Source organism: Lathamus discolor, chromosome 20 (assembly GCF_037157495.1).
Source record: "Lathamus discolor isolate bLatDis1 chromosome 20, bLatDis1.hap1, whole genome shotgun sequence".
Lineage (NCBI taxonomy): Eukaryota > Metazoa > Chordata > Aves > Psittaciformes > Psittacidae > Lathamus > Lathamus discolor.
The window spans coordinates 1,624,174-1,695,047 of record NC_088903.1 but is presented as its reverse complement, the minus strand read 5'-3'; the positions used below and the strand labels follow the sequence as shown (position 1 = coordinate 1,695,047).

The following is a 70,874-nucleotide window of genomic DNA, read 5'->3' as shown; positions in this document are numbered from 1 at the left end:
TTGCACATCCAGCACAACCAACAGCTTCACATGGGATGGGGAGTGAGGAATGGGGTGAAGAGGAGGCAGGAGCTACTTAATTAGGCACTGCCATCATGGAAGATAACCATGGCATCATGGCCAAGTGGGTTACTAAAGACAGCCTGGGGGACTTGCAGGATATATAACTGCACAGTTAAATGGGAGACCCTCTGCCAAACTGTCCCAATGGACTCCTATATTGGGCTCTTCTGCATCTCCAGTTGCATTTCAGCCATTCAGAAGGTGGTAGCTGAGCACAGCAGGACACCGACAACTGTCAGGTCTGGCTGAAGCCCCCAGCAAGACTGGTTTGGTGGTCTGGAGTCCAGCTGCATTTGGTGATGGTGTTGTTGGTACCTTACAACCCACCCAGGGGATGCTTCCTTCTCCCTGGCAGAGCGGCCACAGAAGGCTCTGCTCTTCAGCCTGCTGCAGCAGACCCATCCATGTGGAACAAAACTGCTATAGTTACAGCTTGAGTTGTACCTTTACTTATGGGTAAACTCCCTGTTAGCCCAGTCTTGCAAAATCTCTCCCAAAATCCTCTCCTATTCATTTTTGTGACCCATTTAGTAGGTCTTGACCCAGTAGCAGACAGACAGAGGCTTTCGATTCAGAGCATATCCACAGCTAGAGACAGGTTAACTGCATAGAAAAGAGCAAGATGCTTCCTATCACTTAGCTTTTTGGCCCGTCAATGATGTTCGTCAGAGCACACATTTCCTGGGTCAGGCAAGCCTGTGCCAATGGCAAGGACTGATGCTTCCAAATGAGTTTAATAATGTGAAGTGATTGAACAAAGCATTTCACATGAGGACTATCGCTTTGCCTGTCTCACATTCACGCTGGAATTGATAATCATGGTACATCAAATGCAATTTAATTTCAATTACAATCTCTCTGATAAAGCTTATGGCTTCTCTCCTCATTCCCCTTTGAGCATCCTCATGCACTCCTGCTCTCACACACAGCACAGAGCACTTTCACAAAAGACAGGATCCAATATATTCCTGTGGCATTAACAAAGGCTTTGTGCTTGGCATTATCTTCCCTGCATGCATAGATGGCATATTGAGAAAGTAGGTACATTATTAACTGAACATTGCTCATAACATTAGGAGTTAATAGATTCCTGTGGGAAGGAGACACAGTTCTAACTTCAGTCTGGCACTTTGGAGGAATCAGAAGGAAGAACATGCCTTTATTTGCCTGCCACTCAGCTTGGAAAGGTGTAGAAAGTTGCACTGATTTCACTGAGGCTGTAGCATCATTCCAAAAGCTCTGGCTAGAACATATTATGGGTGTTTATCTATTCTGCAAATGACATCTGCAAACCTTCATATGCTCAACAGGAGCTGGGAGTCAGAGAAAGAGGCTTAGGCTTCTGCTCAGCTCCATGGCAGTGGGGAGGTGGAAGAGCAGGGAGCTGTAAGCAGGAGGGAAGTTAGCAAGGGCAGGTGAAGAGTGGAGATCTGAGCAGGACAACCCAGCATGGGAGATACCCTCAAAACTGGGGACATTGGAGATAGCCTGGGAAAGACCAAAGTCCATGGCCAATGGCAACAGGATGCATGGCTCAAAGCCTATCTTTTAGTGGTCGAACTTCCAGATCCAGATGATGGATCTCACTCTGCGTTCCCCTTCTGATCTCTCTTAAGCCTGACACGTGTACACACATAGGTGTGAAATTTAGAGTGAATTCCGATGTTTAGCCCAGTATGGCTTTGACTCCAGCACTTGCAGATTGGTTGTTTTGGGGTATTTCTTCCCCTTCTATTTTGCAGATGCTCTAAAAACCAAGTTTGCTTTGGAAAAGAAATGTGGAGCAGTCAAAAGCAGCAAGAAGCCACTCAGCCCTGCACGTGGTCATTAGACCATGGGAGATCAGAGCCTCCCTCCAAAGAGCAAATTATGGCTGATGGCTTCCAAGGAGCAAAGAGGCTCAGGCAGCTCCCAGGGAATGGCAAGACCAGGGTTATCAGAATTTCCATTTCTTTTCAATTTATTGCAATAGACTCTGATTTGGAAGATGCTGTTTCAAAGAATAACAAATAGGAAGCAATAAGTTTGCAGTCAGGGCAAGGGAAACGGTAAAATCTGAATCTCCAGGGCTGGAGGCAAGCTCAGATCACTCAGGGCTGCGTGCTTTGGGCTACCTGAAGCCAAGAGATTGCACAGGCAGACCACCACTAAGAATAGCCTTCCCCACTGCACCCTTAATTGTTCACTTTCTCTCTATTCCCCTGCCCAACACACCTTTTCCCTTCTTCCCCCCTCCCAACACACATGCTTCTAGTTTTTAGGATGTGGCCGTAAGTGGCTGCTGCCCTTTGGCACTTCTCCCTGTAATGAACCTTCTTGATTTCATACGCAAACACTCTTCAAAGTGCAGCAGAGTCAGGCATCTGCCTCCAGTTTCAGGAACTGGTCTTAAGCTGAAATGCGCTGGGTACCTGCAAGTGACAATGATGTTGTCAGGAGACAATGAGATTAAATCTTTGCCATGTGTGAATAGCAAATGACCTGGCTGCTATGAGAAAGAGATGGCTGAAGAGAGTGAAGATGGGCTATAATGAAGAAAGGAGAGGAAAGAAGAGGAGAGTTCCAACCCCGCTGCAATAGGCAGGGACACCTCACATTAAACCATGCCAAGGCCCTGAAGCTTCTTTTCGAGAAGCTGAAGGAGAGCATTGGGAAGACAGGATGTGGGAACTGACTGCTCATGCATATATGACCATCACAAATTACTTGGCTGCTCACAGCAAGGTCTGGGGCAGCCTCAGCGGCCAGGGCAAGAGCGATAGTACTTGCTTAGCCTGTTCCTGGCACTGCCTCATGTCCTCTGGCGTGGCATGCTCTTGTCAAGTCAATTAGGTGCAGAAGCACTCCGCTTTCTGATCCAGCAAAGGTGCCCTCAGGCAGTTCCCCGTGGAGCAGAGCAGTTATCGCAGCTGGTCTCAGAGAGCCAGGGCTCTGCTCTGCAAGAGCTGCCGCTGGACCTGGGCGCTCTGCCTGCATCTGGCACCGCTCAGCGTTTTCCGTCTGATCCTTTGGATGCGCCCCTTGCCTCCGGCAATTCCCTCTGCAGCCGCTGCTGTGCTCTCAGCCTGACTCAGACAAACGCGTCTCCACTCTGGAGCTGCCTGGGAGAAGTCCCTCCATCCCAGTCCCTCCTGGGGGACAGCCCTGGGCGGTGAAGCTGGTCCCATCACCATCGGGGGAAGGTTTGGCATCCAGTGGCATGCGCTAGTTCAGTCAGAGCACGCAATGCCCACTGCATGCAAGGGAAAAGTGGGGTCCAGATGTGCCAGCTGTGGCTTTAGATGCAGCATTGGGCACTTATCCCATCCTGTCCTGCTCCACCAGAAACATTGCTGAGAGTGTAGAAGGGGACAAACTCAGCTTTGCCCATCTCTGCTTTCAAGAGTTGGGCTGGACTCTGCCTTGTCATGAGTGAAGCAGCATTTGGCCATTCCTTGGGCCCTCTGGGGGGTCACTCCTCATGTCTTCATTTCATGTGATTCAGTCAGTCCAGGAGGATGAAAGATGTCCCCTCCTTGTTCTGTTGGCTCCAATGACCTCCTGCTTGCAAAGCATCTTCCTTGTGAACGCACAGTGGTCCTTCAAACCCTCCCAAACACAAACAGCGGAGCGCAGTGGAATGAAAGCCTGCTTTTTTCCAGTTCACATCTCATGCTGTGCAGTGTGAGAGCCTTTTTTCTCCTGCTGGTACCAACTCTTACATCCCCAGGGAAAAGCTGTTACTGAAATAGTGGAGCTGGGAAAATAAGTTCATACATACTGAGGTACATACAGGCAGAAAGACATCTAATTACTTTTTAAGGACCAGCTCTTTTGCTGGTAGGATCTAAGATTTATTGGCTTCTAGGTTATACTGAGGAGCCCAGCTATGTGCTGGAGCTCACCAGCATCCCCCAGACCAGGGGCTTGATCCTGCCTGGCTGGTTTCCTTCACCCTTAGTATTAATAAGCATCAAAGCTAGAAAGCCACCCTCCCTACCCACAACCTCCCAATTTCAGAACAAATGGTGATTCGAAGTATTCACCGAGACAGACAGGCTACATCCTGCCCTGGGTCACTGTCACTGCCTCTGGCTGTCTTCATTCCCTCTCTCTGATGTATCTGGGTGTCACGGCTGAACATAGGGAACCTCTATTTAGCTCTGGCTTGTTCACACGCTCTCTATGCTGCTGCATTTAAGTGGAGCCCTAATGCATTGCAGCAGGGAGCTTGTCACAACATATTAGCAGGGTATCTCTGGATAATTCCCTTCAATCAGCTCAACAAGATCTCATTTTCCAGGAAGATGTCAGGAAATCTTTGTATGTGTTACACAAGGCTCAGCAAATAGCTCTGACTTGCTTTGCAGAGCTTATACACAGTCTTCACTCAATGCTTTTCATAGTATCCCAGACTGGTTTGGGTTGGAAGGGACCTTAAAGCTCATTCAGTTCCAACTCCCTGCCATGGGCAGGGACACCTTCCACTAGAGCAGCTTGCTCCAAACCCCGTTTCGGGGCATTCCTCAAGCTGTTTTTTCCCCTTATATCCAATGACTTTCTTCCTTCTTCTAGCTTTGTCCTGCTGAGGGCTTGATTCATCTGCCCTAAAGCAGATATGTAGGAAGAAGGGAGCTTAGGGTGACCAGCCCCAGTACGGAGACACTGGGGTGACAGATAACAACCTTCCCCCACCAAGCAATACAGAAGTGAAACCAAACTGAACTGAAAGAAGGTGAAAGATGGGATCTTGCTTCACAAAATACTTCAGTGCCTTAAAAAAAATCTCTCCTAAGCTCAATACCAAGATGCCCTTAGGCCCTTTCCCTCTCAAATCCAGTGGGATCGCCAATTCCCACTGACCGGCATTTCCCAGCCTCTGAACCACTGTGTGTTAAATAATCCCAGCCACCACCACAGGGCCGGTTAAATGGCAGGCAAACATCCACAGATCACTCTGTCTCATCCTTACAGCACGGTGATTACATGGAAGATATATCGGCTGGGTAATATCCACAGAGCAGCCATTAAACTGACTGGGGCTGATCCAGGTCCTCTGCCTGGAATAACGAGGTTAATCACACCAACTCGTTTCGTGACTATTACTTTCGCAGCTCAAACTCCCAGTGCACCTTCATCACAGCAGTATAAGCACAATAGAAAAGCCACTGGGCTCTATAGCATGGAGGAGATCCAGGCTCTTGGTTCATCCTGCTACTAGGACTCATCCTGCCATTAGGAAACATAGGATGATTTCAGCTTCCAGACACTGGGTTTAGGGATGGGAATATGGTCCAGCTGCTGCCATAGTCCCAGCATCCCCTGGTCTGCATCAGCCACCATTCTGACCCCTAATGGGAGCTGCAGCCCTGTAAAGCTCATGTTAAAATACAACCTAAGGCATAGCCAAGCTTTTAGAGCTCCACATGAAATAAAAGCATCTTAAAGGGACCAGAGCATCCCCAGGATCTGGTGGGATCACAGAGAAGGGCTGATCTCAACCAAGACGCATGATAAATGGTGATAACAGAGTGGGAATAGGGAAAAGAACATGCTGAAGACTGGAATAAACCCACATCTTATCAAGATAGCTCTGTTCCAGGTAGAGTCTGACAACAGTCACATTTCTTCTGGACACCCAGGGGCCTGGCAGAGGTCCTGGATGCCTCAGGTTAGACAGGATCATACCAACAATGCCATCTCATTGCAGCATGAACAGGCCATGCTCTTCAGTTCCTTCTTACTGCTCTTCTTCCCTTGCTAAAACATGATGTGTGCAGAGATCAGAGCCATGAAGAGCAGAGGAAAGCTACTTACTTATCTGTCCCTCTGTGCTCCTTCACCCTCTGAATGTGGCAGGACGTCCCCACCACGGCAGCCTGTGCCATTCCTTCCAGGAAATGAAGCCCGGATAAAACCTGCCTAGAGGCAGGTACAGCCTGGAACACAGAAAACCCATCAGGAGACTCATGGACCAGCTCGTGCTCTTGGTGGTGGTTGATTCTGAACCCTTGAATTCGGTCCTTCTGGGATTTATTTTGAAAGGAGAAGGTGCTGGAGTCTTGCGTGTGTCCCCTAGGTGGCATCTACAGCCTGTGCAGTGACCATCCCCACGCTGCCCAGCACCAGCATCCTGCCCCGAAACCCATCGGCTGGGCACAAACAGCACTTCCCTGCGGATACCCATTTTCCTAACCTCAGCACAGCTCTTGTGGCTTGAAGCTGTGTGCTGGTTTTGGCTGGGACTGATCCAAGGGATATTACAGACCACAGGGGAAGAAGGAAGGGGGGGACATTTGGAGTGATGGTGTTTGTCTTCCCACGTCACCGCTATGCGTGATGGAGCCCTGCTATCCTGGGGATGCGAAGTGGTGAAGGAATTCTTGTTTGCTTTGCTTGCATACGGGGCCTTTGCTTTACCTATTAAACTGTCTTTAACTCAACCCACAAGCTTTTTCACTTCTACCCTTCAGACTCATCCTGTTATAATCAGTGATCCACTCTGCTTTCCCTCTATAACGTCCTTTACAAGCTGGGCTTTAAGTTTAGCTTACAATATGGGAAATGGTAGCACAGAGGAGCTTGGGTTTGCCAAAGCAGATTGCTCGCGGAGCTGAAAAACACCAGAACAGGGTCTGATTTCCCAAACTGCTGCTGCTCTCCAGCAGATGCATGCATAGGAAGCGGCAGTGAGTGATGCTTTCGTGATGAAGGGCTTGACCTTTGGGGTTCCAGTTTGGTTTAGCTCCATTTTCAGCAGGTTCCCATCTACCTGCGGTTTGCTCCTCCAGCCTTGTCAGTCTGCTGCTGTCACTGCTTCCCTCCTTCCCAGCCCTTCTCCTTCTCCTCCATCTCCCCACATTCCTCAGGTGCCTCCTCAGAGCCAGCACATCCCAGGATCCTTGCACACTCCCAGCCAGGATGCAGGCAGCTGTCCCTGTTTGCTCTTGCCTAAACTGGGAATGGGAAAGGGGAGCTGCTGGGAAATCCCACCTCTTGAAGGCAAATGCTGAGGAAATGCCAAGGAAGTGTAGACCCCTAATAGCAAATGTGATGGGTTAAACAGAGTGAAGAAACCTGGAAGCAATGCTGGAATTGGTCTTCTCCCCCACTGGAGAAGGTGAAAGGGATGGAGGTGCCTCCGAGAAGCACCTCTCTGACCTACATCGCTTCACTCCAGAGCAGGATGTTGTCTCCAATGTGCTGCCTACAGAGCACACGTGTGGATTTGCCTGGGAGGCAGTTCAGTGTCCTGGGAAGGGACAGGGTGTAGCAGGCTCCAGCACTGGCTCAGCACATCGGAATGTGACCTAAATCACCGCTGCTTGTCCCTGCCCGTGCTGCTGAGAGAGCAGGGCACACGATCCCTGCAGGTGCACCACACAGGATAATGAATGTCCGGTCTCTGCTTGGAGGCAGTGACAGATTGGAGACTTGTTTTGTTCTGACCTCGTGGCACATAGGAACTGGGGATTCAGCCACAGTGGAAGCTACTTGGCCAAGGACAAGGACACATCCCTCCTCTTCCAAATGCCTTGCTAAGGCATTTCTTGGATCCTTATTACTAAGCATCCAAGGACACCAAGACGCAGAGCATCCCTCTGAGGCTGGACCAGCCTCCCATCCTCTTGCAGAGCCTCAGCTGTAAATGCTCAGTGTGCTTCCCAAGCAGCCCAGAGAGGCTTTTATGCTGGTCCCTACGTTATGGCTCGGTGCATAGGAGCAAATGGATCTGTGTGGAGGAAAAGAGACCTCTTGGCAAACCCACCACATACCATTACTGAACCTGCACAAGCTAACCTTGAGGAGTCAGGGCAGATGATGCTAAGAGAGCTGGGATAAAGCTGTCAGAAAGATTAACCAGCACTAGAAAGACAAGGGACGGAGGAGAACCACAAATTATGTTACTGGAGACCCAGGTGAACAGCCAGAGCAGCCCCCACTGCTCCACAGCTAATTTTAGGTTAAAGGCCTTTTATTGGTTGCCAAGACTCCAATACACTCCAGCCACTCTGTAAGAACCAAGTCTCTTCCCTATGGCTTTCCAAAGGGAAATATTCATGAAGTTTTGAGGTCAGCAGAAGAGACAACTTCCATTGGAGCAGCCGTAGCTCCTGCAATCTGCCCTTGGAAGTGCTCAGGAAAATATGTCCTGGACCAGAACTCCTTGAAAGGCATTTTTGTGCCTCACTTGACCTGTTCTGGCACCTTCCACTTCAAGGGAGCTGATGCTGAGAACCACCTCCACTGACTGGAAGGCCCCAGCTACTAAAAAGCCTGAATTGCACTTTGGGGTTCTCACCCTCCTTTTTGAGTCACATTTTCCAGCCTGATTTCGTCATTTTCCTGTTGAGATGGAAGTTGGCCATTCCTGCAGGTTCAAGGAGCTGGAGCCTGCACACAGACCAGGATTTTGGGACTCACAGTAAACCTGAGCAGTACAAACGCCTCCCTGCCTAGAAAACAGAGCCAGTTCCTTCCCATGGGGGCGAAATGCATGGATACGATGGTGACTTTCTTAGAAGCAGCAAGGCTTTCAAAGGGGAGGTTTAGATGGAGCTGAGGAACAATTCCTTCCCCAAAGGTGGCTCAGGCATTGGAACAGGCTGGCCAGGGCAGGGCTGCAGTCAAACCACATGGTGCTCACAAACCATGTAGATAATGCCCTCAGTGCCATGGGTTAGTGGTAGCCTTGGCAGTGTTGGGGAATGGTTGGATTTGATGATCTTAAAGGTCTTTTCCAGGTTGATTCTATGATTCTAAGTGCAGAGGCAGGAGCTCACTCAGCTTAAACCAGGCATTGTGCATTTTGCTGAGCACACCTTAGAAACTGGAAGCAGCTTGGAGCAGCTCAAGTTAATGGGTATGTGGAGGCTTTAGCCGTGTTGAGTCATCCTGTGTAGCAACAAACCCCAAGTAGTAAAAGACCCATGAGACCACATCCATGCACTAGAGAGGATGTCACTGCCTTTCTGGAAGGCTCAGGATCTGGGATGATGGACGGTGCCTTGCAGAGCTCAGTGTGACTTTCACCTGCTCACAAGTAAGAGTGCTGCCAACGCACCTTGGGCTGCCACATAAAGAGGCAGCTCCAGCTCTGCCCATTTCCTCCCTGTGCTGAAGATGTGAACCTGCAGCTGTCCGTGCGGCTGGTTTCTGGATAACTGGCCACACACAAGTAGCAAGATTGATATACAATTGAATTAGATGCTGAGGCTGTTGCTGCACATCCCAGCCCTGCTGCAGGATCCCAGCACCATGGAGATTGTCATCTGGGCAGCAGGCAGGAAAAAGCAGGGGAGACGGATGGGGAGATAGGAATAAGCTATAGCAGGCACCCATCCGTGCATCCGTGAGGACTCTGCTGCCGGACTGCAGTGCTGAGAGGTTCACACACCCAGTGTCAAGTGGCTGCGATATGGCAAGGGAGGACTGCAGCTCCCTAGCACAGACCTCATCCAGGACACAGACTGGTGACCTCCCACAGTCTGGGGCTGAGCACGATGAACTGGGAGATGAGGCTTTCCTGTAGCCCAGCATCAGCACTGGTGGAGCCTGACCGAGGCTGCCTTTGCACTAGTGAGCACCATTCCTGGCAGTGGGCATTCCCTGAGGTCAAAAATGCATGCAGAAACCTGGATGCGAAAGAGGACTCTTCATACGTGGCTCCATCCCATATAGCCAAGGACATGCATGAGTGAAGTGGATTTCCCTTCCCTTCCCTTTTCTTCCCTTCAGTCCAGCTTTGTGTTTTCCTCTTCATCCCTGTAAGAAATTCCAGTCCTTTGGTTGACCCTTACTCAGCAGTTAATTACTCCTCATGAAGGAAAAGTCCTGGCTGGAGTAAGACACACATGAGAAATACAGTCAGCAAACTGCCAAGGACCTTAAACTCTATGGAATGAAGCCTTGTTTTTACTCATGTGGCCAAATTATTCTATCACCGCAACTGGTAGGCCAGCCGCCTTCGGCATCCCTCCCCACAAGAACCACCTCATCTCTACACAGCCCACAGCTGGAGGAACAGAGAAGGTGGGAAGTGTTTGGATTCACCAGATACCAGATTGTCTGTGAGATTCCTGTAAAGATGTGCCAGCGTCCCCAGACACAGCAAGAAAATGGGCTGAGAAGATACAAAACTGAACAACCCTTTGTCAGACTTCGACTCCTGCAAACCATTTTGGACCAGCACCATACACAGTAGCCATGAATGTGTTCCAAGAGCCATGTTTACAATATGATTTATGGTTGGACTTGATGATCTTGAAGGTCTTTTCCAACACAAGTGTTTCTATGTTCTTGGGGGTAGAAAGACAGAGGAGCAGGGCTTTGGAGGCTGTAGTCATCTAAAACACCCCAAACAACAGCCAAGTCTATTTTCAGGTTGCATTACCTTGAAATCAGCTGGAGACAGGGCCTTGCTTCAGCCTTGAGCTTTGAAGGGAGACGTTCCCCTATCAAAGTTCTTTCCCCACAAGACTGCCAGTCACCATCATGCCAAACAGCTACGAGTAACAGACGGCACCACCTCCAACACATCCACCGTCTGGCTTCCTCCCATCTCCAGCACAATGGCCCAAGCTGGCTGGCGTCTTGGCATAAACCCACCCTCTAATTAAAGCAGAAGAGAAGGAAGGGGAAACCTTCAAAGAAATCCCACCAACAGCCCTTACAGGAAAGCTTAAGATCTGCCCAAGCAATTGCCTGATCTGAGTCCTCTTCCCAGCATGGTCTTACTCAGCCTCCTGAGCCCATCTGCTCTGAGGGCACCAGGTCGCTTTGTCTCTGCCATTCTTGCCACCACAGAGATGCCTCTTATAGAATTTTACATTATATTTGGATTTGTACTTTTATTTTGCTGCTTTTTGTTCCCTTCTCCGAGGCCCTGTGCGTCATCCCTTCTGCGCTTTATTTGATTGCCTTTTGCAGATGAGGAGATTAATATTTCATCAAATGTACAGGGAATAAATAACCAGATTTTGAAGACATCCAGAATCTCTCCTGCTTTGACTGGCATTTGCAGACCTGGTGAGTGGGAGGGGTATTTTTGCCACAAGCTGTTTCTTAGGAAGCCACAGTCTTTGTCTACAGGACATTTCTATCACCCTTGATGTTGTGTGGTCATGACCAAAGGAAGGGTGCATCAGCTGCAATATGTGCAACCCTGTGGATGTGGCCATACCGCTAGCAGATTGTCAGGCACAGGCATGTCCCTGTGTCAGCAAAGCTGCACTGGCCACCATCCAGGCAACAGCATCGTGTACATCCATGCAACACTTGTATGTCCATGCGACATCATCATGTACACCCATGCAACTCCTGTACATCCATGCAACAGTGTCATGTACACCCATGTAACTCTTGTACGTCCATGCAAGTGTCATGTACACCCATGTAACTCTTATACGTCCATGCAACAGCATCATATACACCCATGCAACTCTTGTACATCCATGCAACAGCATCATGTAAAATGCAACAGCACCTTGCAAGTCAGGATGAGTCCCCATGTTGCTAACGCAGACAGCCACCAACAGGATGGCTTGATGCTGACTAGGTCATGCATGCATGTCTCTGTTATACGGTCCATGAAAGCAAATCACTTTTGGCTGGTGGATTGATGGGATCAGTCTGCAGAGTAAAACCATGGAGTTCTGTTTGATGCAAATGCCAATCAGCTGATGGGCAAATGGTGGTTGACTTTGCTAAAGCACTTTGATTGAGAAAAACAGTAATTATGACTATTATTGTGATTAGTTTAGCGTTCTGCCTTGAAGTTCCATTAGCTGTAAAACAAAAGCTTTTGTGTTTCTGTTCTATTCAAAACTGACACTTCCTCTCAAAAGAAATCTGAAAAATAAGACAAGTTATTTTAAGCCCCTCAGAAATCAAATGAGACGTTCACTTAGATCCCAGATTTTTATGGGTTCCTTCAGTTTGCTTGGTTTATTTGGCAGTTTGGGTGGGTTTGTGAACATGGTATCTCCTGTTGATTCACACAGCCTGGGGGAAGGGAGAAGAAAAGGCAGGAGGGAGTTATCCATGTACTGAAGGAATCAGTCGTTTGCTGCACTGAGCAGTGAGTCAGAGCAAAACCCAGCCTAACGCATGTCCACTGGTGTCTCTCCTTGCGTGACCACATGGGCAACTTCTGCATCTCCATTCATCATCCATTCTGGTGGAAGGTGTCCCTGCCCATGGCAGTGGGAACTAGATAGTAACCTCCTTTCCAACCCAAACCAGTCTGGGATGCTATGAGCTGCAGCAGAGGTTGATGGGGTGAAGAGGAGTCTGAAGTGTCCAGAAGCCACCTAAGAAATGCTTTTGCCAGCACAGCTCAAAGGTAATAACCGTTAAAGGACGTTGTTGATTGGGTAACAAGCCTTTGGCTTCCTTCCCTTCAATGTATTTAACGGGTCTGTGGTTTAAGCTTTCCTGCTGTCCCTTTCAGAGCAGCCATAAGGCTTGCAGGGATGAGGCAGACTATATGGAATGGTCAAATACAACAGGGATGCGTCAGGCAGGGTCTGAGAGCATGTTCTTCCCCTCTCTGCGGGTCTAGAAGGAGGGAAAAGGGTCAGACACAAAAGCCCAAGCCTGGATTTTAGAAGCAGGGGGAAAAGCAAGTCTCATGGGAGAAACCTGCTGTGTTGGGGTGGGTTCCTTCTCAGCCTGCACTTACTAATGCAGCTTCATGGGCTGAGTCCTTCCTTCACCAAACACCACACTGAAAAGCATCCTCAGCTTCACTCACTTTAAGCAGGAAAGAAACAGTCCCAAGACACTGGTAGGGAAACTGAGGCACGGTGCTGATCTCAGCTGTGTTTTCAAACTCCACTCTTCCATCAACCTGATCTATATGTCCATGACACCAAGAAGTATCTTATTCCTACAGATGTTCCGTTTGGAAGCAAAACGTGGCCCACAGCGCTACGGATGCTCCATGTGGGAAGTGGGGACACACATGCTGCATTCCCCTGGTGCAGTGACCGGTTCCAGTCTCATCCCCATTGTGCAGCCTGGACACATGGAGCTGCATGTTTTTCCCACCCAGGAGGGGGGTGAGTGCAGGGGACAATGTATAGCACTGCAGTGGTGTAAGTCACAGAAAAAGCCCCTGTCATGGAGCTGTTCAGAAACAGGAGCATCAAACCATGTGCAGCGACATAAATAAGAATAATAAACCAAAGGCAGATGAAGTCAGGCTAGACCGCCCCTCTCCCTTCTTCCTGGAGATCCGATCTGTCTCTTCAGTCTCCCCGTCCCTAATACCCATCTCCCACATTTGTCTCTGTGCCGCACCAAGGAGCTTCAGATTAACCATGACGAATGGACTGATTTCCTCGTCTCAGGGACTGTTTTATTTTGCCTTTGCCACATTTGACAAGTTGCATTTTACTATAAATCCCCTCAATTAGGCCTCTCAAACAGCACCGCAGCCATTGCCTTGATATATGGGGAACGAATTATCTTCATGTCCCTGGCAACCAAATCCTTGACTAAAAATAGTCGATGCTCACTTTTGTTCTTCTCCCATCACCTCACGCTTTGGGCACCTTGGAAGAGCGTGGCTACTGGACATGGTGGCCATGGGCAGGCTGAGATGGCAAAGGACAATCCCCCAGGTCTCAGTGCGGAAACAGGGTCTCCAGTTCTCCCCACTCCTTTGGGGTGCACAAAGCCCTGAGCAGCCCCCTAAAACCTGAATGTGGAGCTGTGCCCTAGACCCACGATGCCCTCAGTGAAGGGGCTGGATCCAGGCTGCCCAAGGGTGAGGGAGCTTTCTCAAGCCCTTTGAAGACAATCTTGCCTTTTCTATGGGCTTACTGACGTGAATGGTAACGCAAGAGTGGCTCTGGAGCACGTCTCATCCTGTCACTTGTCAGGGGTAGGGATGTTCAGGGACCTAAGAAACAAAAGTTACCTGAATTAAACAGAGCTTTACGTATTTTCAAACTTCTTTGCCAAATCAATGACACAACGGAATAAATCCAGCTCATGCTGGAAGATTAATGTCTGTGTTGTTTATTCACTTTAATTACTGAGCCAGGAGCATTTAACCTTTGGGGTCTGAGATGGAGCATGGGTTGCACCTGTGTGCTGGGTGCAGCCCTGGGTGGCTGCTTGTGCCCTGGGCCAGCAGATGCAAGAAGGACCTTGAATCCCCTCCTGCCCTCTCCCATGCTTGAGAGACAGAAAGCAGCTTAGTAAAGATGGATGGAGGCTTCGGCCGTGAATCCATCAAGGGACACTGCCCTCCCATTTATCTGTCTGCAATACACTATGATCTGCAGAGGCTGTGATTGGGAGCATGGAAGCATCTTTGATCCCCCCGGCTGGTGACCTCAATGGCAATGTCTTCTGCCATCCCCTTCTTGGCTCTCCTGAGTCACTGAGCTCAGAGGTGGACCCAAGCCTGGCCATGGCATCCCCCAAGAGACAGGGGATGTAAGAGACATCCAGGGTGGAGGGTGCCAGGGGGTGACAGGAGATGTGATGGGAGAGACATGAGAGGTCTTAGGGTTAGGCTGCGAGGGATGTCATTAGCCCAGGAGCATCATTAAGCTCCACTGCTAGACCCAGTGCTGTATCCCACCCTCCCCAGGACACACATCCCCCAAAACAGTGCTCCCTTCCTCTCTCAGTTCAAACCCCCCTGCTCTGCTCCATCACCTCTGCCCCTTTCACTACCTTTCCAGCAGGAACCCCACCTCCTCCATGACTCAGTTTACCCCTGTTATGACCAAGCGCTTTCAGCATGGCCCCACTGCATGGAAGGACCAGCATCCACCTGCCCCACATCCCCTCTTTGTCTCAGCAGTATCTCCATCACAAGGAAGCTCTGAAGCCCCTTCCACTCCATCCCTACAGTAAGGGGAAAGGGGCTCCCACCCCCCTCCTCCTTCACCAGCCACTTTGCAAAGGGTGGCCTCGCCTTCCCCTCCATCCCTCTGCCAGAGCCCTGGAGCTAAATCCGCGAATACACAAACCCTCCTGCAAGCTGCAGCTCTTCGCGTGGAAGTCGGGGGGGCAGAGAGGGCAGAGCCGGGTCCAGAGGGGTCCCTGGGCCGGTGGGAAGTTTCTGCTGCAAAAGACGCTGAGGGAGGAGGGACGGAGAAAGGGGAAAGAATGAAATAACTTGAGTTGGAAGGCACTAGGGAGGTGGAGGAAGGAAAGGGGGAGGAGGAAGAAAGAGGAGGAGGGAGAGAGGGGGGAGTGGGATGGAGTGGGGAGAGATGTAGCCCATCGCCAGGCGAGCCGCAGGGTGGGGAGCCAAAGCACCGGCTCCGAGGGAGGTTATAAAAGGCAGGAGCGGGTGGTTGATGCCAAAGGTGCCCGCCCGCCCCCAGGCATCCCCGCTGGGACCCGGACACGCTCCTTTGCACGGAGCCCCGAGGATTTTAACCCCGACGGCAGAAGGAGCCGAGCGGGAGCGGGACCGCTGCCAGCCATGCCCCTGGGAGCTGGGCGCAGCGGGAGCTAAGGATGGTGCCCAGCCTGCGTCCTGCCCTCCTCCTCCTCCTCCTCCTGCAGGTAAGGTGCTTTTAAGTCCTTATCTTCCAGCAGGGAACCTTCTGCCTCCCTCCGCATCGCCCCGCTGCACCCTGCACCGCTCCCTCCCTCCGCAGCGACTTTTCCATTTCTTGGAAGGGAGGGAAAAGTAAAAGGAGAACCCGGCACACAAAGGGCCCTGGGGGGAATTCCTCCAGTCCAGGGGCTTGGCATGGGCTGACGATGCCCCTAAACCAGCGGGGACACCCGGAGCCTGATCCTCCCGAGGGCAGCACCTCCCAATGAAACCGGTTCCCCTTAGGCTGATGGGGAGTGATGGATCAGGACAACACAAAGCAGTGCCTAATTGTAACCCCCTTAATTGCTTTTCTAAAGCCACCTCTCCTTTCACTCCCCGCCCTCAAAGCAGCAGACTTTCGGCTCTATACGGAGGAACTGGAGCCACTGCTAATTCTGCAGCTCTGCACAAAATGCAAATGCTTTGTCAGAAGCAATATTCCTCCTCCCGGAGGGCTCATCAAGAAAGGAAATGTTCCCTGCCCAAAGCATGTTCCAATCCTAAACCCTGGGGAAATGAGGAGATACAAAGGTTTAAAGTGAAATCTGGGATGTTATTTGAACAAACCTGCAAAATGATCAGGGGTTTTGGTTCAACTGCTGTGTCAAAGAAAGAAACCTCCCTGGCTCCCTGCAAAATGCTGTCTCAGTGGCCCAGTTGTGACTGCAGAGTTAGAACAGCAAAGGGTCAGCCCTTCCCGTTTCCTCCGCTGGGGTTTGTACCCGGCGGGCTGGTTTCTCACTGTGCATCGTGGTGGGAAGAGCGGGGAGGAGGATTTGCTGCACGTTTGGGATAGGGAAGTTCTCACCCAAGCAATGAGAAGAGCTGATGTGCACCAGGCGACCTCCTTGCCAAGTTGGTGCTGCTTTTAAAAGCTCCTCTTCCGAGCAGCTCCTATAAGACAGGATTAGGGGTGTTCAGGAGCTCTTGTGCAGTTATGGCTCCAGGTTCGAGTTGTTTCTTGGTTCCAGTGTAAGAAACAAAGATGAGACAGGGCAGGATCCCCCCAGCCCAAATCCTCCTTGGCCAATATGTGGGACACCGTTGGCAAAGCCACAAACCCAGTGCAATAGGGGCAGGGTCTGAGACTGGGACAGCCACACGAGCGTGACAGCTCCCAGTAGCTATTTATGTGAGCAAACTGTGCTCTTTAAAGCCCAAAGATGCTGGGACACAGCTTCCATCCTCAGGCTTGGGGGTCTCCTTACCATTCCTATGTGTTCCCCAAGGGCAGTCTTCTTGTGAAGATGGGACTTCCAGAGCAAAATCACTCCTGCACTGGAGCTGGGACCAGGAAGGGGTCTCAAAAGCAGCTCAAGCAAAGAGAACTCTCTCCCAGCCATCTGCAGAAAGAAACCCAATCTACAAAGCATCCTTTTGCAGCCCAATTATCAGGTTTTTTTCCTTATAAATATATATAAAAATATAAATTATAAATTGTACATATAAAAATACATATTTATTCTTATAAATATATACAAATAATAAACACTTTTTTCTTAGAAATACCTGCATTCCAAATGCAGACCCTTTTCCAGCACAATCCCAACCCTTTCCTTAGGACCATGAAACTCCAGCCTTAAGTGAACATATCCCTGCAGATAGGGGTACCCACAGCAGCATCCAGCGTGCATCCCTGCACCTCCGAGGGAGAGCTCAGCCTTGGGCTGGCGTAGCTAAGGTATTCCCCATGCCAGCGGCTCCAGTTTAGCACTGATTTATCCATCTTGCCTTGCAGGGTAGGCATCTCGAGGGGTCAGGCAGGCAGAGCAGGAGGCAGGGAACCAAACTTGCTGCAAAATGCTCTCTGGCACCCTGCAAGTCATTTAAAGAAACTAAAGAAATGCTTAGCAAGGAAACAGTTCACCTGCAGCTTTGACAGGAGCTGGTGACATTTCTGGGGCTGCTAAAAAGTGATTGCAAAAGCATTTTACATAGAAAGCAGAGTCTGATGCTGGGGGTGGGGTAGTTTTCTCTTTTCCTTATCAGCTTCAGCAGCATTAAGCCCCAAAACCAGCCCACTACCCCTTCACTGCTCAAATCCTTGTATAAGATATGGAGCTGCAGTAGCAGCTGACCCTGGGGATCTCTTCCACTCCTCACTTTCCTTAAAAGCTGGAGTTGGTTCAGTGTGTATGAAATCATCCCCGTGGTTTCACATCTCCAATGAAGGAGTGAATGGAAATGGCACAGCCTGTTCCCAGAATAGCTGCTCCATCACCATAGGATGAATACACAGAGATACGAGAGTCGCCTGCACAGCCAGCTCAACCCTGCCCTCAAACACAGCTCTGCTCACCATAACTTTGTTGTGAGCGGCGAGCTCGAGCTGAGCTCTGAGCCTGCAGCGTTTGCAGAGGCTGCATCTCTGGGTTTATCCTGGTGAGCAGTATTTGGACCCAAAGGGAAGCACAAATCATTAGCATAGGGTTCCCTCAACAAACAGAGCCCAGGAGCCCTTGTCCAACACTAGGGAGCTGTCACTCATGAGCGGGTGGCTCTTTCTGAAGATGGTGTAACATGCCCAGAGGCCCATCTGTTGTTTTCCCTCTTCCCCTAGCTGTATTTTGAGCTAATAGAAGAGACCCTCCCTCTCTGCAGTGTCCTGCTGTGATTCACCCACCCAGAGCGAGCACCTCCATTCAGATGGCAGAGGCAAAGGGTGCTACAGTCCCCCTTCCACCCCCAAATCCTGTACTATTCACCCTAAAAAGGCATTGGCAGATGCAGCTTTGGTGCAGCCAAGCTTTCCCTAGCTGTGAATGCAGATCAGCTGAAGGAAAGGTGAATTAAACAAGTGGATGTTTAGCCCAGGATATAGCCCTAAAAAGGTGATGGGTAAAGGAGGGGTCTTGGGGCAGCTGAGATGTGGGTCCTGGGAGGCAAGAAACAAATCTCCAAGGCCAGGATGAAAGTATCTGTGAATGTGTCACATGGACAGGCTGCAGGATGGTTTAATACAAGCACCTTAGAAAACAGCCCTCCCCTGTGCTTGTGTCCATTGCTCCAGCTCCTCTTCAGCAGCCTTTGCTCTGGATGCAGAGGAGCCACTTGGATTCCATCCCCTTCCCCTTGTTTCTGCCTTTAGCTTCCACTATCGAAATGCCATTATTCTTTTGTTCATCTGTCCCCAAAAATCCGTGCCCCTTCTGACAGAGAATTGAAACCAGAATTATTTATGGCAAGTAAGAGATGAGAGCTTAATCCAGGAAAACCTTTCATCGTTCCTAAATCAGGTTTTACAGGGCATTCGTTTAGCCCTCACAGATACTCTTTTGTTAGGATCTGCATCCAAAACCCTCAGAGAGAGACTCCAATGAGAATAAATACACCAAAGCCTCTGCCTACACACTATGGGGTTGACCCTCTAACATGGCTAAGTTCTCACTGCCTGCTCTTCCCCACAAGGAGCCAGAAAATCCCTGCCATGGTTCTTGCTTTGAGTCTTATTCTGCTGCCTGTGCTTTGCCTTGATGCTAGGCAGGGCTTCAGATGTGGCTTTGCACAAGAGCAAGCGAAAGAGCAATGAGGTGCTTGTTGGTAAAGCAGGGGTCTCAGAGAAACCTGGAGCTTAGGGCATGGCCAAGCAGGTCACTGTCAGGGCTAAGGGGTTGTGGAGTGGGTCCTTCATGGGGCAGATGATCCCTGGGGGCTTCATTTGTGGCCTGGACGTGGGATGGGACTTATCCAAGTGAAAGCCCTTGAGGTGGAGGTGGTGAGAAGCTCACCAGCTGCAGGAGGTGGTGCCTGGGAACTGGAGGAGACGAGGAAAAAGGGATCCATCAGAGCAGAGTGAAGTCAGGAGGCTGGGAGGGCTGGAGGCTCCCTGGTCCCCCCCAAACACCTATGAGGGGACAGCTCCATGAGGCTTTTCAAGGCCACCTCCAGCCTCTGGTTGCAGTGTTGGCAAGATGTGCTGCTCCCTGCCCTGCGCTGCTGATGTTGCTCTGCCATCACGGGCCGGCATCCAGCTCTTCCGGCATTCACTGTATTTAACACCCAAAGCCTGGGACCTTTTCATGCAGGTTTGGGGACAAGAGCTGGCTCCATCCCAGCCTAACACCCCAGGGACCCGCAGCAAAGGTCAAGGGCAGAGACTGTGTATCCCAGGAGGTCTTTATCCTTCCAGCCAAGCTGGGGAATAGAACTGATGGGGAGACAGGTCCTGCTGGTCAGGGTGACTCCAGGGTGGCTGGTGCTGATCACCCTCCCAGGGAGGTCTCAGTGGCCACCACCACCCATCTCTCCTGCTGACTTCTCCACCTTTTGCACCTCGCACCACTTCATCCCACTAATCCCATCCTAATCCTGCTCTCCAGTTACAGCCTGCTCAGCGATGGGAAACCCAAGCCCCATCTTAGGTTGCTAATTAGGCTATGAGCCATCTATCTCACTGCTCAGAGCTGTCAGCCCTTCCTGCCACGCAGATCCGATCTTGTTTGAGGCACTAAGATAACCACGGGGGGAGAAACCTGTCTCTGGGTAGCGCGGTGAGGGGGGCTGATGGTTGGCTCAGATGTGAATATATTAATTAATATCTATGGATTGCTTTGGAGAGCAAAAGCACTGCAGGGGGACATTAATTCCTAATGGTTATTAATTGAATCTTGCTGCTGGGTCAGTGGCAGGTCACAGAGACTGGCTCTGTGTGTGTGTGATTTAGCTGCCTACACCCATACCAGCACTGGGAGCCTCAGCCTCCTTAAGCCAAAGACACTGTCTAAGCCTGCTGTGCTGCGTCTCCTGGTCCAGGGGATCTCGTGGGCACAGGGAATGGCTCCAACAAACCCAGTCACATTGCATCAGGACACAGGGAGTGGGTGCAGATGGGAGCAACCTGCCCCACGTGCTGCAGCACAGCCTGAGTGACCTTGGGCAAGTGGTACTCAGTGCCTCAGTTTCCCTTCTGGGGCAGCCTTGGTTTGCTTTGTGGTGCGACACTGACTGCAGCTGGTGTTTGCTGTGGGGAGGATGCAGTAAGCAGTGCCTCAGCGTCAGGTTTTGGTGCCTTGAGCCGTGCAGTGAGGGTCAGCGTGCTCCAGGGTTGACCCAGCACCATCAGCATCTGATGCGGTGCCTCCATGTGTGTAAAACACAGATGTTAGCAGAGCCTGGAAGGGAGCTGAGGAAACAGCAGTGGAGTCATTGGTGGCTCCTCATGGAGGAGAAGCTGCTGCCAGTGTGAGGCCTCATGGGGCCCATGCAGCTCCTAGCAGAGCCGTCATCCCCATAGGGGCAACTGACCCCTATGCAAAGCATCTGCTTCTAGAAGAGCAGATTGCTTCCTTCCCTGTGCAGCTGAACCCTCAGCTGAAGCTCTCCAGGATCCTGGCAGTCATAGAAGTGTTCTTCACTGCAGAGCATGATTTGCCATAGCCTATGTCAAAGAAAGGCTGGGAGGGCAGAAGGACACGGCCCTTCTCTGGCCCGAGCATGACCCATGCTGTTTGAGGGCTGTTGAGGTATGTTTGGCTCGGCTGGGACCTGCTGGGCACCATGTGGCATCTTACGGCAGCGATGCTCTGGCACGAGAAGCTCTTCAAGGACGGAGCTTTGACCTGTTCTCTCTGCAAAGCTTTGGGAGCAGTTGAAGCAACCCACAAAAGGCAAAACAGATGGGAGCCCATCGTCAGGGTACAAGATCAGGGTGCTTTTGGCTGGTGCAAATGCACATGCAGCTGCCACGCTCCCCAGCTTATCCCCCTCGAGCTGACTGATGGGAGCAGGAAAGATCCTCTGCCTGTCAAGAGCATTGGCCACATTGCAGTGAGACAAGACTCAGAGCCTGGTAACAAAAAGCTGTTAGGGTTTGTTGGGTTTGTTCTGGTTTCGGGAACCTATTTTTTTCCTCCTTTCTTCCTTCTGTAGCTGTTTCAGCTCATTTACAAAGCCTGCAAAGAGCCAGGGACTGACTGCACTCCATCCATACACCCCTCTAGCTGTAGCTTGGTTCATGTTGCTTGCTCAGTGCCAAGACCTCTCCCTGTGTCTGGAAGGAGAACAGGCGCTGCCAGGCTGGAGCAGGCTGCGATTAGGAGGAACACATCCAGTTAACACTTGAGAGCCTGTTCAGGGCTGCAAACCACCCCAGCCCCTGTTGGGAGGAACTCTTGTCCATGCAGGTCAAGCAGGCACCATCAGCAGGCGTCAACGCAGAGGGGACCCAACCCTGCTCCGTGGATGGAGCTTAGGTGGCCTTAGCTCTTAGCAAAGAGACCCAGGAGGTGCCTATCTCCTGCAGGACCAGCAGAACAGGAGCTCAATGTAGCGCCTGCACTTGGGGCAGGGTTTTGCTGCCAGATCCCCTGTACCATCTGGAGCAGTCATAACAAGGAAACTATTCTCAGCTCCATTTCTATGTCTGCCTGACATCTCTCTTGCTGTCAAAACCAGCTTCCCAAGGCAGTAAATAGTTGTTTGGAAAAGAGCAAGTGGGTGCTGAGCTTGTCTGTGTCTGCATAAATCCTTCTAATGCTTTGGTAAGGCACAGGGGATTGCTAGGTGTGCCAGCAAGATCAGCCAGTGTTAGAAACAGCTAAAGGGCAAGAGAAGGACCATTTTCCCCCTACCCAGAGCAGTTTAGAGGGTAAATGACACTCAGAAAGGGAGATCAGGCACTAGTGGGGAAGGCGGAGGTTGTTATTCATTGCACTGGCTCAGCACAGGATGGTGTCCGAACCCATCACCCTGGGGAGCTGGGAGCTTGCTCACAAGTGGAGGATGCTGCAGCCTTTCCTGCCTCCAGGCTCGGGTCTGAGTTTCCCAAGGGATCTGTATATGGTTATATACTGCGCCACGGCTCTGCTGCTCAATTGGCAGCCAGCATTCCTCCAAGGGGGTTGGTCAGTCCTTGCAGGGGAGGTTTGGGGTGAAAGAAGTGGATTTAGCATCATCCACCATCAGCACTCACCCCTTGAGCATTAGGGGTCAGCCCATCATCTGTCTCTGAGCTGGAGGAGAAAGAGGCCAGAAACTGTATTCCACAAAGCATTAGGTCCCTTCCTTGCCCCATCTGCCTCCCTGGTGCACCTTGGGTCTAACAGCCCCATCCCTCTGCACCTTCCACTTGCCGTTCCCTTCCTCAGCTTTAGTTTCCCCAAGCTCTTGCAAAGATAAGATCACTCAGCAGTAGCTTTTCCAAAGTAGCTCCCCAAGGTGACAGAGTTGTTGGAGCTGCAGAGCCACCCGGGAGCTGCTCTGGAGGAGGGATGCGATAGATCCTGGTTAGTGCTTCCCAATGCAACGGGGATGTCAGTGTTTGCAGACAAGGCTTTTTCCTCAAGAAAGGCTTTAGCCAGACCCGGCTGTCTGTGGATCAGATCTCCTTAAGGATGTGTATTAACATCTCCCCACTGACAGCTTACAAGGCTGTGATTTTAATAAGGTATTGAAAATCTGAGCATGGTGTCAGGCTCATCATGTTTCTCCTGTCTGCTCTCAGGATTCAAAGATGCTAAAGCTAAAAGTGTTGATTAAATTGCTAAAGAGCAGAAGCTCCACAACCCAGCAGGGGCCGTGCAGGGCTGAACTGTGCTTTGCTGAGGGGGATATTTGGGACATGAGAGGATTTGTGAGTGGAAAGCAGAGCAGAGAGCATCAGCCCCATGGCCCCAGGATGGATAACCCAGCCTGCAAAAGGGTCCACCATTCAGCTTTGCAGGGCAACATCCACCAAGACCTGGACAAGCTCAAACCCTGACATGTCCAAGGGGGGATTGTGGGCTGGGGAAGTGGCATATTTCACATGTAATCCCTCCCTGTCATCTGCTCTCTTCCCATGCAGGCATTTCTCCTCTGGGATAGCCCAGTTGCAGCCTCCATCCAAGAGCAGTACTGCGAGAGCCTGACGCCTGTGACCAACCACACGGGTGAGTGTCCTGTGCCCAACCCACCCTAGGCATGCCTTGGGGACCCCAATGGCAGGGATGGGTAGAAGAGGGTGTAGGGGTGTCTATGGAGCATCTGGGGATGTGGCCATGGCACGGCCAGCTCAGCCAAGTTAGGTGAGACCAGCAGGGTCATGGGCAGCTCACTCCTATTCCACACCCGTACATGGGTTTGCATCCAGCTGGATGAGGACCAAGTTTTGTGCCAAAACTGGCTTTTGGCCTATATTCAAGCCTTGGATCATCTCAGCAGTGAGAGGTCTGGTTCAGTGACAGGGGTTTGGGAAAGGAAGGTGGTTAAGGGAGAAGAGAGGACAAAGAGACAAGTGCCCCCCCCAGCTCAGGGCTGCTGCAGAGTTCATTTTCCCATGATTGAATGAAGCGCAGAGCAGGCACCAAGTAATTGCCCAGCTCACTCTGGTCCCTGCTGCACAGAGCACATCAGGGTGATGGATGGCCATGGATGGCCCGGCACTGATGGATGGCTGCCCGCCACCCAGCTCCCATTAACAGCAGCATTAAAAACCCCTTCTGCAAAAATCACAACTTGGCACCAACTGGATCGGTGCTTGGCCAAGCCCAGGCCACCATGGCCCTGCAAAGAGCATCCCCAGCCCAAGAAATGGAGGCAGAAAGCCAAGGGAGAGCAAGGCTGCCAGTGGAAATGTGTCTCTGGCATGGTGCAGAAGGGAAACCGGGTCATCACTCATGTGCTTTGCTCCCTGAAGGTTTCATCACTCTGCTTGGCAAGGTGGTTGACCCTGGCCGTGTTAGGCTGTGATAAATGGTATTTGTTTCCTTCTTACTCACCTCCCTGGGTGCGACATGTGGCCAGCTCTGTGGACTCAGAAGCACCTTGTGATGCAAGGGAGGAGAATTTCTGCCTTGGCTTTGCTGATGGACGTACCCTGCAATTGCTGCCACGCTCAAGCAATGGGTGCTGCTTCCTGCAAGGGTTTGCCTTTGCTCTGTAGGGATTCATTAGCATGAATCCAAGAAAGATTTAGTGTAGTGTGCATCACCCTGGGACAGCCTGACAACATGTCAGTGCCTCAATGCGTCTGACCTGTCATCCCTGAATAACTCATTCAGTTGGGGTAGGGCTGGCACGTGTGAAAGCCGCTTCCAGCTTGAGGAAGGGGCCTCGATCATGAGGCAAAGATGAAACTAATTGTCTCATGTCTGCTGCTTGGTAAGTGCAGCTCAGCACCAGCCTTCATCCTTGGGGTCCATTTAAGCCCTGCCTGACTCATGCAGTGGTTCCTAGGGAGGGATATTTACAAAACTGGAAAGTTGGTTTTGAGGCTATTTAACATGGGGAGTCATTAGGATGATGCTAACGAGAATTGCAGCAGGGCCATGAGACTTCATTTGTTGATTTCTGCACAACCCTTGGGACGTGGCACATGCTGACAACACGAGCCCAGTGCTTCTCCAGCGTGTCGCTTGGCAGGGCATCAGTGGGATAGACCAAGGAGGCCTGTGTGCAGCATCCCTCCTCCAAATGACAGCCCAGTGTGAGCTCTCCTCCTCTCTTGGGTCACCTTCATTATTTAACCTCACATTGTTTAATGAGGATGCATGGACAGGGATATCAAGCAAACCCTCATCCAGGAAGAGGAGCAGCTGAGCCCCACAGAGCTCCTTTATCCTGTGCTCTTATCAGTATTGATTTATCCATCTTCCTCTCAGTGCACTGTCCCCAGTGCAGGGCAATGTCCCTTGGCATTGGTGGTCATACCTCATATTTTAGGTGTGCATCAAAAATACCTCTCAGTGAATCATAGAATAGAATCATGGAATCAACCAGGTTGGAAAAGACCGTTAAGATCAAGTCCAACCATTCCCCAGCACTGCCAAGGCAACCACTGACCCATGGCACTGAGGGCCTTGCCTACATGGTGTGTGAGCACTTGCAGGGAGGGTGCCTGCAGCCCTGCCCTGGGCAGCCTGTTCCAATGCCTGAGCACCCTCTGGGGCAGGAATTGTTCCTCAGCTCCATCTAAACCTGCCCTGGTGCAGCTTGAGGCCGGTTCCTCTTGTCCCATCCCTTGTTCCTCAGGAGGAGAGACCGACCCCCATCTCCTGAATCCCTGACTCTGGTCAGTCCTGGGACACATGGGCATCCACACACTGTTGGCCACTCCGTCAGAAAGGCTGCTTTCCTTAGGAGCAGGGAATGTTTTCTCCTCCAGGCAGAAATCATATCAGACTGGACTTGAGGTCAAGGTGGTGCCTCAGGATGGTCAGGTCAGCTGCACCCCCAAACATCTGGAAGCCAGAAATTCCCAGGTTAGGCTTGAAACGAATGCAGCAAGGATCAGCATCCCTTGTTGCGTGCATCCCAAGGGTTCCCAGATTGCCTTAGGCCATGGATTTGTCTTCCTGATGATTTCAGCTCCCCAGGGTCCATGCACAGCTGCTTCTCGCCTCACCCTGCTACAAAGCCCATCAGGGAGGCACAAGGTCACTTCACCCATCAGGGCGAAGTATCCCTGGGCAGCTGCAGGACCACTTCCCATCGTGGCACTTCCCTGGGGAAGAAAGGGGGAATCTGAGCAGATGAAAAGCCTCTTCCTAATTAATAGATGAGGCTTTTCCAAAGCAGCCCAGCAGAAAGCACTCAAGCCGAGGGAGCTGGGAGTGCTCAAGGGATTGTGTTGCCTTTTGTAGCATTCAACCATCAGCCAAGGAGTTGGCACCCAATTGCCGATAGCCCCGGTTGGTCCTGGCTGCAGGATTCACTCCTTTAAGCTGTTAAAGTGTTATCACAATAAATGGTTATCCTTAACCTTGTGTGTGTGCTGAGGAGAGAGCACAGCCAATTCCTTCCCAGGAAAGAAAAGTTTCCTGCTACTGCAAGCTCACCTAAGCAAAGGGAAATGACACAAAAGCTGGGCAGAACTGACTCTTTTGTTAACTGCAGGTTTTATTTCAAGGAGGGGATGGGAGCGTAGCTTTGTGTTTAAATAAAGCAAATCAAATTGGTCTGAGTATAGCAAAAGCCTGTGGCTGAGAAGCACAGTGAGCGCCGAGAGCGTTTCCTTCACAGGCACTTCATCAGCCAGGTTTGGGAACACGTTTCACAGTGGGTGACAGTTTGACCAAGAGACAACAACATCAGCATCTCTTTTCCCTTCAGCCTCATTGGCATCTTTTTCACTGTGGCAGAAATAGTAATACAGGGGCTGAGCAGGGGCTAGAGAGGCAGCAATGAGTCCTGGCAGGGACTTTGCACTAAAAGCAGTGATATTGAGGTTTGGGAACCAAAAAATGTGAGCTCACCTATATGGAAAATCATAGTGGTTTAAGTGTATACTCACATTGATAAAACCATCCAGCTCCATCATCTAGGAAACACAGATGTCAATAGAAACTTGCTTATATTCATAGATTTGATTGTAGTGGAAGAGGTGATGAGGTTTTCTGGTTGAAACCAGTGTCCTGGCACATCTCAGTGTTAGCAGCAGCTACAGCAGTTGAACTGGACTTTGGACTGGATGCAGTAAAATCACTGCCAGCCACTTTGTTCATTTCTAGCCAGGCTAGAAGTCTTTGCTAGGAAATCTCTGCCAGCGAGGGATTATGCTTCTTTGCTTACCCACCAGCAAAGCCCAACAGATATCAGGGAATAAAATACTTGCTGCAGCCTTTGGTAATAACATCTCCAAACACTCTTTCCAGGAGATCAAGATATGACCCAGACCCATCCCACTACATTAGATATTCAGTAAACATGCTCAACAGAAGCATAGATCAGTCTTAAGTGACAACACTGAGCAAATGTATCAGAAACCCATTGCAGAAGCTAGGTTTGATGCCTCTTATTTATTCTTCTCCAGAACAGCAGCAAAGACCCAAAGGGACAGCCAGTGCTGGTGAATAGCAACAAGCTGAAAATTCATTACGAAGACACTTCGCCATCATAATACTTAATTAGCCCATGTAATTATTTTACATTGACGATCATGGAACTTGAATGCTTGGGAAGGATTGCTTGGGATTTTTTAAGGACTGGACACTTACAAGGAGAAATAGAATCATCCAGTGCCACTGAAAGCAGTGCTGGAGGTAGGATGTGAGCAAGGATCTATGTAGACACAACCACAGTTGCTCCCACTGAGTGCCAATCCTGACTCAGAGGGAAGGCAAGCAGCTCCACCACCCCAATTTCAACCCCATGCTAACACAAATTGTCCCCCGATGCCATTTCCCCCAATGCTTCAGGGCGTTACTCAAGCATTTATTACCTGAGTATCTCTGCGTCAGGGATTGAGCCACCTCTCCTTGGCCTTGAAATAAAAGTATCCCCCCAAAAAGTGCCTGTTTTGGGGCAATAAGGTGTGAAACAGCTCCTTGTGCTCCACCAGTGTGGTGGAGCTGCCCAGAAGGGACAAACGACCTTTTGCAGGCTGGCTGCAGTGAGTACCTTTTGATTAGATGTGGAGGTGAAGCCCTGATGACCAAATGCAAGTGCTGCAGCAGCTCCTGCAGGAGCCCCAGGCTTCACCCTACTCAAGAGGCAGCAGCAATGCAATCACTGAGGACTTGAAGGCTGGCCAGAAATTACTGTGGTTGAGGAAGGGCTCAGGACAGGGAGGGATATGAGCTAACAGCCTCCCGAGACACCTTTGATACATAACCCCATCACCCCCAACCACAGGAACAAGCATGTGATGCAGATTTCCATCATCTCTCCTGGCCCATTTGCACTGCATGAGGGGATAAGGACACCACTCTTCAAGCAGCCTCAGTGTTGCTGGGGGCACAGTGCCGCACTGGTGCATAGCTGTGCCCAGTGTGAGGAGAGGACGTGTTTACCAGCATGGTTATATCAGCACAACCTTGGCTTTAGTCCTCTTCATACCATCCTAGCAAGGGTTTGATGGTGCCTCCTGGCACCAGCTCAAGAGCACTGGGTGGAGCTGGCCCAGGATAAACATGCTCCATCCTCTTTAAATTTGCTCAAAATCCTTTGGCAGATTAGCTGGGACTGGAGAGCTTTACCCTGCCAGGTTCACACGGCTGCATGGCTTTAGCTTGGAGCTATCTCGGTGGCCCCTGTGAGTGGTGGAAGCAGGCTGGAGCAAGATGCTTTGTGTAAGCAGGAGGGATATTGCTATAGTTATCCCAAGACAGTTACTGTCATACAGTTGTCTCAGTCCCTGGATAGGCACTTTTCATCTTCAGAAGAAAGGAAATGCTTTATATTGCTTCAAAGCAGCACAACCCAAAGGAAACAGGGTGAAAAGGGATTTGAGTGACTTTCCCAGTGCCACACTCCCGGTCTCAAAGCAGGGCCAGCTCCATCCTACCCCAAATGTCATGTTTCCATGCAGGAGGGAGCCAAATCATGGGGATTAGTTGCACATAGGAAATACATTGACCTTTCTTGCTGTAAAGCTGCAAAGACCAAAACTGTCTGTGCAGCCAACAGTGCTGAGAAGGCTGGAGCAGACGTCTGCAGAACCTGGGAGAATAATCCCCCTGTAAACACGGATGGGCTGCAAAGCAGATATGGAAGCATTTAGCACTGATACATATCATTTCCATGCTAAACAGTGCTGGGAGCCATGTGCCGCTGGGGAGCAGCTGGAGCAGAGGGTTGTGCTGGGCAAATGGGACATGGAAGCTCTCCCGGCACTCTTTGCCTTCGCTGTTTTATTTAACCCTTCCCCAGCAGGAGGGGGTTTTTACTTCCCTATATGCTGGAGAGAGCAGAAAGAGCAGCATCTGCTTTTCTTCAGCAAGTATTTCTCAGGGTGAGCCAGGGAAACACCTTCCAGTCACCCACAGATTACAAACCAGTGGGATAGACCTCAAAATGCTGCCTACAGCAGTGCTGGAGCAAAGCCCCCTGTGTGCAGTGTGAAGTCCTAGGAGCCTCCTACATCCAACTGCATCCCCAAACGCGAGCATCACCCCACACCACAGCCCCAACCTATGGGACATGGAGGGGACCAAGCTGCTGGTGATGCTGCTCCACCTTCATTTCGTGTCCTTGCCGTGGTGGGATTGCAAGATCCATCCACTTTGTCATCTGATGTGTGTCCATAGTGCTTTAATGGGAGTGCCAAGCAGCATTAAACCAAGTGCCTTGGAGAAATGTGGATATGTTAAATCCAGACTTGAGCATACGGGTAGCAGAACGATGTTTCCTTTGTGTGACCACAGCATCTCCATGAATCTGTCTTGGGTTCGGCATTGCCGTGGCTTGGTTTTACTATTGCCGAGAACTGCTGCTGCCACTCTGGTTCTGCTCACTTTTCATTACTGAGGCTTCCTGCTTGCCCTCCCTGAGCAATCTGCATCTGGGCCCCAGCACAGCCCCTGGGCTGCAAGAGGGAAACTGAGGCATGACAGGACGGGTTAAAGATGGAGTTTGTTCTCAGCCCCATTGCTCACAGGCTGGGTTTCTGATGACTGCTCTGAGCATTAGCCCTGTGCAAGCCTCCTTTTTCTGTGCTGAGTTATTCCAATTGGAGCTTTTCCTATTCCAGCTGTTCAAGCAAGCTTCTTACCTGGGTGGATTCTTAACGGCTAATAAGGACAGCACTGGCAATTTGACTTTGTACTTAGCTGAAGCAGTTACCCGTTGTCTTTTCTTTACCTGGATGAATATTATAATAAAATAATTTAGCATTTATATTAATATTAATAAAGAAATAAAATTTTAAACAGAGACTTCATTCTCTGTGACCCTCTATTTCTCTGTCAGATTTGGGTCAAAACAACTGGAGAACTTAACAAATGCTAATGGATGCAGATAGGCTCAGACTCGCACCCTATGCATGATTAAATGCACCTTGTTCCCTAAGAAATACAGGCTTAAAACAGTTAAAGTGAAGGTTGCTGCAGCAACCCTCCACATTAACAAAGCTAAAAGCAAAGGTCATAGTTAAAATTAATTTCTTACTACAAGCTATGGAAAGCAGGAGGCAGCGCTCACCACGCTCGGATGCTTCCCCAGCTCTGGAGTTGTTTTCCATTGCAAAGGTGTTTAAAGAAATCCCTCCTCTTCCCTGCTCTGGAAATTTGATTTGAGAACAGCCCAAGAAACCAAATTTTATTTTTTAATTAGTTTAATTAATGAAAACCATCACATTAATAACAGTATTTTTCTGTTCAGTCACTCTTTTGTCAGCTCTCTCCATAGGAAGTTTGGTGAAAGGCATCTAAATAGCACCTAAGACTCCGGGTGGAGGGGAAACGCTGTGTTCTCTCACCCTGAGAGCTGTGAATTGGAAGGGTTTTGTCTTAGGAAATGACAGCAGCACAAACACCTTTGGTTCAGTGGTTTGCACTGATCTCTGCCCCTTCCAGGGTGTGCTGCCCATCCATCTGCTGCCTGCCAAGGACTGTATTCTATAGACATTACAGCCGTTGTACTTCCTACCTCACTTCGAGATGGAGCTAGGACGTATTTAGCTACAGTACGTGTTGGTCTAAATATACACAAATCAGACACAAAAAAGCCTGCAATCTGGCCTACCTAATGCCTACATTAGCACACTGGTGTAGCTGGAAAAAGCACATAAGTCCTGCTTGAAAACTGAAATAGCAGCAGCAGACTTGGAGTATTCTTCCCGGGGAAGGCTGGAAGAGACCAACGGGAACAGTGAGGAAGGAGAGCTTGCAGCCAGGAGGTGTAAGAGGGTTGGAGGGGCTCTGAGGAGCTTCCCACCAGGACCAGCCTGGTCATCAGGTAGCATCACGAGGTAAGAATAAAACCTGGCTTCTTGTTGGCTGTTGTGGGTCTGGACACCAAAAGTCATGGTTGAAGAAAGGAGCAGGGCTGGAAGACCAGAGCCAGGGAGTCCCAAGCTGACTTGGGAAACCAGGTTAGAAAACGACCTTGTACCAGAGTTGGGCTTAACCCAGGTGCTCAGACATGACCAGGGCAATAACCACGGCCAGGGTGGACCAACCAGCCCTTGGTGAGCTCTGGCACAGCCCCCATTTGGTGTCTATCATGAAGCTGTTCTGGACACTGAGCCTGCAGGGACCCATCAGCTCAACCAGAACTTTGCAGAAGGCAAACCTTGACCCTTCAACAGCCTGGAGGTGGCCCACAATGGACCACAGACCTCTAATAACGCACTTTCCCCACAGGTCCCCAGTGCAATGCCTCGGTAGACCTCATTGGCACGTGTTGGCCCCGGAGTGCAGTGGGACAGTTGGTGGCTCGACCCTGCCCCGAATACTTCTATGGCGTGCGGTACAACACCACGAGTAAGATGAGCAGCACCGGTGGGGATGTGGTGGATGAGGGATGGGGATGTGCATCAGCCCCATATGCATCAAGGGCTGTGGGGCATGAGTGACACTACATCTCTGAGTACAGAGCTCACTGGGGTCTCTGTAGGATCCATCATAAAAGCGCCTTCATATCCCTAATTCCAGAGAGGGTGGTTGCACAGCAGCAGTTTTATAAGCAGGTCCTCCCAGACATGCTCCTGCAAAGGGGGAGAATGCTGGCTCCGTCTTGGGGGCATAGAATCATGGAACCCCAGCCTGGTTTGGGTTGGAAGGAAGCTTAAAGCTCATCCAGCTCCAACCCCTGCCACGAGCAGGGACCCCTTCCACTGGAGCAGCTTGCTCCAAGCCCCTGTGTCCAACCTGGCCTTGAACACTGCCAGGGATGGGGCAGCCACAGCTTCCTTGGGCCAAAGGGAAGAGGAGTGAGCCTGCCCTGCTGTTGGAGATGGCACAGAGGTCTACAACCATTCCCATCCCTGTCCCATTGTCCTGAAGAGGCTCAGGATCTCTCCTGTTAATGCGCTGCTGGCATCTCCCCATCGCTGATGTCAATCAGACTTGTAAGCAGGGCAGCATCTGGGCTGGCTTCAAAGCCAGGGGACTTGATGCCAGTGACCCCCGCATCGGTGACAATCATCAGGTCACATCATCCCCACGCACTGTTAACCCTTCAATGGGCACCCTCTCTTTCAGACAATGGCTACAGGGAATGCCTCGCTAACGGGAGCTGGGCAGCGCGGGTCAACTATTCCCAGTGCCAGGAGATCCTCAGTGAAGAGGTAGGACCTTGGCAGTCCCTTGGCTGGGTTCTCAGCGGGAGGGTGAGGAACAGACAATGGGGTTTTGAAAGGCAACAGCATCCACATCAGGAACGACCTAAAGGGGATGTGGGCTGGGTGTGCGGCAGCATCCCAGATATAAGGTTGCAACGCCATCCCTTCCTGCTGGCAGTGAAGATGTTTAGGAAGCTGAAAGGGCTAAAATAGATGAGCAAGAATTGCATGCTCCTGAGTAGGTCAAGCTACCCCTCAGAGCAAAGGAGAAGAGATACAGGCTGTTCATTTGCAGTTGATCCCATCTCTGGTACTTAAGATGCTCATAACTCTTGCCAGGAATGGTTTTCTCACCGAGTTAATTGCTAATTCCCAGGCTGGATGAGTGCCTAACAGTGGGAGCAATCCATTAATCTAATTATCACTCACACCTTCCTGCTCCCTCTGCCCAAATTCGTCCCAGCCTCTCATACCCCCAGGGCAATGGGGAATGAACTGAGACATCAGATGTCACATTGCTGCTGAGCTCGCCTGAATTACAGCAGAATTTCCCTAGATGATGGGCTGGGGATGACCCAGCACTGAGCAGGCGGAATGTAGGGACAGTAATCATGAGCTTCCCTGCCATGGAGTCCTTTGCAGGGCCAGGTTGGTGCCTCTTCTGTCCATGTTAGCCCCATTGAGCTGGCCCCTTCTCCACTGTCTTGGCATGTGCTTGGCTTCAGTTGCTTTCTGAAAAGGACCCAAAATGTGTGGTGCAGTTCTCGGAGGTGATGTGTTGGAGGAGGTGGGTTTGTGCTGGTACCCGGGGCTGCTGCTGACCCCCTCCCCATCTCCCCCCCCCCAGAAGAAGAGCAAGCTGCACTACCACATCGCTGTCATCATCAACTACCTGGGGCACTGTGTCTCGCTGGGGGCCCTCCTCATGGCCTTCGTCCTCTTCATGCGCTTGCGGTGAGTGGCCTGACCTGCTGCCGTGTCCCTGATGGGGGGATGAGCCCATAGAGGTCACCTCACAGCCCTTGGGTTGGTGATGGATCCATCCCCTGCATTTTACCATGTCCTCTCCCATGACCATTGCTCTCCAGTCTGGAGAGGTAATGCCTATCCCAGGGTTATTTCTCCCTTGCTGCCTTTAAAGCACTTGGTTATGGAGGCATCCCTGGTGCCTTTTATCTCTGAACCTTGCTCCTGCCCACCTCACCCAGAGCATGGTTCCAGCAGTTAACCCTTGGTCTTCCAACAAAGACATTCAGCTCCACAAACAGCCCTGATCCCCCAAACACACTGCATTCTGATATTCCCACCTTCCCCAGGAGCATCCGGTGCCTGAGGAACATCATCCACTGGAACCTCATCACAGCCTTCATCCTACGCAACGCAACGTGGTTCGTGGTGCAGCTCACGATGAACCCAGAGGTGCATGAGAGCAATGTGGTAGGTGCAGCTCAGTGGGGCAGCCAGTTTGATCCCAGCCTTTTTCACCTGAGATGCGTGTGGAGCTTGAGCATCCTAAAGGTTGAGGGTCTAAATAGCTGCTGATGGCTAGAGGATAGCACTGGCTTAATGATACACAAGGGTTCAATTGCTCTGCTATGCTCTGTGATCAGTTTTATCACTATAACACCGAACTCTGCTCTTTACCCTCCCTGTCTCCTCCTAACCCCCCTTGGCAGGTCTGGTGCCGCTTGGTCACTGCTGCCTACAATTACTTCCATGTCACCAACTTCTTCTGGATGTTTGGCGAGGGCTGCTACCTGCACACAGCCATCGTGCTCACCTACTCCACGGACAAGCTCCGCAAATGGATGTTCATCTGCATTGGCTGGTGTAAGTACCAGCATTCACCCCAGTGATGCCCACCTCTATCGTCCACCTCTCCTTGCATTCAAAGGGCTGCTAAAAGGCTGCCAGGAGCAGGAGGATGGGATTTGCGTGGCCACAGCCTCTCACCCTGTGTGAGAACATCCCTGTTACAGCAGGGGTTTGTGGCAGTGCTGCATCCCTGAATGCTCCTCTGTGTGTTCCTCTGCAGGTATCCCCTTCCCCATCATCGTCGCCTGGGCCATCGGGAAGCTGTACTACGACAACGAAAAGTGAGCCTGACTGCTCTCATTCCCCACTCTCTTTTCTATCCCAGTTGCAGTGGCAGGCATGGATCCTGCCTGGAAGGGCTGAGAAGAGGCAGAATACACGGAAAGGGTGGGAGGAAAAAAAGTATAATGTTCTTCTTTCTTTCATCACACCTTCAAGCTCTCTGCCACATGAACCCTGCATGCAGCTGCCTAGCGCTGCCTTTTATCCTTCAAAGGACAAATGAGATTTTGAAGGGGGGGGGAAAGGCGAGATTAAGCCAGAGCTCCTCCAATGTATTTGCTAAATGGAGCTGGGATTTAATCTACCAGCAGAGGTAGAAACTACCACCACCTGAGCCATTTTCTCAGAGACTTGCTAATGGAAGTCTTAACAGGCACCTGAGAGTTCATCACTGGGTTTAAGCTAAAAGGAGCCCATGGAGATGTATGGCAACTTACCTTGTCTTTCAGGGCTGGTTTTAGCCCTGACTTCCAGAGCCTTGTGCTACACACGCAGGCACAGCACTGATTTAACAAAACCCAACAGGGTGCTCCCAGGAGCTTCCCCAGGGATCGCTGGGGACAGAGCCAACCTGGACACGCGCATGTGTAAGGTTGTCCCTGCTTCTCTTACAATAGCCAGTTCCCACATCCGTATGGGGCCCACAAAGAGCCTCACAAGCCCCCTGTACCTCCACCTTTGGGGGGAAACTATTCCATAGTGGCTACAGCAGTTTACGTTGTGCTTTCACCCTATAGTGACTTACAGAGATAGTGCAAATCCAGGTCACTCACGCTGCTGGCTTGTCCCCAGCACTGCTTGTCCTTGCCTTGCAGGTGCTGGTTTGGGAAGAGAGCAGGAGTTTATACAGACTACATTTACCAAGGCCCCATGATTCTGGTGCTTCTGGTAAGAGCAAAGTGGCCTTGCTTGCTAAATGGAGGGTCCTTCCCGTCTGCACGTGGGATAAGGCTGTTCCTGACTAGAGTCCTGCTGCAGCTGGATCTACATGCCCAGCTCCCCCTACCCAGACTGCATCTTGAGCAAATTTGGGCACCTAACCCGCAATAACACATAGCATGCACGAATTCTGCTGGCTTGGGATGGGTTAGAAATGGAGACATCACTCTGATGAGGATGCTCCTATCAGCAGACCCCCACATGCACCACTAAGTCCCTCCTGGCAACATCCCTGCCCTGGCACTATTTGGGTGCAGGTGGGTGCTTTGCCAGGCATTGCAGAAGCCTGGGCACTTCATTCCTTGGTCTACATCACTTTTCTCCTGGCCCTTGGCTGAGCAGCAGTGCTTGAACCAGTGTTCAGATGGAGCATCATTTGCTGGGGCTTTGCCCCTTTGGGACGGGACAAAGAAGAGCAGTACTGGCAAGTCACAAGCAGCAGTGCCAGGGGTCCAACATGCATTTGCAGGAGGAAAGATGTGCACAAAGCCCTATGACTTTTCCTCCCTCCTTGCCCAGTGCTGAGAAACCCTCAGCCAGTATTAATCAGCAGCACCAAGCAGCCTGCTCCTCATTTCCCAGCCCATCAGGTACCAGGCCACTTCTAATTGGTGGCAATTGAGCTCAGCTCCCTAGGCCACCTTCCCATGCCCTCACTAAGCAGGTCAGCAGCCAGGAGAGCATCCAAGCTTGCTGTGACAGCAGCCACTCTCCCAAAACCCCTTCAGCTGCATGTATTCCTCCTCCACACGTTTTCACCTTCAGCCCTCTCTCTAACACTTGCCCTTCCTCTTCAGTCTCCTGGTGTGCCCTCAGCCTTCATCAAACCCCTAAACCTTAGTGCTGAGGTGCTCTAAAAACATCCAGTGTCTTGTTCCAGTGCATGGAAGGCAGTAGATGAGGTTCAAGAGGAAACTTTCCCATTTCCCCTGGCGCAGCCTCTGCTGAGGAACTGGGAGGGAACCTTGTGGGAGCAGACATTAACCAGGAGCCTTTTTCCTTCCAGATCAACTTCATCTTTCTGTTCAACATCGTCCGAATCCTCATGACAAAGCTCCGAGCTTCAACCACGTCGGAGACCATCCAGTACAGGTAAGAGCATGAGTGACCCTGCAGAAAACAGACCCATGCATTAGTATGATTGGGAGGGACAGGAGCAGCCTCATCAAATATCAAGGGAATGGGAGCATGGAGAGACATCTAAGAGCTCCTCAAATGCTTCTTGGAGGCACCTGGCCATTGCATCTGGGGTTGTTCAGAAATGCTGAGCAGTGATGGAGAACATGGATGGATGTATCTGCCTTTGGGAGCTGTTGGGAGCGGAGTCTTTGTACAAAACCCCATTCTGGTGGGAGCTCATCAGGTCACCAAGTTCAGAGCTGCAAATCCTGGCACAAAGGTGAGAATTAAATCTCTGCTTGACAGCAAAGCAAAGGCGGAGGAAGGAGCAATGAATCGATGTCAGCCCAAACACCTCCTCACGAAGCAGTGAGGGGAAGGCAGCACACTTGGCAGCACCAAGCAGTAAGATTTAACCCTTCCTTGCTCTGGAATATTTGGGAGATGCCTGGTCAGGGCAGTTCTCCAGAGTACCCAAACCCAGAGAAGACACCTTGGTCTTCATCACTGCTTCTCTCCATTTCATTTAATTTTGGGGGCAGGAATCAGGGAATCTCACTGTGTGCTGGGTCAAGAGAAGCAGGTTTGGAGTGGAAGGTAGCTTTTTCAGCTGAGAATGGAAGAATTCAGATGCAGTCACTAGGGAAAAGCCAGCTTTCCTCATCATGGGGAGCTGAGCTGGGATGAATGATTCAACAAAGACAGAGGTTATTGAAAGAGTCTGGTTGGCCTCAGAGCCTTGAGAGACTTTTGGGTTTTCAAGTCATTTATCAAGTGTGCAGACCTGCTTGAACCAGGCAAGGGACAGCCCTTAGGGATCTCCTGCTCACTTTAGCTGATGGCTTTTGGTTAAAAGCTAATAGACCCCTGCTACCATGGCTGCTGCCTTGGAGAAGCTGTACCAGTTCTTGTGCTGTCCCATACTTTGCCAGCCTGAAGATGCTCATGCCCTGTGGCTCTCCTCCAGGTCAGTGATCCAGGACAGGTCCCAGGCCTTGTCCCTGCCCACCCCTACCAGGGGTGACTTTCCTGCATTCAGTAATGTTGCAATCTATCCATTAACAGGATCTTTAAGCAAAAGCTTAAGTCAGTGTTTTCTTGTTCCCTGATCCAAGTGGATGAGATGCCAAGCCCCAATCCATCCCATGCTCTCCTGTATCAGCACTATGACTTTTGAGAAACCACACTTGTAATCTCATCAAGATATCAAATTAATCAGCTCCGTCTCTCATAAACCCATGTTGAAGTGTGTGAATTATTTTACCCTCTTTAATTCCTTTTTAATCGAGCCTCCGAGCAGCCAAGCAATCATTTCATGCCAGCTCAAGGTCAGGCCTCCACTCTGCACTGCCCTTTTCTGGATGGAGCAACCACAGAAGGTGCCCAGTGCTTGAACCAGCCCAAGTCACTTGGGGATCACATTAGAAAACAGCTCAGTGCTGCTCCATCCTCCCCAGCCCCAGCCAGACCAGTCCCAGCCATGCTGGTGCTGAGTCTGTTCCTAGGGCTGCACTGCAGCAGCTCAGGCCCGTGTTTTCCCTCCAGGAAAGCAGTCAAGGCCACGCTGGTGCTGCTGCCCTTGCTGGGGATCACCTATATGCTCTTCTTTGTCAACCCGGGGGAGGACGAGATCTCCAGGATCGTCTTCATCTACTTCAACTCCTTTCTGGAGTCCTTCCAGGTATGGTCCTCAGCACAAGCTTCCATCCCCGTCACCCACCAAGGGATGTGGAGGAGCCCATCCTTGCTGATGCCTCACCCCGCTTCTGCCATATCCCAAAACCAGACACCCCCAAACCCCAGGGCTGCCCCAAAGCTCCTGAGCCTGGGGGTGCCCTCTGACTGCAGCTCCACAGTGACTCTGTTGCTTGTCTCCTTCCAGGGCTTCTTCGTCTCTGTCTTCTACTGCTTCCTGAACAGCGAGGTGAGCACCAGGGGCTGGGGGTATTCAGGGGGGTCCACACTATTCCTTGCATGCAGACACACGTGAGTACCTGGCACACGGACAACAGCACTTCCCAGGCTCTGACTCACAACAGACAGCAGAAAGCAGGAGGTGAGGGTAGAAGTTGATCCTGAGGCTGATCCTGAGCTTTTTCCTCTGCCTCCTCCCAAATGCTCTTGTACCTTTGCTGGTTCAGGAGAGTTTGCTCCAGACAAGCTTGCTTCATTACCAAATCATGTATAATTGATGCAGGAGAAGCGACAGGACCAGGGCTATCAGGTGACTGCCGCTCGCATCACTCCCAGCCCCTTGCAGCATCCGATGCAGCGCATAAGAAGCTGCAGAGCCCCTGCTCAGATTTATTTCTCCTCCTTGTTTCAGTTTTGAGCTCAGAGGCACCTTTGTTCAGGTTCATCTCTCTCCGCAGCTGCAAGGGCTGCTTTTCACCAGCACCACATTAAACAAGGCTGGGTGCCCTGGGAGGTGACAGGGGCTCCCATGGCCCTCCCTGCCTCTGGGAGCCAGGTTTCGGTAGCATTTTTTAATAAAATCATGGAATCAATAGAGTTGGAAAAGCCCTTTCAGCTCATCCAGTCCAACCATTCCCAGCACTGCCAAGGCCACCACTGCCCCATGGCACTGAGGCCTCGTCTCCACAGTGTGTGAACCCTTGCAGGGCCGGTGCCTGCAGCCCTGCCCTGGGCAGCCTGTTCCAATGCCTGAGCACCCTCTGGGGCAGGAATTGTTCCTCAGCTCCATCTAAACCTGCCCTGGTGCAGCTTGAGGCCGGTTCCTCTTGTCCCATCCCTTGTTCCTTGGGAGCAGAGCCCAGCCCCTCCTGGCTCCATCCTCCTGTCAGGCACTTGTAGGGAGCCATCAGGTCCCCCCTGAGCCTTCTCTTCTCCATCTGAAACCCCCAGGTCCCTCAGCTGTTTCTTACCAGCCTTCGGTTGAAAGACTGAGGATGGCTGGTGACCATGTGCGACTTCTGAGAGCTGTGCAGTGATTGACTGTCCCCTCCTGTGTCTCGTACCCGCAGGTCCGATTGGCTGTACGGAAGCGGTGGCACCGGTGGCAGGACAAGCACTCCATCCGTGCCCGCGTGGCTCGGGCGATGTCCATCCCCACCTCCCCGACCCGCGTCAGCTTCCACAGCATCAAACAGTCCACAGCTGTCTGAGCCGGGCGCGAGGTTCCGGACAGGATGGGGAGCTGGTGTCCACGCTGCGAGGGACCCTGACATGGCACAGCACAGGAGCCGGGTCCTGCTGCACCCACCGCAGCAGAGGGTGCGTTAACTCGCTATGGGAAACCCTACAGAGGCTCCTGCCCTATTCACTGGGGCAGACCTGTAGGATAGGACAGCTGAGAGGCTGCTTTGTCACCTCCCTGGCCGCAGTGTGACCTGCTGGGTGGCAGGAACCAGAGAAGCCTGGAGAGGTTGCAGCAGCCACCCTGGGTGCACTGCCCCATGTCCCATCGTTGTCACAGCTTTGAGGTGACAGGACACCAGGACCTTGTTGGGACAGCTTATGAGGCTGATCCCTTGGGAAGCTGGGTCAGCCTTCCAGTGGGAGGCTGTTGGGAAGGGGCATAACCCTCTGTGCGGAGTTCAAAGCCCTCTGGGCTGACATGGGATGGATGGAGAGCCCTGGATGGATTGCTTTATGTTGCTGTGGTTCTGTACCACTGGGGTTATTTGAGCCCTTCTCACGCCCCTTGCTGCATCCCCAGGACATCCTGTAACTGCAGTTTGGTCTGACCAGGTCATTTCTTATCTCAACACCAAGGATCTGAGGCAGAGCAGTGGGGTGGGAGAGGGGAGGGAACAATGCAGGGTGCAGGGATGGATGCCGGGGGCTCTGAACAGCCACATGGAGCAGGGTAGGTCTGAAGGGAGGCATAAGGTTTAGGTTATCCTTTGGCCCAGCCTAGCCTAGACGGATCTATAGGTCTTTGCAAAGCCCCTGACCCTGTGCCCCTGTCTGGAGGGTGGAAAAGTGAGGAAGAACAGCAGTGAAGAGGTGCCTGAGCTCCCCAAAGGCAGCTACCACAGGGATATGGCTTTGCTCCCCTCCTCCCTGCCCTGCTCTCCCCCATGCTCAGTGCCAAAGCTGCTCCTTGCTCTCATGCAGGGGATGGAGCCAAATCCTTCCTGCGCAGGGTTAAGTGCCTTGGAGGAGCAGCAGCCTCCCTCCCTGTGCTGGGGACATCACCGCATCTCCCATGCAGCTGCCAAGTCCCTGATGTCCTGTTTCATGTGGTCACCCAAAGCAGCTGAGTGGAGAGGTCCATGCGAGGTGGAGCCACGTGAGGTCTGGAGACGCTCGGGAGGGAAGAGGATGCCAGAGGGGTTATGGACTGAGTCTGCTTTCTGCATCCCAGGGATGTTGCCACTGGGTCTGGTACAAATCCCTTCATGTTCCTGTGCCTCAGTTTCCCTGCTATAAAGAACAGGCATAAGTGTTTCCTGCCCTTGGGAGAGTTGAGCGTTTGGGAATTGTCGTGGTCTGAGATTTCCTCAGGATACACCGCCAGAAAGGAATAAAATCTTCCTTTTTTTAAAGGAGGCATAGGCAAAAACCTCCAATTCTCTCTTTAAGCACTTCAGAAGCTCAATAGTTTGTAGCAAATTCCTCCCGTTTCCCTCCCATTGGGATTTCCTCCTTGCATGTCAACGGTGCAGCCGAAACCAGAACTACCCCATTGCCTCTGGTAACATGCTGGGAGCTGCAGAAGCTCCCTGTATGACAGTGACCACAACGAGGACCATCCCCTGTACATGGGGCAGGTTTTCATCCTTGTACAAGCTCATCCATCACCAACAGTCCCAGAAACTGCCCCTTATTCAATATATGGGTGAGAAAAAGACCCCCAGAGTTATTCAATGGGAAAACTGGGAGCTCCCACTGCTGATGCTCTACAAGGAGTAGGCTTGTGTGTCCCAGCTGTGGGCTGGTTTGATTAATAAAGATCTGCTGGCTACAGAGGAGGGGAAATGCCCCAGGGAGCTTGTTTTCATCCTCTATACAAGTGATGTTAGCAAAAAAGCGATGTGCTTCATGTTCAATTTGGATTTTCCTAAAGCAGGGTCATTTTGGGTGGAAACGAAGATGGAAATTGCAAAACCAAAGAAAGAAATTCAACCAGAAGCATTTGTGTTCACATCCCTGGTTTTTCCTTCTCCTGCTGGTGGTCTCTTCTGACTGACATGACTTTGCTTTGTGTAGCTGGAGAAGTGTGTGTATTCTCAGCGTGGTTTGATTAAAATTGCTTTGATTCCTCTCACAAGGGCTTTTGGAGCACGTTTATCATTTGGAAAACACAACCCCAGCATGGGCTCTCCCCACTTCCCATAGGAGCATCTCCATGCTGCGCTGGGATCAGCATCCTACTGGCCAGAGGCACTAGGGGCAGCTGGAGGCTTCTTGTCTCCTCTCTACTCCAGGTCTAAATGCCCATAGCATGATACCATGAGGGTACCAACACCATCTCATCTAAAGGCTGATGAGGAACACCCTGTGTGGGTCTCCTATTCAAGTACCATCAGGGTTAGAGAAACTCCTCTGTTTCCTGTGACGTTCCCTCTTGCCAGCTGAGTGAAGGCAGAATAATGCTCTAATGTGCTTCCCAGCAGGAGGGAGAGCCAATTAAACTTGACTTTCATTCCATCCATCAATGTTTACGAGGGAAATTCAGACACAAACATCTTTCTGGTCAAGCTCTTCCGCTGCAGAATTAATTTGTTCATCACACAGAGCCTTGGAGAGCGCTGTAATTTGGTAAGCATCATGCACATAAATAATAATTACAGGTTCCTGCTGATTACTTGATTGTATTTAAAGTTATCAAGTAATTCCAAAATTAATGGCCTACAGAGCCTGTGCTCTTGATGAGGTTGTAGCCTCTTGAGATAACCCTGCATTAACCCTTCATGTTATTGGAGTTGGGAAAGGCGAAGTGGGACCTTGCAAATAGGGTATCCCAGCCTGGAAATGGGGGCAGGCTCACAGGAGCCTCTCGAGCACACACAGATGGAATCTGATTTAGCTCCTCTATTTGATTAACTCATGAAACCCACCATGGAGTTGCTCTCCAGCCTCAGTCTTACCATCCAGGGTCGAAGCTTGGAAGTCCTGGTTGGCCTGTGCTACATCCCCAGCAAACCAAGAGCCACCAAAGGAGCAAACCTGCCATCCAGAACCCAAATGGAAGGAGAGGAAGGCTCGTGATCTGATTATTTATGGAGGATGTGAGCTTTCATCCCACCTCCCAGCCAGGCTGTCCTGGGCAAACATCCCCACTGCCAGAGTCAGGACCTGCTCCACTGCCACAAACATGATGCACTGTCCACCATATGAAGGGTTTATAGCTTTAAAGCTAAGCTGGACCATCATTCCCCTTCCTCCACCCTGGCTCAGACACAGCATTTCTGCCCACTGTTCCGGGCCATTCCTATATGTTTAACCCTGTCAATACCTTCCCAGGCTGGCAATGCTCCTGGAAGGGGTAGAAGGTGGGAAGGGAGAGGAAATCTGGGGGGTGGCTTATAGGTTGGTGGGCTTATTAGTGGCTTTCTGCAAGATGCCTCTTGTTTGTGATGTGTTGCCCTTCCAGCACTTCCAAGCCCCCACATAACTATTGCATCCCACAATTCCAATGCCATCTCTCACGCTGCTCCCTCCTGCTGATGTTTGTCACTGCAGGAACAGTTAAATGGATTTTCTTCTCTCCTGGCAGCAGGAGACAGGAAGCTTCCTGCCACTCTCATGACATTTTCAAAGGGCTGGATGTCTCCAGTTTGGAGGAGATCTATAGATCAGAGATGCAAGCACGGCTCTGACAGGTCCCATCAGAGACCTATCTGCTCAACCCTGGAGAAAAGACTTCTTTGGCTGCTCCTTGGGGAGCAGTGCCGAAGGCAGCAGAGGTGTGTGCGTCACAGTGTGTGCTGGAGATAGGCATCTGCAAGGAGCAGTGATGGGTCGGTCGCATGGCCAAGAGTCACCTCCCAGCTCAGTGATGCTCATGGGGATGATCATACAGTCAGGGGACTGGAGCACCTCCCGTATGAAGACAGGCTGAGAAAGTTGGGGCTGTTCAGCCTGGAGAAGAGAAGGCTGCGTGGAGACCTCAGAGCAGCTTCCCGCGTCTGAAGGGGGCCTATAGGGATGCTGGGGAGGGACTCTTCATCAGGGACTGTAGTGACAGGACAAGGGGTAACGGGTTCAAACTTAAACAGGGGAAGTTTAGATTCGATATAAGGAGGAAATTCTTTCCTGTTAGGGTGGTGAGGCACTGGAATGGGTTGCCCAGGGAGGTTGTGAGTGCTCCATCCCTGGCAGTGCTCAAGGCCAGGTTGGACAGAGCCTTGGGTGGGATGGTTTAGTGTGAGGTGTCCCTGCCCATGGCAGGGGGGTTGGAACTGGATGATCTTGAGGTCCTTTCCAACCCAAACCATCCTATGATTCTGTGTGCACCAACGGATGTCCAGGTTTTCCAGGTTTCTTTGGAAATAGTTTCGCCCCTTGCAGTCTCCAAGAGCTTGCTCCCATCACAGCACCAGCAGAGCCCCTGCAGGAACCATGGCTGAGCTTCCCTGCCCTGCTCTTCTCCTTGCCAGACAAAAGCTGCCTTGGGAAACCCCTGCTTATAGGCTGCTCAGGTCTTCTGCTGAGCCTCCTGGAGAAACTGAGGGTTTGCATTGTGTTACCTAGGGAGACACTGGGCTCTGCCTCCTGAGCACCATCCTGCAAGACACCTCTGCTACAGAGCATCCTCTAGCTTCAGTCTTCCAGATCTGATACCTGCTTCAGGAGACATCAGTGTGATAAGGGACTCAGGACCCTCCGCACAAGCCTCTTCTGCTCCAAAAGAAATAGCCCCAGTGGAACATACCCCATCCTGACCTAACCAGGTGTCAGGGCTTGTGGCTTGGTCCCAAAGGATTGTCTCTGAGTCCATCCCTTGGCTTCCACAACGGCTTCAGCTTTGTTTGGGATGAAACCAAGCCTGCAGGAGAGCAGATGATCCAACCATGCTGCAACAAGGAGGGTCTCCTGTCCTGTGCTTGCAGCTCCAGGGCTGCTGGTGAGGTCCTAGAGGCAGGATGAGGTCCTTCTTGCAGGGATAGCTGGAGAGTCCCAAGGAGCTGGTGGCTCTGGAGAATGGGAAATATGGGCCAAAATATTGTGGGTATGTGAAATATGGGCCAAAAGGAGAGCCCTGCTTGAGCACTTGCAGCATTCCTGATTGTGGAGAGGTTTTCAGCACAGCAGGAGCCAGGACAGACCTGAAGCAACACAACCAAGAAAAAACACAGCCTGAAAAGCTGTGTAAATGGAATACGCTGCAAACACAGAAGCAGGACCTCAGTCCTAGACCCGGAAAAGCAACGTGACTGTGGCTGCTGGTTCAAAAGGAAAATTAGATGAGATATTCAGGAAAAGCCTTGGATAATAAGCTAGACTGATTACATCCGTATTGAAGTTTGACCGGCGCTGCATCACTAACCCAAAGTCATGGTAATAGAAATGCTATGATTCTGATGAACATTATTTATGTGGCTAACGGGAGCTGTATTTTAGTGCATTAATGTGGTTAAGATGTGCTTAGAGACGCAGATTGACTTAAGCAGACAAAATAGCCTTTTTTTTGCTCAACAGGGAACAGCTCGTTCCATAGAGCTTTTGACACAGGATCCTTCTGGCTGCTGCCTTTGTGCCAGGTGGTGCTAAGGGAAATTCATCTGATTATATAGAATCATAGAATCCCAGACAGATTTGTATTGGAAGGGACCTTAAAGCTTGTCCAGCTCCAACCCCTGCCACGGGCAGGGACCCCTTCCACTGGAGCAGCTTGCTCCAAGCCCCTGTGTCCAACCTGGCCTTGAGCACTGCCAGGGATGGGGCAGCCACAGCTTCTCTGGGCACCCTGTGCCAGCGCCTCAGCACCCTCACAGGGAAGAGCTTCTGCCTAAGAGCTCACCTCAATCTCCGCTCTGGCAGGTTAAAGCCATTTCCCTAAATTCTAAATTCACTATATTCTGGTTAGCTCTTATTTGCTTTCTTCCTTTAAAGAAGGTTTCCTGCCCCCAGCGTTTCCCATCTGTGTGTAATCACCATGCCTTTCTATTTCTCTTTCCAAAAGCAGTGCCCTAATACACTGTGTGACACAACGAACAAAGGCCAGCCCAGTCCCCAGAGGTTTTCTCCTATGAAAGCTGTATCTCAGGCTCATTACACCGAAATTGCATGGAGAGATATGGAGGCCCCAACACAACCTAAGGCATCACAAAGCCCAGCCTGGCAAAACGAGACGTGAGTCAAGCACTGCTGGAGAGCAGGAAGTGCGGAGCCAATGCCATGGCAATTGGGGGAAATCTAGGCAAATTGGGTAGCAATTAAAGGAGAATTAACCGAGTTGCAAGAGGAGAAAATTGCGTCTTTCAACCTGTCTTGATTATAGAGCTGAGATGGCCCAGAGCTCCCATGGCTTAGCACCAGCATGAATAGATGAAGAGGCTGTTAATCATGATTGTCAGAAGCTTTCCCATATCCAAACATCCTCACTGGAGCGGGGGCTTGGCGGGGACCTTTGCTTTGCTGCAGCTTCATCTGCTCAGCTATTAATCACAGCAGCGCCGGCTGGAGAGGGCAGAAGGCTTGTTGGTTCCTATAGAAAAGGGCAGGGGATTTCACACTGGAAGGTGACACCGTCAGTGTGGAGGGATGGAGATGGACCCTGTCCCCATCCCGCACAACCCTTCTCCTTCCCTGACATCCCCAGAGGCCAGCAGTGTCTGCCGTCAGTGCGGCGGTGCAGCAGGCGAACAGGGTGTTTTGTCAGACTGTCTCAGCCAAAGCCAAGCCTTGACATGGGCTGACAACGTGCCAAGATGAGCTGGGGGGCCAGGGAATGGCTGCGGGTGGGAAGACGTGTGATTCCTCCCCCTGTCCACTGTCACAGCAACCAGATGGATACCATGGGGTATCAAAGGCTTTGGGAGGGGACCTGCATCCTGGCAAGGTCAGATCTGGTCCTCTGACCCCCTCAAAGGACAAACCCCATCTCCCCCAGTCCTGCAGCTCTGGGGAGCAAGCTGGGACACTCTCATCATCTCCCCAACCAGCTCTGGGGCTTTGAAGCAAGGACAGAGGGTGGAAAACTGCTTTTCATTGAGGCTGAAGCAAGCATCTGGGTTCACAACCAGGGATTCACAGGAAAACCAGCCTAAAATCGGTGCCACTTGGTGCTCAGCAGCTGAGCTGCAGCTGCCTCTTGCTCTGATTACAGACTCACACTAACGCCCCAGCACTAATTGCATTAATAGGAGACTAATGGCACACCTAACAGAGCTAATTACCCAACAGCGACACCGTGCTCCATGCAGAGCTGTCCATCTCGGAGCAGTGCCGTGATTCCCTGGAGCATCTCAGCACTCTCCGGGTGCCCTGAGCAAGTGATGGTGAATCACAGCGTGGCTCTCAGGACATACCTGCTCCTTACCCCCAGCAGGACCAGCTCCTCCGGCCTCATCTGATCCTTCCTGAGGCAAATTAAGCCCGTTGCATTAGCCACAAGGTGTATTTAGGTTGAGAGCACCTATAGGAAGAGCTTTCTCTGTATCCAGATCACCCATGATGAAAGGTGCTGCTAGTGTCTTGCCCTTGTCCCAGGCCACCAGCACCCTGGGTATGATGAGAGGCAGTGGGTCCACCCTATGGACGTCCAGTATACCCGGCAAGAGGGTAGGAAAAGGGTTATTCCTGCCTCGCAAGAGAGTAGGAAATGGGTTATTCCTGCCTGAAAGCACCAAGCCAGAGGTTGAGAAAGCTCTGACCCTGCTCTACAGCTTCTCAGGTGCTGTAAGGCTGGTTTTGCACCATGGTATCCAGCCTCATACTCACTGTGCTTCACAGCCACCCGCTAATACCCATCCCTCAGGCTTCCCCACTTCCTTGCCTCTGGCATATGAAAACTGAGCTGGAACCTTCGCACAGCCCCAGTTACGGTTCCTCTTCAAGGGGAGTATCACAGACCTGTGTTAAGCATGCAGCAAGCAGGATGGTCATTGAGGCTCCTTCCCCATGGGCTCTGTGCCCTTCTCCCCCTTGTTGGAGGGTAGTGTTTCTTGGCTTGATGGTGTGATATATTAGCAGCAGTGGCACAGCAAGGACAGTGGATGGGGACCAGGAAGCAGACAGGTATCAGGATGCTTTGACATCCAGGCTTAAATAACTGAGTCACCCCTTTGGGTTCTGGGTGAGTTTAAGCACATTTACCCATCCATAGCACCTGGCTAAGGGACCACAGGTCACTCAGGGGATGTTTGATGCTTGCTTGGACACTGTTATCAGCCCAAAGAAGCTGGTCTCCTCCAATACCCTTAACTCTGCTCCTGTGCTGCTGTGCAGTGACTGACAAAGCAAAACGTGCTTGGGAAGGAGGTAAAAATTGGATTTAGAGGTAACACTGTCAGACACATGGAGAGCCTGTTTAGGAGGTGAGCTGAGATCTATTGGAGCTGTTGGGCTGAGGACGAGACAAGGCTGGGAAGTTCCCTGGCAAACCAAGAGCAGGAGGATCACAGTCACCCACACCGCTACCAGCAGGAGAGGAGGTTTCTCCATCACTTCCATCACTCCTCTCATGTCCTTTGCAAGCAGCTCTGCACCGGTTCCCTGCTGCAAAGCAATTCCAGAGAAAACCCCGGCCGGGCTCTCACCGCGTTCCGAGAGGGCGATTGCGGAGCGTGAGAGGAATCCTAATGGGATGGCAGGCGGCTGCGGCAGCGTTTGTCATCTCAGCACTCCCTGCCAGGCAGCACAGGACTGCACTGGCACCGCAGGAAGGGGCGCAGGCAGCGCTCTCGGGGCACGGAGCCAGCTTCTTTGTGATGCTCAGTGCATGAACAGTGTCACGGGCTCCTGGAATGAGCAGGGAAGAAGCTGGGTTCCTGTTTCTCGCTGTCCAGGGCCACCCCCTTGTTGATCCTGCTATCTCGGCCACCCTCTGGAGCTGCCGCCTTACACAGGTCAGGAGCACATCTGGGATTGAGCAGAGGGATGGAAGTTCTGTAAAGCATTTCTTTTCCCCCTTCCCCAGCACCAGTTTTGGTTTGGGGTTAGGAATTCCTAGGGGAACAAGACCGGCTGAGTTTTCCTCTTGGAGGAGCATTATCTATTTCCCCACCAGATGAGCCCTTTGCGGCTCTGCCGCGCCTCTGACCTCTCTCTAAGGAAGGGGCTGCATTTCATTAGGCAGGGGAGAGCATGCAGCTTGCAAAGGAAAATCAATACCTGTCATCTGGATTTATGTATGAGCTCCTATTAATGGGGACTTCGGAGTTTGGCTGATGATCTCTGTATCTGTCCCTAATACCTGCTGCTCCTCGTCCTCTCCCCACTGCAGTCAATAGCTATTCCTGTTTCTAAAGTGATGCACTTTAAACAGCATCTGCACCCCTTACTTTACTCAAAGAAATGGGACTTTTTCAGCAGTTCAATAATATCCATGTACAATAGAAATGAATGCAATAACCTTGGATGCCCTGGCCAGGTTGTGGGTGTTTCTTTTCTTCCTCATCTCTTTCCTGCAGTAAAGGGAAAAAATCAGTCAGGGCTCAGCAAATGCTCTCAGTCAAAACTACTCATTTTGTTTGAGAAGCATTTGGAGATTGATTACTGGTTTCTTCTTTAATAAAATACTGGTTTCTTTCTTGCTTTTCTTTCCCACTGGAAGCTCAAACCCCCAAATATAATTCTATTGTCAAAGCTTTCAGCTTTCAGTTGCTGAAAACTGAAGATGTTTTGGCCTGGAACCAAAATGATGAAAGTCTTTCCAAGGAACATTTTAAACCCCTGAAACTCTTCTTAGTTTTATAGGTTTTTAGCTAAGATCGATTTTTAACAAGTCCTAGAACAGATGTAGACTGGGAGGGGGTTACACATTCATCACTTCTGTCTACATGTAGCATCTTCCACCATGCTAAGGCAGGACAAGAGCTGAGGGCGTGCTGGCACATCCCTCCCCATCCCAGTTCTTCTCACACAGACACTGGGTTCATTTGGAGCCCTGAGCTGGTTCCACATTCCCAAGGCCAGGCAGATGTCCCCAAGATGGGACATCTTGGCAAGGCACAGGTTTTGGGTAGCAGCAGTGCACTCGCAGATACTAACCTGGCACCTCTTCGACAGCAGCAGTGAGAAATAATCTAAACAGAAGGAAAATGAAATAGGAAGAGAAAAACCCAGAATCCTGAGCGTCTTCTGCTTACAGCTGAGATGGGCCTGACCTTCCCCTGCATCTCCTGGGGATGCTTTGAAGCCCCAGACCCCCCCTGCCACATCTAGATCCTCTTTCCCTCTTTCTTCACCTCGTTCGTTGCCCAAGACTGGGTTTAACCTGAAGAGCTGCTGGTTTCCCTTTGAAGAATCATTTGATTGAAGCACCCTCATCCCTGGATCCTCCCCATCCTTCCAATCCTCCTCCCGGAGAATTAAAGCAATAGGTGGAAACCACGCATGGGGCACTGCTGGCATCAGCCTTGGCATGCACAGGGTGGTACGGCATGGAGAGATGGGCCATGGGAAGCTTGACTGCCTTCAAACTGAAAGCTAATGACTGAACACCAGTGTCTTGGTGCTGGAGAGATTCTCTCATTTACTGCAAGAGAAAAAGGAGAGGCAAGGTGAGCTTTGCTTGCATGGGTCTGATGAAACTGGAGCTCTTTTCACTCTGTTGCATTCCATTAAAGGGGTTCTCCAGGAAATACTGACTGCTGGGAAGGCAGTGTGGGTCTGACCCCATTCCCTTTATTTTTCCTTTACATTTCACCTCCCATTTGCAACTCTTACAAAATTAGGGGGTTTTAATCCCCTGCTCCTTTCACTCAGAGGGAAATTACTGGCAAAGCCTCTTATCCAGGGGGAAAAAGCTGGAGGCAGACCCAATGCACCCCATGGGCTTCTCTGGGGCATTTTCACACCACACGTCTGCACCTCTTCTTGCAAGAGGGTTTCCCACACCAGCGGCAGCAGCTTTCCTTTGGGAAGGATCCTACAGCTCCTGTCTGGTCCTTGAAGTCATAGCTCCCACCGAACCAGCAGCAGCCTGTTAGGCTGGTGATAACACATGAACGATGTGTACCAGTGCAGGCTTGAGGATCCAGGCCAGGAATCCAGGACAGCTCCAGGGAGAGGGATACACAGCAAAACAACAGCGCTATGACCCCGTGATTGCCAGGGCTGCTTTGGAGAGCCCTGAAACTGATGCCTGGCTCAAACTGAAAACCAAAAGGCCAGGCGGGCTGCTCAACACAAGCTAAACACTGGGCTCCTGCCAAAGGAGATGGAGACATGATCAGTTTTTTAAGCACCAAATAGATCAACACGTCTCAATGAGTTCAGGCAGCTCAGAGAGCTCCTCTCTCCATGTTTTGGGGAGAGAACAGCAGCGGTAGAGGCCTCCTGGCCCTGGAGGCTTTCCCTGCACTGTAGTTTCATCACGCAGGCAGGATGAGCATTAATCGGTTGGAGGTGAGCGCCCAGCATATTTATTGCTGCCTGAGGGAGATGCGCTGTGTGTGGAGCATCCTTCCTCCCAGCACAGTGCTCAGGAATGCCAGGCTGATTAACGGAGTGAACAGCTGAGTGAGGAGATGGGATCTAAGCTTAGAAGGGCAGCAGCAAAGATAACAGAAGCTTCATAGGAAAAAGAGACAAGAAGGAGACTTATGGAGAGCTGGAGGTTGCATCTGATGGCAATTCCCCCTAGGATTGCAACCAGCAGTGATTTTGTCCAGCTCTGCAGGTAGCCCATTAGCTCCATATGGAATACTCAGATTTCCTGGTTTCATTAACATGCAAAGACAATCTCCATGAACTCACTCCTGCTCTGCAGCAAGCTCCTGAGGGACCGTGCTTGCACACCTGCAAAATTAAAGGCATCAGATGAATTCAGCATCCCAAGTGCTGGGGAGGGCATGTGGATGCTTGCAACCAGGTCTGGACAAATGCAGTGTAAGAGCCTTCACACTGCGCAGCAGAAGCAGTTCAGGCAACTTATTGTGGCCCTTTAAGTATGATGGGGGTGCTGGTCAATGAGAAACTGAACATGATCTGGCTTCAGTGTGTGCTTGAGCCCAGAAACCACCCATGTGCTGGGCTGCATCCCCAGAGCGCAAGCAGCAGGTTGAAGGAAGTGATGCTCTCCTGAGACCCCACTTGCAGCACTGTGTGCAGTTCTGGTGTCCTCAACATAGGAAAGACATGGAGAGGCTGGAGCAAGTCCAGAGGAGGCCACGAGGATGATGAGGGGCTGGAGCATCTCCTGTGTGGAGCCAGGCTGGGAACACTGGGGCTGTTCAGCCTGGAGAAGAGAAACTGTGTGGAGACCTCAGAGCAGCTTCCAGTGTCTGAAGGTGGCTACAAGGATGCTGGAGAGGGGCTCTTCATCAGGGACTGCAGTGATAGGACAAGGGGTGATGGGCTCAAACTGAAACAGGGGAAGTTCAGGTTGGGTATAAGGAGGAAGTTTTTCCATGTGAGGGTGGTGGGACACTGGAATGGGTTGAATGAAGAAGCTGTGGCTGCCCCATCCCTGGCAGTGCTCATGGCCAGGTTGGACACAGGAGCTTGGAACAAGCTGCTCCAGTGGAAGGGGTCCCTGCCCTTGGCAGAGGTTGGAACTGGATGAGCTTTAAGGCCCTTTCCAACCCAAACCATTCCATGATTCTGTGATGCCCAACATGGTCCCAAGTGGGATGGGGTAAGGAGTGCAGCTGGAGCCTTGCCCAGCTGCAGCCATCTGTGGGTGTCTTGGTACTTCCAGGGTGAAGCCGCCACATAAATCTCAGAGCTGTGGGAAGATTCCTGTAATGCTCCCTCCCAGCTGAGACCAGTCGTGGGTGCTGAGTCCAAACCTCTGAGTGCAAGCTTGCACCTCTCTGCCAAGCCAGGCAGCTGCTGAGCTGCTCTGTCAAACACACAGGCACAAGCAGAGCCATCATTATCCCCCCTGCATTCCCAGAATGCTGGGGTTGCTCTGACTTGCAGGGCTGTGAGCAGGGAGAGGGAGAGAGAAATCACTTTCCTTCATGCAGGAGAATGCCAGCAATGCAAAGGTGCCACCGGGTCTTTAACAGCAGGATAAATATAACAAAACATAGGGATCGTCAAATCCAGCTGCACAAAAACCTGTGAAAATCCATTTGGGAATGTATGTTCTATGGGTGGAGAATTTCTTGGCCTGCATAGAGATATGGGTGAGTGTGACAGAGCATTAAAAAACCTCTTAGTCGCATGATAAATGGGAGCTGGAGCAGAAAGCCAGACTCAGCACATGTAGTGCAATGCAAAGGACATTTTACTGCTACCTTTATCTTGCTCTAGTAATTACTGAATGTATTAACTTGCTACCGCTGCTCAATTTCAGTATCTCGTTCTACATTACTTACAAATGAGTTTTATCTTTAAAACATCCTAAAACAGACTGTTCAGGCAGATGTTAATGAGAAAGAAGGAGCAACAGCCGGTTGCAGAGATTTCATTTACCTTTATCTACCTCTCTTATGAGTGTGCTGCACTGGGTATACTCTGTGTTAACTACAATAACCACCCCTACCTCATTTTTGCCCCGTTCTCTGTTTTCACTGAGGTCACACCAGGTGCTGACAAATTGGATTAAACTGGAATTGATTTCACAAGTGTGATCAGAAATAGGAGGAAACTCCCAAAGCTGCATCAAGGAATCCCGCAGCAGCAAATACCCGGTAGTTCCCACTTCACCCGCATCAATGCTGATGTAAGACCTGTGAAGCTTCTTAGGTCAAGGTGTCCAGTACTGTCCCACTTTAATCACCATTTTTCCATGGATAGAGCAAGCTGCTGCTTGAAGACACACTACCAAACAGGGTTGCTGCTCTTCTGTGTCCGTATGAACAGGAGTGACTTAAAAAATGTATTTATAATCCATATGGAAGCTATGGTGGGAAGGAGACAGGGATATCTTTGCCACCAGGACAGTGCCTGAGGTGTTGAACTCTTGTGTGATGGCACAGAACCACTGGTCCACAGGATGAGGCATTGGAGCCCAGCACCAGCACGGGTGCAGGCTGAGCATAGAGGGGCTGTTTCTAAGCAGTTGCTCCAAAATGCTTCTGGAAACCTCCTGTCTTTCCCTATCCAGTAAGAATCTGATGGTTGAGGTTGGATCACCTGCCAACAGTCACCTTCTTATCTGTCCCAATGGGGCTTTCCAGCCGCCTGTTCCTCTGCACAGGGAACAGTTAAGTCCACCCCGCTTAAGGCTTAATAGGGCCTGACTCTCCTATACCCAAAACAAGATTAGCAGCGGGAAGCAGCACTGAAGGGAGATCTGTTTCTGCTCAAAACCCTCTCAAAACTGCCAGCCAGGTCCAAAGCCAGAGTCAGGCTTAGCCGGGAAGTGCTTCCATTCCATGCTGGCTGCATCCCGGCAATCACAGCCAGAGGGGATTTGCTGTGGGTCTGAGTTAAGTGCTTTGTTAACACAGTTAATCTTTGCTAAATCCCTGCTTAGCCTGGCTCCTACCTGGTTTTACTGCCTTACAGGCTCATTGACAGGAGCCCGTCTCTGTCTGCTTCAGCAAATAGATCCTGCTCAGCTGCTGCCAAGGGATGGGCGCAAAGTGCAGCCAGGAAGGACCAGCGTTTGGCTCTTTGCTTTTGATGGAAAACCAGAGTTTTCCCACATAGGAACACTGGTGCCCCTGGGGCCAAACCCAAGGCTTGCATAGAGGTTAAGCCCAGTCTTATCAAACAAAAGCTGTGTCGTAGCTTGTGCAGTCTGTCGCTGTGGAGAAGGTATTTGGTGTCCCCAAGGGCATTGCAAGGAGATCCAGCTCTATCAGCGGGAGTATAAGAGGACCGGATACCCATGTGCAAGGGAAATTCAGAGGGTTATTACACAGAGAAACCACTTCCTTTGCACAAACTAATCCACAAATAGCTGGGGGCTAAGAACACGCCTCTGTGTGCTTCTGCTGCTCTTTCCCTAGCACTTGCTTTTGGCCAATGACAATGTGCTACGTGATGAGAAGAATCTCTCTGTGGTGAGACCTCTGTGTGGTGAGAAGGCCCCTATGTGATAAGAAGGACCAGCATATGGTGAGGACCTACTGCATATGGTGAGGACCTACTCGTGAGGCTGCTCTTGTACAAGGCAGGAGCGTGGCCGTGATGTGGGGACCTGACGGCTCAGCCATCATCTTGATCTTGGGGCCAAGCTCAAGGTGCCTATGTGCTGTGGGACTCACCATAGCCTGTGTCTGCTGGAGGAAGGTGATGCAGGAGCATCTCTGACAGCAGTGCAGAGACTTGCAGATGACAGCAGCATCCCCCTGCTGATGTTAATAGGCCTTCAGGCGTCAGGGTAATAACCCAGAGAGACAGGAGCAACCTTTCTTCTCTTTCTGGAAATGGTGAGGAGCAGGAACAGAAAGATCCTGAACCTGCATCTGACATCAATCAAATATGCATGGAAATAGTGTGGTGGCAGTAACAAAGCAGCAGGGTGGAGGAGAGGAGGGATGGGCAATAACAAGCATCTCCTCCTGGCTGCCTCGTGTATTGTGCCTGAGCTATGAGGGGACCACATAGAACACCCCAAGGGCAGATGCTGTGGATGAAGTGAGCAAAAGCACCTGATTTAACCCTGAAACTGAAACAAGGGGAGCTTGGTAGCAACATCCTCATCCTTGAGCTCCACAGGACCAATCTGCAGGGGTGACATCGAGAGCTGCCCCAGCATGACACTGGGAACTGAGGCAGAAAAACCCAAACCAGCTCAGCATGGTCCCTCCAGCCTCTCCTGCTGTGGCCCTATCCATCTCTGGCCATGTGTAACCACGTATTACCTCCTCTCACATTAGTTTCGCATTGTAGCTGCTCCATCCAGCCCTACCAGCACTTTGCACACGGGTTGCAGCATCACAGCGTGTCTGTGTGTTTTCTGCTCTCTGCCTGCTCCCAGGTGCAGGGTCAGGAGCTGGTGGAGAAGTCTTCAAGAGAACATACATGGGTTACAACTCCCTTAATAAACCAAGTGGGTTAATGGGGATGCAAAGAGCTTCTGCTGATGGGAAGTGATCCCATGTCCCCCCATCAGGCTGCTCCTCCTTGAAACTGGCACCCACAGTCCTGAACTGACTCTGCTCCAGTTCATCTGCAGCTCTACTCAAAATGAATGCTTTCCTCCCAGTCAGCAAGAGAAAAAGCTGTCGAGGTTCACAGAAATCATCCATCTCCATCAGATGGTCATTTAGCTGTAAACACCTTCTTGTGGATGCAGAGATGCTTACAACAGCCAGTTGACGGGGATTGGGCTCTTTATGGCATAAGTGGTGGTAAATAACCTGCCTTGGCAATAAAGGCTGGGGGTTGCTCAGCAGCAGGTCCTTGTTCAAACTGTCTCACTCACCTTTCATTTCATCTCATTTCACTTCAGTGGGTGCGTGCTTTCCTCCCCACATTCCTGGAAAGCCACCAGCTTGAGTGCCATAAATCGGTGTTTCCCAGGTGATGCCAATGGTGTAAGGCTGATTCACACCAGCTAAGGATCTATTCTGCCCCGTGCATTTGGCTTCCTGGAACAAAACAATAAGACTTGCAGTGTCTGAAGGAAGCAGTTATCCAATGAAGGCAGGATTTGTTATGGAACAAGGGGATTTTTGTGGCGCAGGTGACGAATGACCTCTCTAACCTCCTCAGTGCAAGGACATGGCCAAGGTCACCAAACCAAACCCGTATCAGTGACCTCTCTCCTCTTGGTCGCAGCAGTCTCTGCAGCTGTGTATACATAGGGAGTGTGCCTCTAACAGGAATATTTCACTTCATTGCTTTCCATTAGTGAAAACCACACACACAGAGGGTTGAAGTGCCTCTTCAATAGCAAACCCACTGAGGCAATCAAGTCCTCCTAAGTGATGCTGTGATCATAAACCTCCCTCTAGATTTCACTGCTCCTGCAGCACCAGACAGCAATTAGGATGAGCGGCTAAACAGCCACTGGTGCAAAGGGCACAAAGAATCACCCTTTGTGGCTTGATACTACCAAGCATACAACACTAGCACTCAGCACCTGCAACCCAGAGCGTGTTAGAGGTGCTGCACCCCTCTGCATGATGATGGTTTGTTGGCTCTCTGTGTCCTGCAGTCCTTGGTTTCAATCCTTTGGTGTTTGTGGGTATGTATTTCTCTTACTGGTGGCTTGCTGAACCATTTCCAGCTGCTGTGGAGCAGGTCTGAGCATGCAGCACCTGGCACACAAGGCAAACCCACAGATAGTCCCTGCTGGCCATCACCCTGCACTGTGCAAGGCTAAATGCTGCAGTGCCCAAGAGCTGGTTTAAAAGGGGATTGAGCTCCAACAAACTCATTCTTGCAGGTTAGAAGGCATTTGCAGGTGGCAATAACTTTCTGTCACTGTTGGTCTAGATGGGGTTGAACCTGGACACCATTCATCATCGGATTACAGAATCAGCCAGGTTGGAAAAGACCTTTAAGCTCATCCAGTCCAACCATTCCCCAGCACTGCTAAGGCCACCACTAACCCATGACACTTAGGACCTCATCTACACTTCCATAGCAGCCTGTTCCATGCCACAGCTTGGACCTGAAGACAGAAATTGCCATCAATAAGAAAGTCAAAGACCCCAAATTCAAGGTGGCTCAGAGGCTTGCAGTGAGCAGATGCTGGTCCCATCCATCCATCCTTGTAATTACCCTTGTCCTCATCTTTCACACACCTCCAAGAGACTTTAAGGCAGACCCTGCTCCTGTCATAAGGTTACAAAAGTGGTGTTCTTGTGGATTCAGTGCTTTATGCGACAGCGGAGTGTGAATGCACAAATGCACACCTCTCCCCACCACCTCTAACACCAGTCAGGAGGCAGGCAGGTTTGCCACAGTACAAGCAGGTTGCCTGAGGAGTCTTTCCCTACCTCCCGAACTGAAGATGATGCAATTATTGACAGGAAGAGGCTACAAAAATGGACTAAAAATGACCTGAGATGAAACTTCAGCTCCAGAGAGGGCAGAGACATGAGCACAGCTTGGAAAGCAAAGGGGGCTGCTAGGTGTGAGCATGGCTCATGGTCCCACACAGCAGCGATGCAGGAGGGTTTATACTGCCCTGGGTGCCCCTAGCAAGCGACAACCACTTTGTTGGGCTAAACCAGGCTTGGACCAGCCCTTCTGGAGGGGGTGGTGTTGCTCTATAGCTTATCTCAGCAACAAAAGACATAAGAAGGAGGATCTTAGAGGTTATTTTCCTCTACTGACTCCTGGCATTGGGGATGAGCTGGTACCAGGCCCAGAATCCTGCTGCTCCATCACCAGTGCTTGCACTGGGGATGTGTTTTCAGGGCTAACTTATGGCTCAAGGTTACTTAAACTTGCCTTTTTCAGCAAAAAAAAACCTTCATGGAGGGGATTTTTTTGTTCTTTTCTACCACTATTCTCCAGGGAGAAAATCTCCCTGCAGGAATTTGCCCCCCCATCCCGCTGGGAGCTGGCTCAGCTGTCAGTTTTACCATCCCCTGGGTGCCTAGAAGCTATAAATACCCTGTGTATAACCAACCTGCCACCCACTAGCCCCCGGCAATGGGCCTGATGATGCTCACGAGCTGCAGCAATTAAAATGAGAGCTCCACAAACAAAACTGAATGAGATTGGGGATGTCTCATTGCAGAACTCCTCCACAATGGGCAGGAAGGGCTTTCAAAGCACATGGGGAGTTAATGCCAAATGAGCAAATGTCACACAGAGAGGGATGTGCTGGCAGACGGCTGGTGCTGGGCTCTTCTCCAGCACAGGACTTGGATTTATTTGTGCTGCTTGACCCTGAGGGCTGGCTCTGCTCTGTGCACAGAGATGATCACGGCAAGCATCGCTTTTGGTATAGAACACTTCCTGTAGCAAAGTGAAGGTGATGCAAGGAGATACCATGTCCCTGGTCCTCAACGTTGTCAGGGACCACACATCCTGAGGATCCCTTTACAACAGGTCCATAGCACTTCTGAGCTCTTCTGACCTCTTTTAGGTGGTTACTGGGGTGGAGGGAATGACAGGGCTCCATTAACTGGATCTGTTCTGACAGCAGAGGGGTTTGGGGACACCAGGTTGTCTGTGGCTGCAGCATGGCTCAGATGAACCCCATCCCATGCAGACTACCAGCAATTTTTCCTTTTCCAGAGGCAAAAATGAGTCTTTTAAATCCATGCTGGCCTGGGCTGACAAACCTCCCCGTGAGGAAGCAGCCGTGGAAGATCATCCAACCAGGGCTGTGCAATAAGATACAGATGAGACCCAGCACACTGTGGATCTGTTGTCACTCAACTGTCCCTATGAGAGCTCATCAGGTAGGGGAGGGCAATGGGTCTGTAAGTGTTGTTATGAACAGAAGTGCTTTGGTTCCAGGCATTGTGATTTAGTTGTCACAGAAGATAAAGAGATGATTTGCATCCATTGGATAAGCATCTTCAAAGGTGAAACTGGACTCATCCTCTTTTGCTGCCATCAGATGGAAGCCAGCAGTGGTCCTGGCAGTGATGGCTTCATGCAGTACATCACAGGCTTGTATCAGGGGACAGGCTGACATTCCCTGCTCTGTGTTCATCACAAAGAACCAATACTCCCTTGTAAGGTGTAACATGTAGGAGCACCTCTGTGGGTTGAACACCTTTGGAGCTGGTCATCTGAAAACTCTTGCCAAGAATTCTAAGGTGTTCTCTGCCAGGGAGAAGGTGCAGCAGAAGAGCCGTGCCCAGGATCTGGTCCCAGACATCACCATGGAAGAAAGGCCCCAAGGTCCAGGCTGCCACCGTCACCTGCTTGTCCAGTTCTCAGCACACCCCTTGAGATAGACATCACGGGCCTGTTCAGTCTAGAGAAGAGAGACTGAAGGGGAATCCCATCAGTGCAGATCAGCAGCTCAAAGGAGGTACCAGCAGGATGGTGCTGGACTCTTCTCAGTGGTACCCAGCAACAGGACAAGGAGCAGTGGCCATAAACTAAACCACAACAAGTTCCACCTCCATGAGGAAGAACTTCTTCCATTGAGGGGGCAGAGCCCTGGCACAGGCTGCCCAGAGGGGCTGTGGAGTCTCCCACTCTGGAGACACTGAAACCCACCATGGACATGTTCCTGTGTGACCTGCTCTGGGTGGCCTTGCCTTGGCAGGGCTTGGACTGGATGATCTCCAGAGGTCCCTTCAACCCTAATGGTCCTGTGATCATAGCCAGTGAGTAGGGAGAGGCTGGAAACCAAACCATTCTGCACTGGGTATCTGGGCTTGGTTTTCTTCTCTGCTTTGCTTTGACCCACTGAACAACTCCACTTGGTTTTCCTGCACTTTATGCTTTCCTGAGCATCAGTAATAAGCATCCCTTCAGCTGACAATGAAATAGTAGGAAAATGAGCAGCACTCCTGCTACAACCCCAGAGAAATGCCATGACACTCACACAGAGTTCAGATGCCCACTGGGACTGATCCCCTCTCCAACAGGTCCATGACTTTCCTGTACTGAGGACTCGAGAGCTGGACACAGGACTGCAGGCGGGAGTGATTCATCTCAATGGCTCCAGAGGAAACCTGTTATTCCCTGCTCCTCCTGTGAGCAAGGTTTCTCCCACTAAATAGAAGCTTTTCACAGGAGCGTATGGCTCCTCCATGCATCTCTTACCTCAAGGATACATTTGGCACAGCTTTAAAATCATCCAAGTATTGGTTTTCAGCTGCTTTGAGATGGAAAGCCAATGTTCTGCTTCAAAAGCTGTTTGGGCACTAATGGCTAATGATGGTAAAATAAAATCAATATTTAGATGCAAATGGTCCAAGACAAAAAGAGATGTCGTGAATCACTGAACTCTTTGGCCTGATTTCATTTGCTTTACTTTTTTCCTTTCCAGTTTGAGCAAAGTTCTGCTTTTTCATCCCGATTTGGAGCATTAACCCACTTTGAACATCCAAACTAGTTGCCTGTTTTCCATCCAGCCTTGGAATAAGTCCATTGTTGCAATGTGCCATGGTTTCTACTATGGCTACAGTGTCTTATTCAACCATTGCATAGAGGAGGAATGAGTGTTAGATGAATGAACTCCTTCTTGCTGGGGGACAATGAATAGACACCAGCAATAGGACCACAAGAGTTTCAGTCTCTGTTACTGACACAGTGGAGGGAGCTTAAGGTTTAACTTTGAGAGCAGAGAATGTCTCTAGGAGGGAGCCACGAGGCAGATCTGGCTGGCTTTGTGATGGCTCAGCTGCTAATGGCTATCTCCAGACATCGAGGGATGTTGCTGCCAAGGAAATGTTTATGGTGGAAGGCAGTTCCAAGGCAGCATGGCTGAGCTGCTTGTGTGAAAACAGAGGTGGGTTGATGCAGGCTGCGCAGAGAGGAAACATATTGGCCTGTGAAATTAACCTCCTGAATGCGGAAGAGTGCGAAACTCCATCATTTGGGATGCTCGGAATTACACCCAGGACCTGAGTGAGTTCTCTCCAGGGAGCAATCATGCACCAGCTCCGACAGACCTCTCCTGCCTTCCCACCTCTGCATTCCGCTATATTTCCTCATATAACTGCAAGTGTCAGTGAGGAAATGATTAGATCCATGTCCCCAGCAGTCCCCCGATGCCTTCCATCAACCACAGCTACACATTCCTACACCAACAGGCTATGGGATGGCCCTGCCAGGCAGCCGGGATTTGTTTCCCGAGGGATGTTTGACCCCTGAAAGAAGGGATATTGGATGCACAGCCTCTGCACACAGGCTGCCCCGTGTCATGTCCCTGGGGCACAGTTATCAAAAGACTGCCACTGACTCCAACCAGCTCCATCACCAAGTGTTTGAGGACAAGAGAAGAAGTCCGGCACCGTGGGCCTCTGCACCATATTATCAGCAGAGTGGATGGAAAGAAGCAGGAAAGGAGAAAGAAAGGCAGCAGTTCCCAGAGGCGCTTGGCAAGATGCCTGTCAGGAGCCAGAATATATACCTAAAGGCTTTCCCTGAGCAGCTCAAGGACTGTAAGCATCCTGGCACAGGCAGCACGAATGCTGGCAAAGGCTGAGCATGGCCAGATGTGAAGAGATCTTTGTAGAGGAAAAGCTTCCCCATCCAAAGGGAGGGAATCAGGAGCCTCAGCTCTTGGCCCATGTGTCTGCAGCAGGCAGCAGAGGAGAAGGTGCCTTTGCTCTTGCTGCCAGCAGCAGAAGGAAGGAAGCTTCACTGCAATGCTGCTGAGGTGGGCAGAGGTCAGGCTGCCCCCAGACCTACCCCGCAGCTCCCTCCTAGAGAAAGCAGAGACTGCCCATCTCTGTGCTGTCAAAGCCTGTGTGTGACCCTTGCCCACTTCCAGCTCGATGTCCTTGGGCTGCACCTTAAAGATGCTCTCCTATGTCTTAATGCTGTGTCACATCCCTGATGGAGCTCATCTGAAGTGGAGCAGGGATAGAGCAAATAACCCAGTCCACAGATCCAGCAGCCTACCCTGTTTGCCAACCACTGCATTTCTGTTTGCTCTCGCTTTCAGAGAGATGCTAAATTACCCCTAATTACAACTCAAATTGAGGAACTATGACAGTCATCAGAATAGGGGAAAACAGCCAGAAAGGAGAAGGTGCTATCAGCTGTGGCAGGGATTCAGAGCGATTCTTCTCCCAGTGTTCCAGGATATTTGGATATCCAAATGAGACCAAGTAAGGAGACATTTTCATCCCAGAACAGCAATTGTTTGCTTTAAAAAGGTATAAAGCTGCTAGGAAAAAAAGACTTAAATTTGAAGTGACCATTTAGCCATAACTGCAACTTTGCCAGCAATTTGCTATTATGGGGAATGACTCAGAACCACAAAACAAAGGGGAAAATCTCTTCCTTTGTTCAAGAGGAAAAAGAGATGTATCCTTCGTTAAAACAGAACTGAAAGCTCTGCAATATGAGATTGAATTCAGAGCAAAAACTGCACAGAAAATACTCCTGAGTACCTGGTCCCAATCCTATCACTGCCGCACTCTTCCTGTTAATACTTGGTCCTGTTGTTCCCAACAGAGGGGCGCGTAAAGTGATGTGTAAATCAGTAGAGAGACAGATAAATCAATTCTGCACATTGTTCTTTTCCTGCATCAGGCGGTGTTTCAAGCTGCCTCTTTTCCAGTGGGGCACAAAGCCCTTTTCCAGGGCACTTTTCCATGCATCCCGTGGCCGGAGGAGTGCGTGGCTTGTGCAAGGGGAGCAGGATGGGAAGCAGTGAGTCCAAATGGGGAATATAGACCCTATAAGCCCCAACATGTTCTCCAGCTTGTGACTTCTCTCCTGCTCCATGTGCCTGACGCACCAAAACCTAAGCAGAGCCTTGTAGTCGTGCAAGGAACATGCAAGAGGTGTCCTCCTAAATGCTCCCCTACCATCTGTAACCCATTTACTGTGTTAAAGACTCATCAAGAAGATGGATGATCCTATTTGACGTGATGACATGAGCCAGTAGCTGGGGCCATCTCCCTCCCCCTTGAAGGGCAAAGCAAAGCGTTGAGTCTGACCCGGATCACCTGCATCCCCAGGGAAGGAGAGAGGCACATTGTCCAGTAATTACCCTGGGGTGATAATGACACTTAGAGCATTTACAATCATCCCCCTGCATTAAATGGGGAAGCTGAAGCACACAAAGGGCAGCAGGAGACCTTGCTATGCCAGAGGTGAAATCCCAGCAGGTCCGCCTGGGATTTAAGCGCAGAGGATGGCTTTAGGGCCTCAACTATGAGTGCAAAGTACTGCCACACTTCGGAGTTCTACTTGGCTGGCTGTGCATCATGAAGGAAACCTGCTTCCCTTCTGAACCACTGAGACCAGATGTGGCCTTTGGAGGGTACCTAGGGAAGGGAACAGGGGATCTCCAGCCTTGAGATCCACAGGCACGGTCCTACAGCAGAGCTTAAAAGTTAGGAAGTATCTGCTCAAATAGCAACCGAAACGCAGTGCTGCCATTCCTGGGAAATGAAATCCCTACAGAGAGAGGTTTCTTTTCACTTAGTTAAACCCTGCATTGATTCTAATCTAAGCATTGCGCTGCCTTCTCCCTGGCACTGAAGGGGTCACTGGGGATATCTCAGCAGGAAGCTTCTAAAGGAAATGTATTTCAAGACAAGCCTTTGCGCTGAGAACATCTCCCTCTTATCAAAGCTCCTTGTTCCCTGGTTTATTTTTACACCCGATCTGCCCAGATGTGCACTGTGGGGCTGTACCAGGCTGCAGCATTCGGCCTGTGCCTCGCACCAGCCCTGCGAGGCCAGGACAAGAACTCAGGCATTTGCTACCCTCTGCTGTCCTCCTCCTGCTATTTCATCTTGCTCTGGCAGAGGCCACCGCTTCACGTCCCTATGTCACCTGCCATAGATGCCATCAGCCTCCACATCAGAAGACACTGAGCCTTTCTAGGTGCCTTTAGGCTGAGCCTGACGCCCCCCTCAACCCCTTGCTCCCCTAAACCCCTCAGACCCACTTCCCAAAGCTTCATACACAGAGGAGCAGTGCTTCCCTCCACGCTCCTGCCTGCTTTTACACACTGTCCCTTGTGCTTCCCATATAGTCCCCCTGCCCCTAATCCGACCCTTGTGCTGCTCCTCCCTCTGCATTGCCCACAGGTAGGAAACAGCTCATGGGAGAGCTGGATTCTGACTTTCTGCATCCCCAGGATTAATCCTGGGTGATTGAACCACTGCTATCAGTGCAGCTCCTGCCTTTATTAACAGCCTTTGGCCCTTCAAAGAGGAAAACAAGCCAAGAGATAAATGCCAACCTTGTTGCTCTGGTGCCCACGTTGAATATTTATCACCACTACCGTATTTATCAAAGGAAGAGAGATCAGGGAGTAATGCCCTCCTAATGAGCCAGGTTCAACTGGCTCCAGATAGGATCTGAAGGCCGGATTTCCCTTCTCTGCATTGGTTGTGTAGAGAGAGCTGTGCTGCTTTCCCTTGGGAAGCCGCATGACACTGCCTGTCCCGAGGCTGGGGTTTTCCCTGTGCTGCCAACACAACTTGGTGACTGCCTACAATTGCTCCTAGAGCGGAATATAGACACCGAAGCACCAGTCCCTGTCTGAAATGGAGAGACCTAGCAGTGTCGGTGAAATTCCAGGCGGTGTTCCTTGGATCTGGCTCTAGAATCCGCTGCTCTGGGGCAGTGAAAGCCCGAAGGCTCTCTACAGGAGGCATCATGAGCTCAAGAGATGTAGCTCGGGTTTCCACGGGCCCTCAAGTGCTGCAGAAAGGGGCACATTCCCTTTGTGCTAAGATTCTCATGGCTAGGAGCCAGCCATGGGCATAAAGCATTTGATCCTCTTGTAGCAGGAGTTCCTTGGATACCCTTGGAGATACCCCAAGGAACCAAGACACCTCATTCAGTGCTGAAGCTGGTGACTGTTTTGTTGGACAAGTGGAATATCCGTGAGATCTGCAGCAGGGAACAGGGAGGGACAGTGCCAGAGTCAGAAAGCGGGTCTGTGTGTGTACAGCACAATAGGATGCTCTTAATGCTCCTCCATCCCTGAGCATTCCTGCAGTTTATACAGGCCAAGGAAAACTTAAACCTCCTTGATGCAAAATGCCCACAAATGCCATATCCCTCTTTTCCAGCCATGTAGGGATGCAGAGAGACACTCCTTATCAATTCTTATCTATAAATGGAGTTTGCATGTGAGTGTAACTCACGTCACTCTTGGAGGGAGAACGGTTAATTCCTAGTCGGAGCAACACAGGGAATGATCTTGCTATGTACTTACTGATGCAGTGCCTGTGCTCTCTCCAACATATGCAAATGAATAACAAGTGCTGTAAGAAGGTAAGGAAGTAAATCTGTATACCTGGCACTTTACTATGGATAACCCAAGTTCAGCTTCATAAGTGAGCCTGAATTCTGCACTTCAAGCAGAGATCCAAACTCTTTTTCTATGTAAGATGGGTCTCCCTCCTCGTGCTGCTGCAGCACTTAGTCACTGCACCGGACAGGAGGGAACACACAGCCCCATACCCTAAACTGAAAGGAAACCTTCATTAATTAAGGTTTCATTAATGAAGGTTTCATTAATGAAACACAGAAACCCTGGGACAAATATCTCCTCATCCTTCCTCATCATCTCTCTTGCCACATCTCTTCAATTAGGTTGTCCCTAACCATATCCTAATGCATCGTGCCCAGATGGTCCCCAGAAGAAGGGCCATGTTTCCTACACAGCCCACACCTGCTGAGCACAACCAAGGTGGGAAGGATGTGCCCGTGCCCAGCCTCTGAGCCGTCACTACGGGGAGAGGAAGAAGCAGCACATTCCTCATCGCCATGGTAACAAGATGTTCCACACTGTGCAGCGGGGCAGGATGCTCTGTGCTCCAGACCCTGGGGGACCCCAGGTCCTGGTCATGGGCATCCTGACTTTGGTGCTTTGTAGCTACTCGGGTAAAAGATCACTGTGGAGGTGGATGTGTTGTGCTCTGACTCCTCGGAGGGCTGACAAGAGCCTTGGAGAGGAGACCAGCACGAGGTGAGCACTGTCCAAGCTGAGCCTGAGAGCTGCCTCTCTGCTTTCCTCCTAGGACAGACAGTGTCCCTTCCACGCGCCTCCAGCTGGGAACACCAAGGGGGTGAGATCCACAAAGCCCTCCTGATCCATGCGCTCCTCTTTCCTGGGTGACGCAGTGTCCCCATCCAGCCTGGTTGACGGCAGGACCGTGTCCTCTCTGCCAACTCTGCCAATGACCTGGGCAGAGGATGTGGCTTTCCAGTCACAGCCAACACAAGAGATGCCCCAGTGTGCCTCAGTGGTCCCCGCCAGCTCTGCTCACAACGGCTCCCAGCATTTTCTCTTCCCTAAGCACATAACCAACCTCATCCCTGTAGGACGGTCCCCAGTGGGGTTGGGTCCATCCATGCCATACAGGTTCTCAACCTGTTCTGGTGGCTTCCCCACCCTCCTTGCAATGCCCTGAGATTCCTCAGTTGTGTCCCCACCTTTTATCTCCCTTTCTCTGGCCTAGGCTTTGTCTTCATCCATATGGAGAGCAGCCTGTACTTACTGCCCTGCAGCCCTATTGAAATGGAGGTGGCTGATCCCACCTACCACTGGGGGCAGGACCGGCCAGGTAAGGTCCTAAGTCAGGAGCAAGCAGCAGTGATGGGCTCTGCTGCTGTGAGACAAGAGGGGGGTAAGAGGGGAAACAGCCCCTCAAGGAAGGAGCATGTGAGTGGCACATGGAGACTGGGGTCTCATGGGATTGCATGGGCTGAACTACAGGAAGGACACAGGTTATGGGGTAATTCCATGCTTAATTTCTTCTTCCTTCTCCCTTGATAACTTATAACAACAGGAGGGGAATAACAACTTAACAATGGGGGGGGGGGGGGGGAAGAGCAGCTTTTGGGAGTCTTTGTAGAGTCTCAGTAGTGGTTTGAGACCAAATCTGGGGGAGCCCAGTGGAGCATGACAGAGCCACCAGGAACTGGGCCAGCTCAGCACAGGACAGCCAACTGCTGGTGATCACCACCAACCCCTCTGTCTCCTGCACTAGTCCCCAGGTTGCTCTCAGTCACCAAAGAGGGACATCTCCTCTTCCAACACTTCCAAGCAGCCGACAGCGGGAAGTACTCGTGCACCATCTCCTACACGAAGCGCAGGATCCCTGTGTCCCAGACATTCCACTACAGCATCCTTGGTAAGTCCTGCGCTGTGCTAAGCATGGGGGGCAACCCAACAAGGGCAGGAAGGGTGGGAGAAGGGAGAGGTGGGACCATGCTCAGCTCTCCGGACAAGGATGCTCTCTGTTGGCAAGGGGGAAGAAACCTGTCAGGGTTCTCTCCCACAGGCTACCATGTGCCCGGAGGCCTGGACACTGTCCTGCTCTTCTACAGCAAGTTCTGTGAGGATGAGTGGACCAAAAGGTTCCTGCGTGATCTACAGGATAAGCTGAGGCAGCTGGAGATGGAGCAGCACTGCAAAGTCCAGCTCAATGCTACTTTCTGCTTCCCCTCGCTCAACAGCCCTTCGGATGAATTCATTGTCCAAGTACAGCTAGAAGGTAGACCCCCAGGCACAAGCATCACAGCAGAGTCCCCAGGGGATAACAAAGGCAGTGGGATGGAGTGAGAGGAATTCAAGCATCTCAGTTTGTGCTTGGAGGGAAAAGAGGGAAGGAGCACAGGGCTGTAATGACATTAGGGGCTCTGGAAGAGTTTAATGGCTTCACCCACCTCCTGCTGGAGCTGGGGCTGCCTGAGCTGCACTTGTGTCTCTCCATGCTCCAGTGTCCCTTTTTGGACCCAATTGGGATGAACACTGCAACTCCCAGGACATGGAGACGGTCACAGACTGCTACCGCAAAACAGTCCTGCACAACCTGGGGCAGGTAAGGAGGGAAAGGAGGATGGCACGGGGGAGGTGTGCAAGGAGGACACCCTGGAATGACGAGGAGCATCCCTGAGGGTTTGCTCAGCGCCCATGAGCTCCCACTCCAGCTGCTGTGCAGTGCCTGTCCCCTGCTGGCTCACATGCCTCAGCTCTATGCATGGGAGGATGGTTCCTGTGCTTCTCTCTTAGACCCCTACTGAGCTGTGCTTGCTCTGCCCTCCCCAGGTCCAGCTCACCCTTACCAGGTTCTTCAAGGAGCACAAGTCCTTCCTCATCACTCGGCCTGGTATCCCCAGCATCAACTTCACCAACGAGTTTGTCGGCTTCCTAAGGACCGAGCAGTGCAGCGCAGGCTATGGGCAGACCAAGCAGTTCCAGAGATGTCTTGACTGTTGCAGTGAGCCAAGAGTCCATAGCCCTTTGGTCCCCCCGTTTCTTTCTCCCTGTTTGTCTCTTCCCCTCCTCATGCGCAGCTTGTTTCCAGGTCCTTGCTGCTCCCCCCATGCACACCCAATCCAAGGAATGTGGTGGACATCCTGAAATTCTGACCCCTTAAGCATCAGGGCTCCCTTTCCCTAACTCTTCATTGCACACAATGCTGTTGCTTAGAAAGGCCTTTCTACATGTCCTCTCCTCAGTTGTATGCCCACCAGGGATGTTCAGCCCTCCGAAAAGCAGCAGGTGCTCCCCATGCCCTGTTGGGACCTACAGCGTGACCCACGGGATGGCATTCTGCACTCCCTGCAAGCATGGCATGACCACCGGAGCACCAGGCGCCAGCTCCATGAAGGACTGTGTCAAGAAGGGAAGGACCAAGCAGGGTACACAGATCATCCATTACTGAAGCAGGAGCATGGGGGCACTGGGGGACTCTGAGTAGAGGGCAGGCAGCGCAGTGGGACCCCAGAGGAGCTGCCCTATGCTGGCTATGGCAACTTCTACAGCCCTTGGGGGTCCCTTTGGAGAGAGGTAGCTCTTGTTTCTTCCATCACCATCCCTGAAGAAATCATAGCTCCCTCAATGCCCCTTCCACCAGGCCAATGCTGAACACTGATTTCCCTCTTGGTGTCCCCAGCTTGCCTCTGAGAACCTCACTGCTAGGAGTAATGTAGGTCCCAACATCCCTGCTTCTCTCTGGGGCTGGGAACAATCAGCATTAGGATTATCTCCGGGGTCTTTAGCAGTGGGACTTCTCCATTTGAGACAGTCGCATCTGTTTCTCTCCCCTCAGCTGTCTCCATCATGCACAAGATGCCAGCCCTCCTCCTTATTGTCTTGCCAGCATTACTATTCCTCAATGTTCTCTTCATCCTGTAAGTCTGATCTGCTTCTCCCACCATGGGACATCTTGGGAGCTCTATATTCCTCCTTGGAACATGAGATGAAGGAAAACCTGAGGGTGCAGGACTTCAACAGCTGGGATAATCATAGAATCACAGAATGGTTTGGGTTGGAAAGGGTTTAAGACCATCCAGCTCCAACCCCCTGCCATGAGCAGGGATACCTCACACTAGAGAGTCCCTCTCCAGCATCCCTGTAGGCCCCCTAAGTAGCAATGTTGGCAGTAGCTCACACAGCCACAGGGAGTGGTTGGGTATGCCCCAGGGTAATCCTGGCCCTGAGGGCTGGTGCTGGGTGGCTGCAGGGCTCTGGTGCTGGTTCCTGCCATTAAGTTACTGTTTTTTACTATGGGCTTCTCTTCTGTGTCTTTGTAGAAGCTCTTGTTACTGGTTCTATCAAGATTACCATTTGCAGTCTCCAAGAGCTTCCAAGATGAAAGGAAGCACCATGAGGATGGAAAGGATGAGCCATTTCTTCAGGAGCCCCAAGCAGAGCCTCCAAGGTCTCCTTGATGCCAGTGACACCAGGAGGGACAAGGACGAGAGGGATGGAGCACCATCCCCTGCCGTGTCCCTGAACCTGGCTGGCGTGACTGACGAGACAGCTCCTGTGCTGGCACCAGAGAAAAGAAGGGACACTTTCTGAGATTCCCTGAGGAACAGCATTCCTCCAGCTGCTGCTGCCCACTATTTCTGTGTCCCAAACCACCTCACACTGCTTGAAATCTCCAGCAATGGATAAGAGGGATACCCTTCTGCTCCTCTCTATATTTATCTTCCCAAATAGCTCTGACTACAACCACTCCTTTGGCTAATAAGGTTTTACTCCTAGTTGCACCTCTCTGCAACACTGGATGCTCCAGACACAAAGGGACTTGGGGGTTACAAGGAGGCGACCTATCATGCAGGTTGAACCACGTTTGTCTTCAGGTATGGAAAGCGTTACTCCCATTCAGTCTTGCACTAGGGAATGACTCCAACTCCTTATCCCACTTTGTGTAAGGAAGCAGCTCCTAGGAAGCGCTGAAGCCAGAGCATTTGCTGAGGTCGAGGTTATATAGGACAGGGTAGGAAAAAGGTCGGCCTCAGATCGCTTGGCCTTCAGAGTCCTGGGAGGGACACAGGGCTGCGGGACGGATTCCCACCTCCTGGGCCTCAAAGAAGGGATCAGCACCAGCTGCTGTAGCCGCGCTGAGCCCCGCTGGAGAGGCCAGGAGAGGGCAGCAGCGCAGTGCGGGAGGCACCGGTGGGTGATGCTCAGCAGAAGTAGGTCCTGGATCCGAAATGCGAGCAAAAGGAAGGGGCTTGCTCTGCTTCTTGGTGTAGAAGCAAGTTGAGAGCAGGGGCGTTGGTCCAGCTGTAGGTCCTGGGTTCAGAATGGAACTTTCAAGGGAATTAAGCTTGTCCCATATAACTTAGCAGAAAGCGTGGGCTGGCAACTTTCTGCTGAGGCCAAATGAGGGAAGAAAT

General features: G+C 51.1%; 1 protein-coding gene across 1 annotated transcript; it reads left to right on the top strand.

Annotated features, from left to right (window-relative positions):
* The first annotated feature begins 15,495 nt into the window (after positions 1-15,495).
* On the top strand, positions 15,496-39,887 carry CRHR1 (corticotropin releasing hormone receptor 1). The gene is made up of 13 exons (XM_065699075.1): positions 15,496-15,576; positions 23,397-23,481; positions 31,612-31,731; positions 32,452-32,537; positions 33,379-33,485; positions 33,848-33,968; positions 34,208-34,361; positions 34,567-34,627; positions 35,444-35,516; positions 36,574-36,659; positions 38,232-38,367; positions 38,569-38,610; positions 39,671-39,887. Exons 1-13 carry the CDS (start codon positions 15,529-15,531, stop codon positions 39,809-39,811), a joined length of 1,260 nt encoding a protein of 419 aa, XP_065555147.1. The 5' UTR covers positions 15,496-15,528; the 3' UTR covers positions 39,812-39,887.
* Positions 39,888-70,874: the final 30,987 nt, after the last annotated feature.

Bases quoted from the DNA above. Each gene is read 5' to 3' on its own strand.
- CRHR1 (XM_065699075.1), top strand. From the start codon at position 15,529: ATGGTGCCCAGCCTGCGTCCTGCCCTCCTCCTCCTCCTCCTCCTGCAG. The intron at 34,362-34,566 runs GTAAGTACCAGC...GTTCCTCTGCAG, and splicing joins GTTCATCTGCATTGGCTGGT to GTATCCCCTTCCCCATCATC. The intron at 36,660-38,231 runs GTAAGAGCATGA...TTTTCCCTCCAG, and splicing joins TCGGAGACCATCCAGTACAG to GAAAGCAGTCAAGGCCACGC.